This window comes from Nesoenas mayeri, assembly GCF_963082525.1.
Source record: "Nesoenas mayeri genome assembly, chromosome: Z".
NCBI lineage: Eukaryota > Metazoa > Chordata > Aves > Columbiformes > Columbidae > Nesoenas > Nesoenas mayeri.
This window is the reverse complement of record NC_137542.1, coordinates 27,218,012-27,290,100: the sequence shown is the minus strand read 5'-3', so window position 1 is coordinate 27,290,100 and position 72,089 is coordinate 27,218,012. Positions and strand designations below refer to the sequence as shown.

At 38.2% G+C, this 72,089-nt stretch overlaps 1 protein-coding gene across 1 annotated transcript; it reads right to left on the bottom strand.

The window, feature by feature from the left end:
• Positions 1–33,881: 33,881 nt before the first annotated feature.
• ERCC6L2 (ERCC excision repair 6 like 2) lies at positions 33,882–69,073 on the bottom strand (the record flags this gene model as incomplete). Its single annotated transcript, XM_080363080.1, has 14 exons — positions 68,662–69,073; positions 64,768–65,192; positions 61,683–61,802; positions 59,982–60,175; positions 57,697–57,858; positions 56,247–56,454; positions 54,670–54,810; positions 52,941–53,054; positions 51,311–51,430; positions 46,795–46,866; positions 45,520–45,665; positions 36,572–36,667; positions 35,123–35,222; positions 33,882–34,040 (listed from the first exon to the last, which is right to left on the bottom strand). Exons 1-14 carry the CDS (start codon positions 68,678–68,680, stop codon positions 33,882–33,884), a joined length of 2,076 nt encoding a protein of 691 aa, XP_080219206.1. The 5' UTR covers positions 68,681–69,073.
• Positions 69,074–72,089: the final 3,016 nt, after the last annotated feature.

The following is a 72,089-nucleotide window of genomic DNA, read 5'->3' as shown; positions in this document are numbered from 1 at the left end:
GCATCCTCCCAATTAAAAAAGGGATCTTTGTGCAGTTTGGGACTTTTAATGAACTTTCTGGTCCTGGCCCCCTGTAATACCAGAACTGACTGCTGAGAAATTCTGCCCTTTGTACCATCACTACTCATTGGTGGTGCCCATAAAGTACACTAGAGGAAGCTCGTTAGCTTGGATACAAGACAAAGAGCTTGGGGTAACAAGAAAGAACTGGAAAAGCAGAGCAGATTCAAAGAGACAGATGTGACATAGCCAGGGCTTAAAGATCCATTGTGTTAAATACATGAGCACTGTCTCCACGCTGTAGAATAGAACCAAGAATTCACAGATGCCAGAACTCTCTTGTTTTCAACCAGTTTCTGTGACGTGTACAAGCAGCTACAACTTTCTTCACCTAACTGGCTGGTCCACAGAAGAGACTGTAACCTACTGCTTCCTGCTATTCCACTCCAGTCTGTCAAGTAACAGAAATTGTGATTCTAAATGTTAATGATGATCTATATGAGGATCAATCACTACCAAGAGAATTCCTTTTACTTCTTGGTTTTATATGGAAGTTCTCAAAAAGCACATTGCCAAAACCACACTAGAAATACTGAAGTTATAAAAATACTCAAAATTTAGAAAATACCAGCATTAAAAACACTAATGCAAACCGGTATAAACACATTATTGTATAGTCTCCAACTGCATGCTCACTGATACTAACTTCTTCCCAAGCACATCACCCTTCTTCTGTGCAGAGGACACCACCTTTCTGGAAAGATCCTTCTATTTCTTTCCCTTTCAGATTTGTAGTTTTCCCTATGACTGTCCCAGCACAAAGCCAAGAATGAAGAAATTCAGGTCACACCCCAGATCAGCTGCAGCCTTTGTGGCTGTGAAGAGGCCACAGCTGCACAGGGGCTACCACTTCAACTCATCCAAAACAAGCTACTGGGCAGCTATAATCCCTTTTAGTTAATTTCCAGTTCCCTGCCTGAACAAAAACAAAAGGTGAAGCCAGACACATATCACAGACTTCATATTTGTTACCCTGTAATCCTGCAAGGCTAAAAATGGAAGCTCTCTGCCATCAGGAGGAATGGACTCACTGCAGCTTCCCAGAGGTTCTGAGCACCCGTGTCTCGCCTCTGAAAGAATGAAACAACAAAAGATAAACCTGTAACATGCTTAAATGATTGTAATTCAACTACAGAGGGTTTCACTGCTCACTCCAAGTCTTAAACACAATGTCTTCTATCAAGATGACTCTTGGGATTTCCTTGGTAAGGAAAGTAAAATAAAAATGTGTCATTCTATTTTTTTAAGCTCTCTTTACCTTTCTAAAAGTATTTTCTTACCACGATATTTTTTTTTTCAGACATATAATTCCCAAGACTACCAGGAGACAGCTGTCTCTTCTCACAGTAGAGGCTAGGACTTCATGTATGAGATGAAAAACTGTAACCACACTGCATATACCACCACAGTCTAAATACCTAACCATGCAGAGAAAACACTGCAGCAATGTAAAAAGGCCTAAACCTTTACTTTTCTTGGGGTAATGGTGGCAGAACAGTCTGACATTCTGGACATTGGTGTTCTCCAGTTGCAAACAAGTTCCATGTCTGTGGCTTTTTCAGTCACTGACTAGGATATTTCTGCTTTCATGGGTGTTCACAAATGTTAATATGTAGGGTACCTGAACCACAGGGTAAAGGAAAAGAATTTTTTTAAAAAAGCAACTTTAAACAGCTTTCCTCATTATTACTGAGAATTTTAAGCCATTCATTACAAAAGCAACAGCAAGACCAACTTTTCTATTTAAGTGCCTTCCTACAGCTTCTGTCTCTTTTAATGAAGTGGAATTTATTAAGAGAATCCCTTCCTGCATATCCAGAAATGTTTCAAAACAAATACTACAGTCTAGGCCAAGCATATTTGCCTAATTATTCTCTTCTTCCTTGTTCATGTGTGCAGTTCACGAAGAATCAGAGACATCACAAAATCATAGAACAGTCTGGGCTGGAAGGGACCCTCAAAGTTCATTTAGTTCAACCCCCCTGCAATGAGTAGGGACATCTTCAACTAGATGAGGTTCCTCAGAGTCCTGTCTGACCTGGCCTTGAATGTCTCCAGCGATAGGGCATCTAACACCTCTCTGGGCAACCTGTTCCAAAGTTTCACCACCCTCAGTGTAAAACTTTTTTCCCCCCTGTCTAGTCTGAATCTCCCCTCTTTTAGTTTAAAACCATTACCCCTTGTCCTGTCACTACAGAACCTGCTACTAAAGTCTGTCTCAATCTTTCTCATAGGCTGAAAGGCTGCAATAAGGTCTACATGGAGCCTCTCTTCTCCAGGCTGAACGATAACCAACTCTCTCAGCCTGTCCTCACAGCAGAGCTGTTCCATCCCTCTGATCATTTCTGTGGCCTCCTCTGGCCCCTCTCCAACAGGTCCATGTCTTTCCTGTGCTGAGCGCTCCAGAGCTGGACACAGGACTCCAGGTGGGGTCTCACCAGAGCAGAGCAGAGGGGCAGAATCACTTCCATAATCTGCTGGCCAAGCTGCTTTTGATGCAGCCCAGGATATGGTTGGATTTCTGGGCTGCAAGTGCATATTGCCGGCTCATGTCCAATCTGTCATCCACTAATGCACCCAAGTCCTTCTCCACAGGGCTTCTCTCAATCCCTTCATCTCCCAGCCTGTATCGATACCTGTGATTGCCCTGACTTGGGTGCAGGACCTTGCACTTGGCCTTGTTGAACCTCATGAGGTTCACATGAGCCCACTTCTCGAACTTGTCCAGGTCCCTCTGGACGGCACCTTATCCCTCAGGTGTGTCAACTGCACCACTCAGTTTGGTATCATCCACAAACTTACTGAGGGTTCATTCCATCCCACTGTCTATGTCATTGATGAAGATATTAAACAATACTGGTCCCAGTACAGACCTCTGAGGGACTCACTTGCCACTGCTGTCCATCCAGATATTTTGCCATTGACCACTACCCTCTGGGAGCAATCATCCAGCCATTTCCTCATCCACTGAACAGTCTACCCTCAAACTAACATATCTCTCCAATTTAGAGAGAAGGATGTCAAAGGCTTTACAGAAGTCCAGATAGTCATCGTCCATAGCTCTTCCTTTGTCCACTGATGTAGTTACTCCATCGTACAAGGCCACTAGGTTGGTCAGGTAGGACTTGCCCTTGGTGAAGCCCTCACAGCTGTCTCAAATCACCTCCCTGTCCTTCATGTGCCTTAGCACAGCTTCTAGAAGGATTCATTCCGTCATCTTCCCAGGCACAGATGTGAGGCTGACAGGTCGGTAGTTCCCAGGGTCCTCCTTTCTACTCTTTCCAAAAACAGGCGTGATGTTTCCCTCTTTCCAGTCACCAGAGACTTCACCATGACTTCTCAAATATCATGGAGAGTGGCTTGGCAGCTACATCAGCCAATTACCTCAGGACTCTGGGACGTGTATGATCAGGTCCCATAGACTTACATGTGTTTAGGCTCCTCAGCTGGTCTCAAACCTGATCTTCTCTTACACTGGGAGGGACTTTGCTCCCCTAGTCCCTGTCTTGTAGTTCATCCACTGGAGAGGTGTGGGAAGAGAGCTCGCCAGTGAAGACTGAGGCAAAGATATTACCAAGTACCTCAGCCTTCTCACCGTGTGTTGCTACCACTTTTCCAGTCTTGCTCATCTGGGGGGTTATGCTTCCTTTGACCTTTTCTGGTTGACACACCTGTAGAAGCCCTTCTTGTTATTCTTTGTGTCCCTTGCCAAGTTCATCTCCAGCTGCACCTTGGCCTTCCTGACCCCATCTCTGCACAACCGGGCAGTGTCTCTATGCTCTTCCCAGGACAGCTGTCCCTGCTTCCACCGCCTCTGCATTTCCTTCTTGCTCTTTAGTTTGACCAGCAGGTCTCCACTCAGGCACGTTGGCCTCTTGCCATCCTTACCCCATTTCTTACACTTGGGGATCGAGAGCTCTTGTGCTTGATGGAAAGCAATGAATACTCTATAAAAGCAATGATGAATGCTGCTGATTTCTGGGATTTGCTGTGGATGGAAGTTATGATTTTTCAGTGTCTTCTTAGCAGCCTAAGGTTTCTGAGTTTGAAATTAAGTGCCGTCAGCTGGTGAATTACCCAATTACAACAATTTGATAGAACCACAAAATTCTAAACTACAAAATTATTCTACATTCCCAAGGTTTAACCAACGATACGTAGGTAAAGCCTACATGTAGGTAAAGTACCTATTTGTTTTGCCACAGGCCTAAAATATGCATTTCATACAATCATAATTTCTTTCCACATATGCTAGAAGTCAATTATAGTGTATAGATAATCTACAATACAACTCTAATTTATATTATTATATGTATATATAATATGTATAGTATATAATATAGAGTATCTATATTACATATACGTGTATATATAAGTGTAGATATAGGTAAGTAGGTAGATATATATAAGTATATTATCTACCTCCAATGATTAGGACATGTAGTAATGTAAAGTAAAAGTGTCCATTACAGGGTAACTTAGATTCTGGTTTTGTCAAATACTGCATAGAGTATCACATCAAAAGCAGAACAGAACATTAATACTTGATTAAAGATAAGATATTCCTTAATATTCCCTCCAAGTATAAGACTCTAAAATTAGAAGTAGTGTATTGTAATCCAGCAATATATACAACCACAGCTACAAAACAGTGGAGGGCAGAGATGGGAAGAGGAGTCTGAATTACTCTAGCTATGCTGGTGCGGCATCTGCACATGAAAGGACCAAGCCAAGTTCACATCTGAGTCTACTGCGGATGTGATGAGACCAAAGAACAAAAGAGAAGTTTTAGAAAAACTGCTTTCTCAGCGGTACTTAAATTACATTCCCAATTAGACCACAGTATGAATTTGTTTTCTTTGCCATTGAATTATAAACCAGAAGGACTAGGAACTGCGCTGGAACTTCCATCACTGCCTGAATCATGGAGAGGCCAGTGCTGCCAACGGTTGTGAGCATTTACCTCAAACAATATAAATAGACATCTGGTATTTGTTTTTAAAGTAATTGGCATAGAATGATTTTCAGAGTGATATAGGAGATCATGTTTACATGAGTGTTCACTTGGTGGAAACAACCTAATATCAAACCATAGGGGAAGAAAATCTCTTTAGTATAAACAGTTCTGTTGAAGTAAAACACAGATTCATTCTGAGTTGAGCTGGTATTCGTTTAGCATCCAAGCTATCCCCACTGCTTTGCCATTGTCTTTAATGGGTGCAGCATCAGGGATTGCTAATGTTGATATCAGATATACAGCCAATGTTCATCCATTGGAACGTGCTACAACAGACCAGTGCAAATTCTAATGTAATTATGCTGCCTGTGTGCATTTTCAGAAAACAATGCTTTAGTGCAGCAGGCCTGCTCATGCTCCAGTTTGTGTCAGTTATGTGTGCAACAATTCAGTCATACTGCATGTGAACACACAGAGAGAAGGTCAGGTTCTGGCTGTTCGATTCTATCCTCTCAGCTCAAGCAAACTCAAAAAACAACTGAGATAATCTGTCCTCAACTATCATGCACATAAGACATACCTATACTCTATTATTCTTTCATTTTAGGCCACAGTCCTCACCAAGCAAACAACTCTGAAGCTCTCCAATCATCCTGCTTGTATGTGCTTTCCTTCTCTTTCAGAATTACCTGGCAGAATCACAGAAGAGACACAGATACAGTTAGCATCACAGGGACCCTCCTATAATCCACATGAGATCTATAGCAAAAGAGGTATACCTCTTAAATACTCTGAATCACTGCCTACCTCTCTCATCTGCACATATAGAGGTCCAATTTAGATTGTATACGTTTAGTTTCCTGACTTACCTTAAGCCATTTATGTACTTTTCAGGTGCCTTAATCAGGATGGTAGATTCCGGCACCATGTCTGCTTGGATGGTCATTACTCTTTTTCTGTAGGATGCATTCAGTCAGGAGGTACTGAATTGTGGAATGGGCAAACACAAGGAGAGAGAGTTTTCGTAAGGATATTACCTCATTTGTTGCATAAGCTGGAAGGTATGCAGTGAATAAAATATGCAGGGCACTGCAGGAGCAGAAAAATATGTAGCAGCAAAGGCAGTTAAATGCTTCCTTGGAAGAACATAATTCTCTCCTCCTTCTACTGTTAAGATTCGTGAGGAAGTAACTTAAACCATTTTTTTCATACATAGTAGCTGCATTATCATATGTAGAGAATCGACTGATACCTTGATTATGCTGTTACCAATTTCCCTTGCCTCCTATTAATGCTGAAGCCATGGCACTGGCGTCAGTCTGCCTTTCAGTGCTTGAAGTCATGACCTGCTAAAGCTGAGCCAATACATCCTTTCAAGCTGCCTTACTGTGTTCACAAAATGTTTGTATGCATACTCTGACTTTCTCAAACATAGTCATTATCTGAAATTATTCATTCTCCCTTGTCCAGACCAAATATTAAATCTGTGTACCACATGGCTACTTCAAAATGTAGTTATAAGCACAGCTCCACTTTGCAAAACATGCTTAAGATCCTAACTACACTGCAAATCAGACCCAGGACACACACAGCGTTTTTAACTAGGTCTGGTGACAGTTTTGTAAACAGGTTGCTGACAGAGCCGCATTTGTTAGTGTAGGCAGGGTCAGATTTCTTAGTATTTCACTGGCAACCTATTTTTTTTTCCAGTCAAAGAGTTTCCACTGAGGGCAACAGGAACTAGTGGTACCCCCTGTTAGGTCAGGGACCCAGAGCCAGACCCATAGGAACCCCATTGAGTAAAAGAACAAGGAAACTGCAGTAGGGAACAGTAAAAACCTAGCAAGCCATTTACAGCTGAAAGCAATGACAAAAAAAGACACCCTTCTCCTCCTGGCTGATTTGTAGTGAGATTAGGTGATAACTACCACGAAGCTATTCCCCTATGCTGGGAGGCTGCTACGGTTTTCCTGTAGTCTGTGCCTCCCTGCAACCATGCAGGAACCTGTGTGCAGAAGCTGTATGAACTCTACTCTCCCACAATCCTAAATACAGCGTACCCCAGAGACTCCTTCATTAGCAAAGCTGATTTGAAGCATATGCCTTCAAATATAGGTCAAATCATTCCTTTTTGAATTTGTTCAGATTTTTTTTTTTTTAAATCATACAAACACCTTCTTAATGACAATAATACTTTATACACAGATACCCAGAGCACTAAGTTGCACTATTTATGTCTTAGGTGATATTCCCTAGTAAAATACATTAAATTTGCCCAGGAAGCTATGGAGTGACATAAATCTCACTTCAAGACATCTTCCTGTAGCTCAGTTCAATTGCAGATAACAAATGTGTTTCCACAAATTTATCATCACCAGTACTTGGCATATATGTGAATAAAGCATGCGCTTCTACGGAGGTTTTGATTTATGCATATCATCACCTTACAGATGAGAAACATAATTTCCTGATTACTTCAGGAAAATGATGAAGGCTTCATACTTGGCAACCAGCCCTGCAGTTCAGCATTCTATCCACACAGTTCCACTGCTCTGAGGTTCTTCTAAAAGAAGTAAAATGAGAAATCTTACCTAACTTGATCAGATTTTGCCCTCCCTGGTATTTACTGGTTCAGACCATGACTGACAAACCAGTGGTACCTCTCTCTGGTGCCCTGCTATCAGCTGAAATCAACAAGAGTATTTAGCCTCTTCTGGCCCTCAGATGAGAAATTACCGGTCCCTCCTTCTGGCCTAAAAAATGGTCAGTTTTACCTATGCAACTTCTAACAGATAGTGGTCTCTCCTATTCTTGATGATGTCCAATATTGGTGCTACCCAGCCCATTACACAACACCCACCCTTTCAGTGTTTCCCTGTTATCTAACTTCACTTATCTTAGGTCCGGTTTAACTCTTCTGTTTTGCTGTGGACATGAGGGGAGTATTCCCTTTCTCAGTGCAGCAGCCTTTTAGTGTATTTGGTGGCTGCATTCTTTATTCCACCAAATCTTCTCTTCTTTAGCTAAGCAGCAGCTTGCTTCTCTAAGCAGAAGAATGCTAATCTGTACATGAAATAAATACTGGTGCCACCAATAAAAGGCCATAATTTATGCCCTATTTATTAACATTAACAAGAAAGGTGCAGATATTCCTTGTCTCAAGTTGACTTCTTCAGCTGTACACAATTCAAATGTAACAATAACTAAAAGAGCTTATGCTTCTTTTATTTTCTTAGTAGACTATTTTTTTAAAAGCTGCTCCAACTGACTGTCCTAAATTTCACTTTGTATTTTAAATATTATTTAGTACACTACTGTCACAACAGCATAGATTCAGGGGGACAAAAGCAGCTAGTGAACACAATCATTTCACTTATGTTATCTGCCTATAAGGACCAAAGCTCTGACTATTTTATCATATATGTTAAATACTGAGCTCATTGTCCCAGGTAGTTAAGTTAGATTTCCCAATTAAGTTTTTAGATGGCTTCCACTTACAAAAAGCACATAATGGTTAACACAGAGACAGAGCAAAGTCTACAACAGCTTCCCATGACCTAAAGTAGAATCTGCTCCAGATCAAATTTAAGCTTATTTTCCAATGGGCAGTCATCCAGACCACAAAAACTACCACCATTCACAGGCTGCTGCTGTGCAGCTTCAGCGTCCAAGGTTTTAAAATTTCATAACATTTACTCTTCACATTAAACAATTTATACAATATACTCCATGTAAAACCCTATACTAATGCAGTATTACATCTGAGATGTCGAAGCTTGCAAAAATCAAAGATTAAGGGTTCAGGTTTCCAGAGCAATAGGAAGCCCTGGCCTCTTTTGGTTTTGTGTTATGATAAGGTACTCCTTTGTGTGATCTCAAAGCACTGAGAAATACAACAGTTTATTTGGCAAATGAGATATGATGTTCCTTGTCTTATAACCACTCCTCCAATCTGTGAAGAACAGTTTTCATATGGAAATTTCATTACAGCCAGCATTTCAGGAATAATGTGATAACTTGTCAGTTTGTAGAAATTCCTTATTCCATACATACTGGATGGCATATTCCCAACAACTGTCAAAGTGAACTGTTCCTTTCTGAAATACTGGTAGTATATTAGGTATTGGAATAAAAATGAGATCCAACAGCTTTTTCTCGCCCCCCCAAGCACACCTTGGGAAGTATTTATTATGTTCTCAGAGATACCTAGATTTATCTATGTTTTGCATCCAAAATGCTAAGTAGAACCCTGAGGTCATATTCCTCACCATCTTAGGAGGAAGAATGAATGTGTCCTGTTAGAGAAGTAGTTGAATGGGGTGCAGGCTGTTTATATTCACAACTGGATAAAAAGCAACATTATTCTCTGTCATTCTATTTGATAACCACATGTAGTTGACACCTACATCAGAGAAGAGTTAAGGTTGTATTACAAATTTGATGTTGTAAGAAATGCTCACAAACCAGGCCCATTCCAATTCCAGTGATGAGGATAAAGTCAAATGTGGAGGACACATGTAAACACATTTGTTTTGGTTGCAACACAGCAGCCAGAACAGGCACCCAGCAGCTGTCATGCCAAAACCAGAGGACCACACAATACCCACCGCTGCAGACAGAAATCTGCCTATGAAGCATAAAGCAGGGCCTGGCACCACAGCCCTCCTCAAGCATAGACTGCTGGATGCACAGGCTCAAAGGGCAATGGAATTAAATAGTTGGGACCAGGAACACAGATGATGTGTTCAATGGTAAAGGGATGCATAGTGCGCACATTCAGTGGGCTTATAGAACCATAGAATCATAGAATGTCCAGAGTTGGAAGGGACTCACAAGGATCATTGAGTCCAACTCCTGTCCCTGTATAGATCAACTCCAAAGTTCACAACGTGTGTCTATGGGGTTGTCTAAATGTTTCTTGAACACTGTCAGGCTTGGGGCTGTGACACCTCCCTGGGGAGCCTGTTCCAGTGCTCCACCACCCTCTGGGTGAAGAACCTTTTCCTAATGTCCAACTCAAACCTCCCCTGGCACATCTTCCTGCCATTCCCTTGGGTCCTGTCATTGGTCACCAGAAAGAAGAGGTCAGCGCCTGCCCCTCCTCCTCCTCTTGTGAGGAAGCTGGAGCCACCATGAGGTCTCCCCTCAGTCTCCTGTAGGCTGAACAAACCATGTGACTTTATCCACTTCTCACACAGCTTCTTCTCCAAACCCTTCACCAACTTCGTGCCCTCTTCTGGACACTCTCCAGTAGCTTTATGTCCTTTTTATCCTATGTTGCCCAGAACTGCACACAGAGCTCCAGGTGAGGCTGCACCAGTGCAGAGCAGAGCAGGACAATCACCTCCCTCGCCCAGCTGGCAATGCTGTACTGGATGCACCCCAGGGTACGGGTGGCCCTCTTAGCTGCCAGGGCACACTGTTGGCTCATGTTCAACCAAAAACCCCAGATTCCTCTCCACAGAGCTGCTCTCCAGCATCTTGATCCACAGTCTATATGTACAGCCAGAGTTGCCATGTCCCAGGTGTAAAATCTGGCACTTGCCCGGTTAAACTTCAGGCAGTTGGTGATTGCCCAGTCCTCCAATTTGTCCAGATCCCTCTGCAGGGCCTCTCTACTCTCTGGAGTGTCAACAGCTCCTCCCAGCTGGGTCATATATTCCTTAAACTACTGGCCATCTGCATAGATGAGACAAAGGAATGGCTTGAGACAATGGCCTGACTTGAAAATGGGTGATCAACTGAACCTTCACAATTAAGTGTGACTGATCACTACAGGAGTTCTCTAGGTGGCAATCTGGGACAATAATCCTCTTCTGCACTTCCCTCTCAGCGAGACCCCACCTGGGGCACTGCTGCCAGATTTGGGATCCCCTGTACAAGACATGGACCTGTTGGAGCAGATCCAGAGCAGGGCCACGAAAATGGTCAGAAAGCTGGACTGAGAGTTGGGTTTGTTCAGCCTCAAAAAGAGAAGGCTCCGGGGAGACCTCACTGCGGGCTTTCAATACTCAAAGGGTGCTTATAAGAAAGACTGAGAAAGACATTTTACAGGTCCTGTAGTGACGGGGGGTAATGGTCTTAAACTGAGGATAGATTCAGATTAGACATGAGAAGGAATTTTTGTTTTTTATGATGCAGGTCGTGAGACACTGGAACAGGTTGCCCAGGGAAGTTGTAGATGCTCCAGCCCAAGAAGTATTCAAGGCCAGGTTGGACACGGCTATGAGCAACCTGATCTATGGAAATCCATCCCTGGTGACAGCAGGTGGGTTGGACTAGATGATCTTTGAAGGTCCCTTCCAACTCAAACCATTCCATGATACTACGATCCTACAGTTCTAGAAATTCCCTTAGGCAGCCAACTGCTGTACCTGGTCTAATTTGTGTACTTCAAATGCAGTAAACAAAATCCTTGGTGAAACGACCCTAAGACACTCATAGCTTGTTCCTGCTGCAGAAATAACTATCATACTGGAGCAAACTCGTGTAGCATGGTAAGAATTACAATTATGCAAGCCTAATATGACTTGACAAACCTTCTGACTATCAGCAGAAGCTGAATTCAAGCTGCAATACATTCAACAGTAATATTCAGTGTCAACAGCAGACTAATTCAACAGAAGATTACAGTTAATTTCCTCAAAAAGTTATGTCATTGGGTTTTAAGATTATGTATGTCTGAGTTTGAAAAATCTGGCCACACAAATGCCCATAAAATTGCTCATACTATGTATTTATGTTTTAAATAACTACAGAAAAAAAATCAGCAATGTCCAAGCAAGAAATAAGTTTTCCCAGTATAAACCATATATTTTTTTTTCCTATTAGATACTCAAAAGTATGAAATAAATGGAGACAACAGTGACTCTGAATTACAGAATGACATTAGGTTCTTCCTGAAATTCACTAGGAAACAGGCTATTTTTTTTTAATTATTATTATTTTATTTTAAAAGACTATTCCCTCTCCTTTCCTTGCATAGAAAAGTGAGTAATACAAATGTATTGTCCAGACCACATAATCTCAGAGACATGACAGACATCTATAAAAATAAAATAGGCAGATGAAAGCATAATGAGAGATTAAATTTGACACCTAGCATCATTTAATGTGCTATAGGTCTTGCACTGAAAAAGAGCGTACAATCAAAACTTGGTGATTCTTCACATCAACCAAGCTGAGAAACTCATTGCCACAGGATACTGAAGATAACTGGAAGCTCCACAGCAAAATCACATAAGGGGAAAAAGTCTCCATCAAAGGCTTATTAGACACAAGACACCATCCCTGTCTCATGAAATCCCTGAGTATCTCAGAAAATAAGTGGAATATCACTGTCAAATTCTGTTAATATCACGAGGTTCTGCCAAGATGAATGAGGGTGTCCAAATCTAAGTAAAGGGGAAAAATTACTTGGTACTCCTACTGAGTTCAGGGATATAATCAGAATTCAAGACAGCAAAATACACTCAGAACTATTTAAAAAGTTTAATTTAAAATTAATACATCATAGCTTACAACATGTAGTACTTATGCACTATTATGCACATATGTACTATGTATTACATACATAATTAAATATATATTCACATCTGTAAAATGTAAATCTGTATCATCATAAATACAAATTCATCCCTTTGCTTTGATTTCATGGAGGTGTCACATTTTGCTGCACACTGCTGAAGTTGTAGATATTTTAATGTTTAGCTACAATAACTACAGTGCAATCAATGTATAAAACTTTTATTTTACTAGATTACAGGATGTAGTAGTGGACGGTTCACCTCAATCATCTGGACTGTATTTTTTCCATAGAAAATTTTCATTTTTTTTCCACAGAGAACTTTCACATACTTCTTTCTCTCCTGCCACTTGGGGATGAGCTGCTCGTTCACATAGCTTCTCTATGACTGCTACGTCTGTGAGCTTTCTGAGGCTCTCCTGACTCTGCTCATTCAGCATGTCCCAGAAATCTTTTGGTCTCTCCTTTGATTTTTCTACTTGCCCTGAAGTGAATCTCCTTGGTGATTCTGCAGGCCCACTTCCATCATTTCTGAAGAGGTCATTGAGAATAGAGGTATCTCCAATTAAGTCCACAAAAGACGAATTTTTCTTGTAAGTCTGAGCTTTTCTCTCCTCATTTTCTGACTGAGACAGGGCTCTTTTTCTTGGCAGTTGTGTTCCTTCTGAGTCCTGCTGTCCTTCACAACCTTTTACAGGCAGCACCTCAATTATTTCTGATTTACTGCTTAATGACCCAGATGCCATAAAATCTTTGAATGCCTGACTGTTTCTCCTTTCGATATGTTGAGTAGCAACAGTGGGTGATTGTTTATAATTTGCATCAACACACACATCTTGCAAGTAGGAGTCATTGTGAAGCTGCTCTACTTCTTCTGTACAGCTCCGCCGGCTCTGTGATTCTGTAGTTCCACTCAGAAGCAGCTGACCTTTAGCTGGTGAAGATCTAGATTGAGATTTTCCAAAACTAGCAATGCGTTTTCTTTTTCTGGAGTGTGTTGTACCCATTTCTCCTTCCTCATAGTCATGTGAAGCTTGTGCTGGCATTTCAACTGGGAAGAAAGGCTCCATCTCCGGATGCTTGGAAACATAGAATGCCTTCAATAACTTCTGCCTTGTTTCTGATGTAGCTCTTGTAATATGTTCTGCAAGTTCTTCCACTGATCTCATGTTAAAGTGGGATACCATTTCCTCAAATTGTCTCCTGTAATTATCAGGAAGGAAAATCGTGTTATTTTGACACCTTTAACTAGAAACAAAAGTAGATTTCAAGCAATTCATTCAATTCACCTGCTTCACATAGCCCAAAGAGTAATCACCAAAAGTAACTTCCTTATTAGGAACACTGGGTTTTTTACTAACAAAGAGAAGAAAGAATAGTGAACTTAGAAGAACTGGAGTGACTTCTGAATCCCAAACTCCAGTGTGATTTCCCCAGCTTATGATCCAAAGACTTACTGACTTTCAGTGTAGGTAAGATATTGTACCAAAGGAACAGATTTCAGAAGGTATTTAGCTACCAAAAAGATACAGATGGATAGATGGCAGATTTTTTTTTTTCTTTTTAAAAAAACATTGTTCAAACTCATTTTAAAAGACATACTAGACAAAAGCTGGATAAACATATTCACAATAGACATAGACTCACCTTGCCATCCTATCCAGTAAACTATGGAATATTTTTTTTCTGCTAAGAGGCTGTTCTGATTTTATCTGGGATGGAGTTAATTTTCATTCTACTAGCTGGTATAGTGATGCATTTTTGGGTTTTGTGTGAGAAGAATGTTGATAATACACACATATTTTGGCTGTTGTTAAGCAACGCTTACACCAAGTCCAGGACTTTCAGTGAGAAGGCTGGACATGCACAAGAACCTGGGAAAGACACCACCAGGACAGCTGACCCAAACTGGCCAAAGAGGATATTCCGAACCATATGACGTCATAGTAAGTATATAAACTAGGAAAAAATTAGCCAGGGGATCACTGTCCGGGAACAGGCTGGGCATTGATCTGCAGGTGGTGAGCAATTGCACCACACATCACTTGTTTTGTATATTCTATTATTGTTATTATTATTGTTATTTTTCTCTTCCTTTGATGAACATTTTTTACCTTAGTCCACGAGTTTTGTGCTTTTTTTTCCAATTCTCCTCCACATCCCACTGGGAGAAGGGAGGAGTGAGTGAGCAGCTCCATGGTGCTTAGTTGCCAGCTGGGGTCAAACCATGACATAAAGCCAAGCTCTGACTAAAGAATATCACCCTGAGCTAGTCACAGTTTGTGGTCCAGTAACCTATATGGAAGGCTGGAGAGATGGGTTTATACTCCCTTTGCAGAGAGAGGATGTGAAATGTGTTGACTTTCCTGTATGATGGCTCCAACCGGCAGCAAGATTTAACCCTATGTGGCCTCAAATGCCACTTGACTGGCTAGCTCCAACTACGCCCTTTCTGTGTGGTAGGTGCAGACAGCTTCTCACTCCACCTTACAGCAACACAGAGGCACCTCATCATCCTCATTCACTGCACAGCACACCCAGATGTACTACAAAGCCTAGCTGTAAGCCAGGTGCTAACAGATTACTTGCTTGACATTTAAGAGTGAATGTGCTTCAGCTTTTTCCTAGATATGGCTTTAAGATCTTCAAATAACAACATTTATCTCTTCATTGCCTTTGAAAATTTTATGTCAACAAATTACTGATAACTACGATTACGATCTTTTTTTAGCATGACGGCTTCTCCTCTACCTGCCTCTTTAATATTTAGAATTTTCAGTACCTATAATAGTAAGCAAGTGTGGCACTTCAACAATAACAGTTTGGATAGCTGAGGCCAGCTGGCTAACATGACAGATGCTGAACAGTTACAGGTATTAACTACACACCAACTCTTACATAGTAATTTAATTGTCTCAACCAGTAGGCAGTCAGAAACTCATACATAAAAAATTATTGTTTCTACACAGTTTAAACAACGGTTTGTAGTACTGCATGATGCACATACCATGAATACTTGTGGTGATGACATCTACACAGTTATGTAATACATGACACATTGAATCAACATGTTAAAGTAATTTGTGGGTTTAATTCATTATATTAATCAATTATGGTACACTTTGCATAGTGTGAGTGGAAATTTCCCATTAGTTCTGCTCTTGCCATGAAAAATAATCAGTATTCCCTGAGTATGGCTGAAACAAAGACAAAAGCAAGTACCCAGAGGGAAATTCATTTCAATCTTAGAATTTTACTTTCATCTCACCAAAAAGAGTCTCACCTGCGGATTTCTTTAGGTGTCTTTCCAACTAAGAAGGTGGTTGAACCTACTCTGTGCACTTGTTTGTTTTTCTGGGTCACAGGATGTGTAACATACAGGTAATGTTGATTCCTGCTCACTGATACTTCTTGCTCTCCCTTAACAATGTTCTTCTCTGCTGTGTCATCTTCTGGGTTTTCTTCATTTTTCTAGTAAAATGAGAAGTGGAAATTGTCAACAAAGCTGTGTCTGACATAATTCTGTCACTCTTAGTTAGCACTCAGTGGTTTGAATGCTAAAGACTGGGATTCAGAGCCACAGTGTAGACCCCCTGCTTGGTCACAGGAACAGAAAAAAAAAATTACACTTTACACTTTCATTATAATACTGATGGGATCAAAACACTAAAAAAATCACATGATGCTTCATAAATGTAGAAACACAATTTTAAATGTAATAGTCATAAAAAGCTAATCTTTTAATCAAACTCAAGAAGATTGTGCTACAGATCAACACATCATGCACTGACAGTCAATGTTTTGCACAAAAATACAATCCTATTTACACCTTAGTTATTTTTCTGAATTCCTAATCAAAATTTCCGCTTTGCCAAAAGGCAAGCCAAGGGAAATATGAACATGAAAGAATATGTTTGAAGAGTGGGGAAGAACAGAAAAACAAACAAACTAAAACCAAAAAAGCAACATTACCATTTTTTTTCCCCAAGTGAGATCAGTAGAAAGAATAACCGCTTAGCGACGTCCTCAGTCCCCCTGCTAATACTGCTTTAGAGATGAAAACACAAACTGTGTTCACACCTTGTCATATGCAGTTCAAAATTTGGTTTTGGATCTACAGTGTTTCTTCCCAATGCGTTTCTATTTGATCCATGCCCACTTCCTCTATTTCCATGGGCTGTTCACAACATTCTCAAGCTTTAGGATCTCACATCTGTTCTCAATCCATTACTTTGGCAAGTAACCTCAAACTAGCAAACAGAGAGAGATGTTAATATTAAGGGACCTACAGGCATATATTTTCACTCCTTAAGCTAAATGCACAACTCTAAAGAATAAAATTTCACTGGACTATTAAAAGTTACACTATACAAAACTGAAACCAAGGCCCCAATTCACATAAAAATGCTATTCTCCCAATAATGTTATGATAATGGTGATGAAATTCACATTGAATTAGCAGATTTTATCTACAACATAAATATTCTACAGTTACCTTGCTAATGTGTATACATTTGTTTACATTTAAAAAAAAAAATACATGGGTAACACAAAACTTTACTTGGAAAATGTGTTTTAATAGAAGAAAGCAATGATAGTTTTAAAATACATTTATCTTGATGTAATTTTTGCATGAAAAATATTAACAGTGTTCAGATCTCACTATGATAAGCCCTAGAGTATTTGTCACTCCGTCAGGAAATCAGGATTGTATAATTTAATTTAAGCAAGCATAACTTGCATAGAATACAAGCCTAAGCATGTCAATGCCTGTCTTAAAAGTATTTAAAACCCTCATAAATGTGCATCCATTTACCTCTTATTAAACAAGACCAAAGTATATAAGGCAGCAATACTTTGGTTTGCACATCTGTTTAAACACAGAAGATTAAAAATCTTTTTGGGAAAAAAGCCAAATGTTGTAAACACACTGAAAGTCGTAAAATTGCTTGTCTTTGCAGAGAACTAGAATGAATGTAAAAAGTCTTGCTAATTGCAAATAAACTCACGAATGGCATATTTAGTTCTGGGAGTACAACTACATTGACCCACACTGCCAAACCCAGAAGAACAGCTCCAGAATACCACCATATATACACAAAGATCTCCTCTTCTTCTACCTAAATTAGCTGCTCAAAGTTTTTTCCATATAGTAGAAAAAGTTACTCTAAACAAGTTACCCCAAGAGCTGCAGGAGCTAATGCCAGTGAAACCTCATGGCCATTCTGAGTTGCTCCTGAAAACTCAGCTCCCTGGAGCGAAGCCAACTGGTTAAAATGGCACCCAGGTAGGTTGAAACACAATAACTGGCTCTGTTGAACTTGTGAACATTTTTGAAAGTTTGCCAACTTAAATTCAGCCCCCAACTCCCAAATCTACTGATTTATTAAAAACAAAACAACCCAAAACCCAAACCAAACCAAAACACCAACAACAAAAAAACAACGCACCAAAACACCCACAAACATTTTGTCAGTAAAACACTTATTTCATTTTTTCTTAGTATATCTCCATGTTCACTGAAGGTCAAATCTGAAGTTTGTTACTCTGAGTGATACATGGGTGAGACTGTAGGTAGAGGCAAGCTTTACATGCATAGATGAAAACATTCCCTGTATCTTTTTACTGGCATTACCATGAAAAAAAGTGAAAACTTCAGTCAAAGCTCCAGCACTGTCAACACTCCACACTATTTTGCTTTCTTTTGAATTTCACTTCATGCATTGCTCTCCTTCGTTCTTCCCTCTCTGGGCTGATTTCTTTGATTCTCTTTCAATGTTTGTCTCGTAACTCACTGATTGAGATCTATTTCATTATAAAAATTTCATTTCAGCAACTTCGTTTTCTGTTTCACAGACACTTTGTCTACCGAACTCTTATGTGTGCCACCCCATTATTTGCTCTCACATGAAATCCCATGTTGACTTTACAGCACTGATTTTATTCACCTGAGTTATCATATATATTGTATGCATAAGACACTCCTGCAAAGCAGATTGAAACAAATAAAATTTGATTCACCTAGGAACCTCAGTCTTGTTCTCACACTACTGATACAAGCACATTTGATCTAGTTATACTATTGAATGTCAGACCCTTTATGAATTAATAAATGTTATGATCAAAAGAATGGAATAATAAAGGAAACCAAAGTCTGTCAACACAAGAAGTATTCCGTGCACATTATCTTTGTTTAACTTAAAGTACTGTGTATTAATTAATGCACTTAGGGAAGTACAAGTGTTGCTGAACTTCTGGAAGTAACTTTTTAATGATATAAGCTGTGACTACAGTATTTTCAAATCACTATTGGAGAACTGGAAAGACAATAGTGATGAGTCCATAGAGCTATCTCAGGACTATAAAGAAACAGTGATTCAATAGGGGAGGGAGGGAGGGAGGGGGGAAGGGAGGAAGGAGTTGTTATATAAGTCTCTTATTCTTAAAAGTATATATCAAGTTCTGGATACCAAAAATGAGTTTCCATTTCTTTGGGTTACATGTTACAGATAGACTGTAATCATGAGCCTAGCAAAAATGGTAGCATCTGCACATTTACAGCCCCACACAGTTCACATTTAAGGGTAAGGCACTTTAAGAAGAATGAGGACATGCAGCCAAGCATCAAACAAAAATTTAAGTGCCACAAGGTAGCTGTCACTTGTGCTTAGAGGCACCATCTTTAACCCACAACAACTCTTGGATCAGACAGTTCTGTGTGACAATGTCTCCTGCTGCATATTTACAGAAACTTTAAAAATAGTATACCTCTACCAAAGCCAATTTTTGTCTGTCTTTGATGGCACAAAACTTCAGTATCTGTTCTTCCTACAACAGGCACAAAGAAGTGGCTCTACACTCCGGAGCAATGAATGCTAATCCATATATCTTATACATTCTCAGACATGACTGAGATGACTGGCCACCTTAAGCCTGTGATTTCCCTCTTCCCCTCTTTAGCCCCTTCAAGTAAGGGAAAAGAGAACAATGTTCATCTTTTTTTAAGCATAGCAGGATGAAAATGTATGGTAGAGTAAGTGAACACAAGCTAGGAGTAGGATGAGTAGAGAAAAAAAGAAACAGATTCAAGGACACATGTTTTTTAAGCTGTTTCACATTTGTTGCAATTGCTCAAGTCACCAGACTTTGAAGATAATGATCATCTTTCAAAAACCTGAATCTGAAGTTGAAAATATGTTGCATAATTATTCTTCAGCCATAGTTGTACTGTGCCTGAGCATCTTCCTCTCTTTTATTGTCTGACTACCCAAAATCTCACTGTAAAAGCACCTTGCTAGATACTGAGTTCTGGTCAGCAATAACCCTCTCTCACTTTCCTACTCACAGCTGAAACTGTTAACAGGCTTTTCTCTTCAGGTATGCATGAAAACACTGCTGCCAGATATCCAAGATACTTTCCATTGCACAGTTTCATTGTTTATTTTCATTTCTAAAACAAACAAAAAAGGCATTCTCAAATCTCTAGCTGCCTTGCAGTCACCTAAATCATACAAAAGCACGAAGCACAGTGAATTCAGTATGACTGTCCTCTTAAAACGCAGCTTGGAAGCAAACAACAAACCCTCATGCCATGTTCTACTTTATATTTTCCCATTCCCCTCAAAACTTTCCAGATATATTGTGAGTTGCAGCTGGTTTTGGCTGATTGCTATTATTTAGATGAGGTGACACTTACTGCATCTTGGTGAATTTATCTACCCTAATTACAACTCTAGACTATTTCAGCTCATCTTTTTCCCCATTGTAGTTTTTCTCGCTTTTCCCTCGGAGTTTTTCCCATAAGAAGTATGAATGACTATGACTTTTCTATATGCTTTTCTTGAAGATATGCGATTCCTAGATTTTTTTGTCTTACCTATGTCTTCTCTACTTGTCAGGACACAGATAAATACTCTGAAATGCTTGCTGCCCAACTGTTTGTTCTTGGTATCGTTTCTTTTTCTCTTCTACACTTATACACATACATGTCAAACAACAATTTCTTCTGCATGCCAAGGAAGACAAAGTATAATAGTAACTACATAAAACTTCCTTGTTTTCTCTAAAATTGAGGTCCACATGGTCAAGATAATTAAAAAGTTATCAAACAGTGGGACTGTCTCAGACTGCATTTGTCTACTGCATTCAGCTCTGGAGCCCTCAGTACAGGAAAGACACGGACCTGCTGGAGAGGGTCCAAAGGAGGCCACAAAAATGATCAGAGGCTGGAACAGCTCTGCTGTGAGGACAGGCTGAGAGAGTTGGGGTTGTTCAGTCCAGAGAAGACAGGTCTCTAGGGAGACCTTATTGCCTTTCAGTACTTAGAAGGAGCCCATAAGAAAGATGGGGACAGACTTTTTAGCAGGGCCTGTTACAACAGGACAAGGGATGATGGTTTTAAACTAAAAGAGGAGAGATTCAGACTAGATGTGAGGAAGAAGTTTTTACAGTGAAAGTGGTGAAACAGTGGAACAGGTTGCCCAGAGAGGTGGCAGATGCCCCATCCCTGGAAACATTTAAGGTCAGGCTGGACAGGGCTCTGAGCAACGTGATCTAGTTGAAGATGTCCCTGCTCATGGCAGGGGGATTGGACTAGGTGACCTTTGAAGGTCCCTTTCAGCCAAGGAATTCTATGATTCTATGATGCTGTTCTAACAAAACAGGACTGTAGAATGAGAATTAGAGGCAACTGTATACCTAACAGTCAGCAGAAAATGAAGCTAACCAGCTTAAAATTTTAGAATAGGACAACCACATTCATATTCAAACTTTCTGAAATAAACAAAGCTACTCAGGATGTTTGCTATGACTACAAAGGCATCTAATATTTGATAGTATCACAGTAGACTAATATTCTTTAAGCTATGAAAAGTGTTAGACTTATTCTGGGTCCAAATGACTCCTCCAAAACATTCTGCCAACACCAAGAGACCAGTATTTAGCTATACCTGCTGATAAAAGTAAAGAAATTTTACCAGAGTTATATGTAATCATTTTCCCCTGGTTGGCATATCTAGATTTTCTGCTTGTACAATCTGAGACCAAAGACATTCCTTAAACTCTAATATTTTGTTTGGTTGCAGAGAATTGACTACTAAGTCAATTGAGGACAGCTTGTGTTCTCTCTATTTCGACTTCTGTTTCTTCTGCAATCAGGCAACAAAGCAAGAATTTCTCACTGCGATCAGTTTTATTTCATTTGTAGACTCTTTTAACAAAAAGAATTCGTATAAGCTACATCACTGTACCAAAAACCTGATCATAAGTCAATATAGTTATTACCACAGTTTAGAGTGAGACAAGATAATCAGCCTGTGTTGGAATTCAAAGGTAAGGGAACTGCTTATTCCAGCAGGAGCCGGTGGACTGGCACCTACCTTCTTTCACTCTCTCACTCGTCCATCTGCAGGAGCAAAACTGAAAGCCATGTGCATACACCATAATGAAAATACAATGGAAAGCCATACTGAAATGGTTAATTACACTGCAAACTGAAACAGTAAACTCAATAAAGCATCATTGCAGGCTAATCATTTGAGAACAATTATTTTAAAGTTGAATAGCATTCCCCATCCTAGACAGGCAAGGATAATAGAACGTTATCTCTCAAAAGCCTACTCTTTGCAGCAGCTATCTAAACTTGTTGAATCTGAAAGCTGTGCAAACACGCTTCGATCAGAGTTACTATAACTGATAGAAAGTCTTTGTTTAAATAATCTACAAAATGTTAATGTAATACAAATAAGATAAAGAGGAGTTCTTAATGACACAACTTTTGTATTTACAGTATTCTCTACAGCCCTTAAATCTGCATTGGAGATACAAAGGGTACGTTTTTTCCTAGGCTGACAGCATGCTTAGTTCTCTCATTTACACCACATTGCAATAACATAAAGAGGGGTTTACCATTAATCCAGGTTTTACTACAAAGCATCCCGTTATTTCTCTGTCAAACACCGGCAAGAGTGCCAAATGTCTGTCATCCAATTCAGAAGATTAAGTCTTCTTTTATAGTGTGATTCTTGTACAAATTTATAAAAATACAGATACAGTTTCTTAGAGCTGGTCACAGTCTATATTTTGGCCTGAATTCATGCCACAGAGGTTGAATATGACAGCTGGCAGGAAGCTGAGGGGAGAATACATCCTCCCCCTTTTCAGTCACCACATTTCTGTTGCCATAGTGATTAATCCTCAATTGAATGGCTGTCTTTGTACATTTCTTTTCAGTAAAACTTTAAGTAAACTTAAGTTGAAAACATGCAGCTGACTAAAAAAAAAAAAGACTCCACATATTCAACAGGTACAGTACAAGTTCTTGTGACTAATACTCTGCCACGTATTAAAATGTGCAAATTAGCTTTAATGTGGGATACCATCAGTTTTTCAAATTATTTAGTATGTCCTGTTCCCATTTTTTGTATTTTTTTGTGAAACCTCGAACCCTTCTACAAAGTCGTCCTCATGCTCCAACCCCCCCACCAAGAGTCCTATTGAAGAAACACTACACAAATTCAGCTTTAAAGAAACTAGAGAAAGCCTATTGCAGACTTCTGTACTTGTGTAAGACGTCTCACATAGGCCGTTTTTGCCAATTAACACAGAAATTAATTAGAAAATTAATTAAGGAATGCAGTCATTTAATTCAGAAGAGACTAGAAACATTAGAAGAAGATATTCAATCTTGCCTCTGGAAGACTTCCATTTCTTACAGTAGCTAAGAAAAAGCTTCGCAAATAACAGTGCAAGTTATCAAAAAACCAAAGTAAGTAAAAAGCTCCTGCTCTGAAGATCAGCCAGGTTGCTTTGAAACCTGGAACCCACAAGAAAAAAGGAGGATCAAAAAATCAAAAACTCTAAAAATACTTAAGTGATGAAGGTCTTAGAGAAGTTGTTAACACTTTCATTTTTTTCTCCCAAATTAAAAATGTCAGAAAAAATTTGAGCAAAATATGTGAATAACTCGAGACTGTTTTTATATTTCCCCCTGAAAGGCTGTAGGTCTGCTCAGAAAGTTATAGTCTGGCTTTATACATCCACCATATCCATTCTACAGGTTCATTTCACATGTTTTCTTTTACAAGCTTCTGTTCTCAATATCCTTCTTTCTCTATTTACACAAGATAGTACTTAATTTTGATATTCAGCTATCTTCTTTACATGTTGTTATGGGTTAACAGAGAAAATAATCTTCCACTTGTTTCATTAAAACTACAGTGAATTTTTAACCAAGTCTACTTGCACGCACGTGTAAACAAAAGACTTGGATTGAAACTAAAATGTAGAACACAGATAACTCAATGTCATTAAATCAGGCTAAACTCAACAAAATAGTGCAGGAAAAAGCAAGTTATTTATTCCAGTAGAGTAACTTTTAATATAATCTTCTTCTCTCACACTTGTACGTGAAAGACCAGAAAACCCTTCTTACATGTACTCTTCCATGAAACAGCTTATCAAGTGTATGCTGTGGTCATATGCATAAGGAACCAACAAAGACCAGCTCTCAGCAATCTATACTGGAGTGGATATGTGCCACACTAAATCATGTCAATTTTCTACCCTCAGATGTTTACAATACAGAAGTCTGGTGTGATCCTCCCTGCATCACGGCATCACAGATCTGACAGTAATTTCTGCCTTAACACTTACGACTGGCTATGAGATTACAAAGATGCAGAGATCTTTGATTGCATAGAAACATGGGACTACTTGAAACAGTTAGGTTCTGGGATGTACAATACATTTTTAGAACTACAGAGGAGGTTGAGATGTATTATTAACATACAATACAGTATAATCTGTATCTGCAAAATTTCTTCAAGAACAGCGGACACATTTATGCATGGAACTACAATCCATGGCTTTGTTTTGACTACTGAGGCTCTTAAACACCTCTAATTATTGACACTTCAGTGCATTCTACATAAGCAGTATGATCAGAAACATCAACTGTTTGAGGGAAGACTCTCATACTGCTTTTATGTCCTTTCTTCTCAAAATCTACATTGATCTGGCACTACCAGTTGTGGTCAATGGTCAGAATATGGACAATCTTCAGACATAAGATAATACGTGCAATTCAGGAACTGCTGGTAGTAAGTTAAACTATTTTTACTGGTATTCTAAATATTCTACATTTAAGGCATATCAAGTATATAAATGCCATGTCTATCTAAAAAAATAATGTTTAAGTACCTCTCTGATTATACCTGCAAAATAAAGCATAACCATATCTCCACTGCTGCAGATGACTATGAAAGCCCCCTTCATAACAAGACAACAGTATCTCTTTTAATTGGAAATGGTACTCCAGCTCATGTAACACCAACAGAATGTTCTTCTACTTTTATACAACCCCATGTACTTTTGTGATAAAGGGAATATATTCTGCCAAACAGAGTTTATTTTCCTCTTTTCAGGATCATGTGATAAAAAACATTTCACATTTGTTTGCTTCTCCTGTTGTCACATACAATCTTCAATCTTTCTTTTAATTTGGATACTGGAAAAGATTTGGGCTAATGATATTCAAGCAAAATATGGTTTATTCTCTTGCTTGTACAATTAATGCATACTTTATACTGTTACTTTTCCTACTTTTGGATTTCATGTCACATTTCATAGCTGACAGGTTGTGAGAGATCTCTCATGATGTCTTGTTTTTATTTCTAGACAAGAGACTTCATATCCTAGTTGCTGTTATTGAACTGTATTTTCAATAGTCATATAAAATTTATGGAAATACACAATAAACAAGCATTCAGCACTATGAACATGAACATTCTAGCTACACTAGTCACTTTTCACAATTACTTTTAAAACAAACAAAAAATAGAGTGTATAACTGCTCTCCCTACTACCTCTGGAGAAAGAAGAGTCAAAGGCTCTGGAGCAGTCTCGAAGTCAAGCATCAGGACTGTTCTGGAACCTGGAGCACAAAGCATGTAAGAACAGATGAAATAGTAGCAAGGTCTGTTCTGGAACCTGGAGCACAAAGCATGTAAGAACAGATGAAATAGTAGCAACGTCTATTTCTCATAAAGAGAAGCAAGATTTTGTTCCCTTAAGTCTTTAAAGGTACAGAATAACAGCAGGTTAAAATCATTTGTTCTATGAATTCAGAGAAAAAGTAGCTGGGGAATATGAATACTAGTACAGATAACACTAAGGATAGACCGACTACTTACTACTGAGTAAAAAAATAGGCTTGATTGAAACCTACAGTTTAAAAAGTTAAGAGAGATTTGACTGTGTATTACATCGTGCCAACCATCCAGATCCAATACAGACCTTCTGAACTCAAACTGAGGAAAGAAACTACCATGTTCTATATACCTTTAAAGTTCTCTTTTGAGGAATAAAACTCCCTGCCCCCTGTCCCTTCTACCTTGGCTCTCAAGAATCTTCTTTCCACACAACCTCTCACTTTGAAGGCAGAGTCCTCACAGGTTTTACAGTCTGCTCCAGCTTTAAGCAGTTTCTACAACTTAAGTGGCTATATTAGTCTCCATCCTTCAGCAATAAAGAAAAGATTAATACACCTAGTTTATACTCCTTTCAGTTTCTGCAGGCAGAAAACCTGGAAGAAGATATTTTTTTATACTGCTTTCCAGTAACTTATTTTTGCTGTTACTCATATTCACCTAATTCCCATAAATTAGCTACTGAAACTAAAGAGCTTAACCTGACATGCAAAAGCTCATGGGAATATAGTAAAGCCAAAATGTGTTTAGATGACTAGTCAACAGCAAGAAACCAACAAAATATCAATGTTCCCACAACGGGCTGTCTTAATTGATCACTTTTGCTTATTGTTTGTTACATTTTCCTTGTTTATTATAACGTTTTTTATGCCTATCGCTTTAGATTCATATGTAAGCAGGAAGCAAAAACATTTCAATCAGTCTTCAATCAAGATTTGCAGGAAAAGCTGTATTTCCCAACTTATAACTCATCTACTTCAACAGAATACTTTGTTAGTTTTTAAGTATTCCTGCATCCCTTTCCCAGAGATATTAGTAATGTCCTGAAAAATGTACTGGAACTTCATTAAGTCAGAAATGCGTTATTACAGACAGATCGCAGAGCAAACCTGCAAAACAGGAAGACAGATTTATCATAGGGAAGATGAACAAAGGATATTTTACTTTTGTCCTAGGAGGTCTATCTATGAAATGGAAGGAAGAGATTATTTTTTGATCACTCCTACTTAGAAATAAGGCATTTAGATGGTGTGCTTGAAAAGGAGCATAAATATTATCAGGACATTATTCAGAAGACTTCATAATGCAATCAAACAAAGCTTGAATATAGATACACCATTTAAAAAGCTTCTAATTAAGAATGTGATAATTGATACCCAGAGTGAACAGAAACAGCTACCGACAATTTCTGAGAAACACCGTTACACCAATGATGCTAAAAAGCAACATCAGTGAGAAACTGCAGCTGACAAAAATGTTCCTTTTTTTTTTCAACGGCTACCAGTTTACGATTAACATTCTAGGATTTAATACTACTATTTACCTAAAATATGATGGAAATTTAAACTGTTCACCTGTGTTTTTAAAATTACTTACAATACTACTTCAATCTGTTGAAAAACTTTTTTATTAAATTTCACTTGAAATCAGCATTCTCTTTAAGATAACACAATCAGTTGCTCTGACAGTGTATGTCCCAACTTAAACTGATGGCAAATAAGTGAAAAATGACCAGTAATTACTGATGGCCAGTAAACCAACAATTATCATGTTTTTTTGCAGATCTACTGTTTCCAAAGGGAAATAGTAGCAGTAACATTCTACATACATCATATTTCAAAGTTGTCTGTGAAGCTCTGGCAGCTCTCTTTTTAAGCAGAGCACAAAAACTTCAAAGCTCCACATTTAAGAATAGGCAGCCATCTAGGGATTATTTCTAGATTAGTGCCTCTATGTAAAAGGAAAAACAGGAAACAAAGGAAGCAGCAGTCTTCTCATAATTATTGACGGTTTTCTTCCTGCTTGAATCTCCAAGGGAACTGATGCTACTGTTGCTTCTGAGTTAAAAAATAGATACCGCAGAAAAACAGACTGACAAGTCAATAAAGATAAATTCATTTGTAATACTTGCAGTCACACAAACTCTAAATAATAAGAGTTAAGTTACATGAACAACACTAATGAACTCCCACAAACTAGTTTTGAACATAGGTGAATCAACAGTTACTCAAAGTGCCCTCTTCAACAATTTCTGTCATTTATATTAAGTTTTAATAATGTTGTCAGCCACTGCCATTAAATAACTACCTTTTCATGGTATTCTTGAGTATTTTTGACCAACTTTTCTGTTAATAAATGACATTCTAATGCAAGTACGTTAGAATTGAAAAGACCTCACTTTTACTGGTTGTCCTGGTTTGATTTTCTCAATGTAAAATTTCTTTGGTGTCCCTGGTAATGCTTCGATTAAATACATCAACAACACTGTAAGAAACTCTTCTAGCCACTGAGGATGGTCAACATCCCAGAACAACATAGTCTGATGTCTACAATTTCTGTAGTGATTGCTAAAATGTTTGTAAAGACTAAACTGCACATTCACTGATTACTTACTGTATGCGTGTGGTTTATCTTAAGAATCGGTCTTGGAAACTGCACATGTTTATTACAAGGCAAACAACAAAGTGTCCAGATAATCAGCGTAGATTAAAACCACTGTGTAATAAAAACAAAAATCTGGAACCTGTACCTGAATTTGTTCCAGATTTGTATGTATTCAAAATGCAATCAAACAAGATGCATGACCGACAAAGGCATAAAATGTACCTGTTACTGCAAATGAACCCTCCCAGTAAACTCTAATTTTATGTTTCAGACATTAAGCATAGACAACAACTGCATATGTCCACCTTCAAAAAAAAAAAAAAAAAAAAAAATCTGTAAACTGATGTATGTTCGACTTTCTGCACTACAGAGATTCCAGCAACTGGATTTTTCTTAACTGGATCCAGGACAAGCTAAAGTTTTTTCAAGACTCAAATGAGAAAAACATGGCACAGAATTTCGTTTCAAACACCCAATCTTTAATAGTACCTCTTCCCTCACAGAAAAATCCCAAAAAGGGTGCTGCGCTGCTTAATTCCTAACTCTTTCAGAACTGGCCAATGTAAAAACCACCCCAAAAAACAAAAGTAATTTATTAGACCTCCATTTGAGCCTCCTCCTCCCATCCTCAGCAGCTTTGATCATTCATGGTGGCCATTAGCAGAAAAACAAGTTTGTTAGAGCTTTTTAAGATGAAAAATGAGGATTAAAAAAAGTAAAGACAACATTTCCCAAACATTTCTCTTTACCTTGGCACTACAGACTGCTACATTAGCAGGGAGCTGGGAAAACTGCTTCAACTCAAATACATCTCGCACCGCCCATCGGCTCAAGCGATTCTCAGCCTTGCTGGATCCAACCACATTCTGATTGGAATGAATATATGCCACTTCTTGAACACCATCTAACAGAAGAAAGATATAACCAAAGATGTTACTCCAAAACCCTGAAGGTACACAGTTGCACTGAAGAAGGATATTGTGATTTAAAAAAAAAAGTTTTACATGGAAGTTGTAAAATTTGTTAAGATTTCACTCAACACCAAGTTTATCAACTCTATGAAATTAACAACAATCATTAGACTTATTCAGATATATCCAGACAGTTTAATACTGCTTTTCTTTTTTTTTTTTCAGATGGACAAAGTAGTTTCAAAGCATCTATGATTTAATGCCTGCAATATTAATGTTTAAAGTTAAGTCTCTAACAGAATCAAATCTTCTAGACAGTATTTCAACATCCTGAACCACATAACTTTTCATGTACCTACATTTTTATTTAACAGCTGTGTCAAGACTTTTAAGGTTTTACAGTTCAAATATTTAGATTTGCAAATGCTTAATAAATTCTTCATTCTTAGCATTTTTCAAAAGAAAGTGTTTAACAAAATATTACAAAGCAGCCAATCACCCCAGAAGACAGGAAAGCAAGATTAATGGGTAAAAAGAGAGATGCAAAAGGACATCACTAAATAATTTAGCAGAGCACTTATTAGTATCTTGTAACAAAAACATGTACAGCAGGAGGGACTCAAAATCTACCAACAACGATATATTAAACATATATTACTAATTCAGCTGCAATAAAATAAAATAAATTAAATTATTAGCTACCTAAATATCTGTCCATTGATTCCACTTCTTGCTCTTGATGTTCAAATTCAGCTTTACTTGCAGAAGTTCTATGCACAGCATAACTGCTAGACTTCATTTGTGCAACAGAGGTATCTTTAACAGGATGAAATGTTTTAGGCCCAAAACGAACTCTGACTCTCTGGCTTTTACACTTATAGCTTTGCTTTCCAGCATGATTTTTCTCAACTGGGAAGTTATCTTCAGAGGATGAAAATTCATCTATATTCTCAGAATCACTTTCCTTTTCTTTCTTATTGGTCTTCTTTGCTTGTAGCAGAGATTTGGAGATGTTACCTAGTCCACTGTTATGCGCATGTCTCTCTTTCCATTTTGGAAAGTTGCAAGTTCTTAATTTTCTTGTTTCAGAACTGTGGGAAATTTCAATATCATCAGACTCATCACTTACGTCGTTTGCCTCTTTTAAATCTTTTGTGCTTTTCTTGATATCTTCAAAAGACCTGACTGTGCTGAAATTTGACTCAGTACTATGGAATCCAAATTGCCTATTGTCTTCTTCTTCTGCTAACTCTTTACAATTTTCAGATGTCGACTTGTATATTTCAGCTTCTTTACTAAGCATTGGTTGCTGGCATGATGGAACTTGGGTAGGAAAGATGATGTCATCATCCTCTTCAGAACTGCTTTCAGTTTCCATGACTATATCACTTTGCTTTGAAACACCTTGATCATCACTTTCTCTGTCCTCTTCCTCCTCAGAGCTCGATAAAATGAGCCAGTCTGTCCTAGGCATATCTTGTTTATCAGTTACATGTGGTGACTGAGCAGCTTCTCCATGTGGCAAATCAGGCACACGGCTTTGACAGTTCTGAAAATCACCGTGCTTGCTATTTATAGTTGTTCTTATAGTCTCATCATCAGAACTTGAATGATGAGAGTTGTAACTATTGTGTCCTTCCTTCATAGTTTCAACTTCTTTCTGCAACAACTTAGAGAATCCACATTGCATTAGGGAAAGCTGTCCCTTTGTTAACATTACATTATTTGCATTAGAAGACTTCCTTCTGTCACGTTTTTTCACAGCAGCTTCCAGAATATCATCATCACTAAAGTCCTCACAAAAATCCATTTCTTCTTTCTTCAATTGTGCCTGAATGCTTTGGGGATCTCTATCTTCTTTACAGTCTGTTTGTTCACACTAAAAAGAAAAATAATTTACAGTAAAGGTATTTAAAGCATAAATATTATACAAACCACACCTAATTTCAAAGCTATATGAAAAGATGGATTTTCACTACATTAGCCATTCAAAAAATATACAAAATAATATTACAACACAAAAATAGAAAGCAAACAAAACAAATCATAAAGAGAAATTATACTAAAGTCTTCAGCAGAAAAAAATTTTTAACAGAACAACAATACTAAATAAAAATATTGCATATTTGAGGCAAGATACACTGCGTGATGCTAAAACAATTTATGGCTTCAAAATCCATACTCATGTTTTTTTTGTTGCAACTTTTCATCTTTCAAAAGTATTTTGAAAAGCCACTTCATGATTCAAACCTTAATACTGTGTTAAAAAAAAAATCTCACAGCAGTTGTCAACCTTCTTGTATATGTGAGCTAACACAGTTTAAATGAGCTATGAGTACGTAACATTCTGCTCTAAAATTAGTTGAGGCCTACTGTAACCAAACAAATTTACCCCAGACAAGCTTCAACCATTCTGAAGATACAGAACTCCAGGATATACCTCCAAAACTGTGTACTACTGTGACAAGTATTATGACAATATGTAAATGGAAAGTCAGAAAGGTAAACGCAAACTAAAGAAGTTACTGTTTGTCACCAAGTCCAATGTGAGATCATGATCATACAGTGAAGTTTCAGCAATGTGAGGTTATGAGCAATGTGATGGCATACTAATTTAAATTAATACTGTCATTTACCTACAAAAATCTCCAAAAAGCATAAGACACAGTGGCTAATTTTCAGTGTCGTTCAGTGTGATTTAATCTAATGATATTTTCATACTTAGAGACCATATTGTACACCTAACTGTTGATTTCTCAGATCACCTGAACACAGTGTTAAGTCAAAAACATTCTTAAAAATGCTCCCACCAAACACAGGCTCTTCAGGGAAAAGAAAATATCCTAGAAGGAAAACATTAGCTACATTATTAAAAACAAACAAACAAACAAAAAAAGAGCATTGAAGAGACCACTGATTTGGTGGGAATCACTATCTGGTTACAGCAAATAAATAGCCCATGTCTTCCACAGAGGTCCACAAAACCTGAAGCAAATTTTCAGTCTTCTAAACCAGGGGTGTCAAACTCATTTTCAGTGGGGGCCACAACAGCCTCGTGAATGTGATTTTAAGGCTGTATTCGGCCGTTTGAATGCAACCACAAGGCTGATGTGACCCCCACTGAAAATGAGTTTGACACCCCTGCTCTAAACCAATGGCACTCCTTTCCACCATTCACTAATCAAAATCATCTAAACAACAGTAGGTGTCTGATTTTCTACTGACTTCTTGATCAGAAAGCTGTCATACCATATCATGTTATGTCATATGATAAGACACTACAGAGCAATGCTTCAGTAAAAAATATTGCTCTGTAGTAAAAGCATGGTACTAAATACCTTCATTCATACTGAGGATATCCGAGTGTCGTAAAGGTCACACAATACCATATTACCAGATGTTCAAAATCTTGCATTTTAAATGCAGAAATACTTACAGTATGACATTAACTAATGCTTTATTATATGTAAAACCCAGGGCAAGCAGACGATAAAAGACGGCAATTGCAACAATGGTAAAAGTATCATATTATCATGCTAACAACATACTGTCCATATTTGCCACTGTAGTATCAGGAACTAGAGGGACTGTCATGCTCTGGTCTGTAGTTCAAAATGACACCTCACCTTTTCTGAGTTGCATGGAAGAGCCTCTTCCTTTAGCCATGTAGCTGCTGTCATGACTCCTGCTTCTACTCGCCCTTCCCTCTAAAACAACAAAGACTGTATGTAATAAAAACTGTATCTGTTCAAGTTAACAAATGCAAGCTCAGAAAAAAATAGTTTTTCTTTCTACCTACAGAGGTGTAAGCACCAGAAATACAGTCGGCCAAGTCCAAACTAAGACTTACATTTTGGCAATACACTTAACTGCTCTTTGATCTAAGGCATAACCTGCAAGAAAAGTAACATACTGCATAAGTTGGGGGGATCTTATGCAAATACTGTTTCAATAATTTTAAACTTTTTTCAAAAGCAGAATAATTTGTACAATGATCAAATTACACACCGTGTTTTAATTTAATTTAGAGAAGTTTCGAGCTTAATATGCCCAAAATACATGTTCTTACACCACATTACTCTTTTGGCTGTGCAACCTTTATACTTCACATTCAGTAGCCTCTTCCTAGTATCAGCAAAATAATGAAATAAAGGAATGTACAGAAAGAAACCTATAATAAAGCTGCAATAAATTCCAAGAGGTAAGTTATTTGCAGCAAACATGCTGGACAGAAAAAAGTGTAATACTGCATATATGTAAAATCAGTTTGCACTATAAGCTATGGAACTGGGCCAACAGTTTTTTTAGAGTAACTAAGAAATGAATCTTAAAATATGAAGTGTCAGTGATTTACTTTCACCCTGTAACATTTTTAAATACAGCATTATAAAGTATATTTTATTAAACTGTTTTGATATCTCAAAATGTACTATAAAAGGGTTACTATGATCATAAAAGACATTTTTATGATCAGAATTCTGGCTTAAAAAGTCACTCTAAGCTAGTGATGAATAAACGGTGCACAAAGTTGACAATACATTCAAGTATCACAAACATAAGCTACAGCATTTTTATTAGGAAAATAAATATACTACCAAGCCTTTGAAAATCGTAATCCAAACTCTTCCCAGTTTTTTATTTGACTTAAGGAAATTTATCTGGTCCACATCAAAGTGATAAATTAGCATACCTATTTCATTTAAGGCACTTCATAGACAGGTACTTCCTAAGTGTTATCATTTAGTTTTATAAAGTGATTCCACTCAAAATTATGACAAAATTTCTCATGAGGAAAGGAAAAATGTAAAACTCGTATCTAAAAGTAAAAAAGTAGGACTTCACACCTCCAGGATCTCTTTGGTAAGACAGGACCCATGAGTCCTAAGTTTGAAAAGGTTATGGATCCCAAAAAGCTCTCCTTGATGCTCCTTTGATCCTTGCACTGCCTCAAAATACCGCTTGGCATTTTCACTTCCAACCACTGCACAGTGAAGTTGCTAAAACAGAACAACACAAGAGATTTCAGAAGTGTTTTCTTGAACAACATGTCAGAATTTCCTGGCATCTACATTATATAAACAGCTTTAGTTGGAGCAGGCAGAAATTCCTAAGGGAGGATATTTTGTTTTCATTTCCTCAGCAGATGTTGATATAATAGATTGTGGTACAATATGAATTTGCTTGGGTTTACTGAATTTAAAAAAATTCAAGACTTTTACTTCATTGTTGTCTAACATCAGGCACCTACTACAAATGCTACTGACACTCTTCTGTATTTTGACTGCTCCTCTTCCCTCAATATTCAAATCTTACAACTTTTTCATATTTCATTGCATTGTATGTTTACTTAGGACAAAATAAAGCCACAAGATTATTCCTACTGATCTCTGAATATTTTAATTATCATGGACTCTTGCTAAGTAGACTTGGCAAAAGTGACTTAAAAATCTTCCAGGTGAAAAGGAGAGTAAACAGTAAGGCAGAATTAAAACATTTTTGAAGTCAAACAGGTTTAGCTGCATTCCAGTGACTGCAAATTTTCAATACTTACACAATTGGTCTATTTGATTTTAAGTGGAAGAATGTGAAAACCGTGGTTTTATGGATACCAGACCTGTAATAGTTTTTGTAACTGTGTCTAAGCAGTTTGTAGTTCTTCATTTCTATTCATGACCCGTCCTAGCACTGAACGGGCATGTTCCTAGAAAGCACATCCCTTGAATTATGTAAACCAGTAACTCTACAGTCATATTCTAGTTTAACTATAGCTAAACACACTTTACATCTTCCTTGAATTATGCATAATATTTACAGAATTATACTTTGGGATACATATAGAACTTATAGAGGCTACTATTACGTTAGATTTCAATTTTACTTACATCAGATTCTTCAATCACGTATAATTACGTCAGACACCCGAACACTACTAATTTTAAAAAAATCAGCAATTTTTAAATCAAATAGATCCTTCAATAAGAATGCACTACAAATATGATAAAGCATTTTCACATAGTTTCATGAAAAGTATGGATGACAACATTTAGGTCTCTGAGACCACATTTGTATAGATCTTTACCTGCTTATAAACTTGTCGCAAGTACATCATCTCCTCCACAGTTCCCAAGGATATCAATCTGAACACTTTAACAGCTTTGTATTGGCCAATCCTATAAGCTCTGCAAGGACAGTGGCATATTAAAAACATTTTTAACAGTAAAAAAATGAGCGCTTTTAGGTGTGTAAAGCAAACAAATAAAAGCATTCCAATAAAACAGCAGTACTCTAAATCATTATTGCTTGGGTTTTGATTTTTGTTTTGATTTTTACTTTCCAAAAATTTTCCTCAGTATTTCTTTCTCTTTTCCTTTACCCTTAGTTTTCTATGTTTCTTCCCAGGCCAACACAGTAGAAAAATCTTTCTCCTCAGTTTGTATCACAAGGCCTGTCTCCCATCTCTCTTGAAAACACATCTCCCACTATGTTTTTGTTTGTTTGTTTGTTTCCATCTCTGTCTCTATCTGCTTTCACACAAGACATTCTCCTATTTGCATTATTTAGGAGTTAGATCATGGATTACTTGGGGCACTCTGTTCTTTCCTAACTTTATGAAGTACTTTGCAAGTTACACCATCACAAAAACAACTAATGAACAAACAATGTTCTACCTAAGCGGTAAATTCTGAGACTTCTAATAGATTATATTCTAAAAATTCAGGAGAAGTCAAACCAATTTATAGAAATGTGATCTTACAAAGATTTTTAAAAGACAGTCCCTTTCAACAATACACATTTCTGACACATATTTCTCTAGAACAGGTGCACATAAACACATCTTAGAAGTCAGAAAGACCCTTAAAACAGAGGTAGATAGTTGGATGGGAAAACAGATACAAGTTAATTTCTGCTCATGAAAATATATAAATCAGCTAAATTTTGAAGGCTTCCAATATTCTTTACGTCAGCTATTCAAAAATCTGTCCTGAATTCCCAGGGAAACATCCTATGGTCAAAAGCCCTGAAAGAAAAATCCAGATTCCTGGAAATACTCCAATGGCATAATATCAGAGACAGAACTGAGTGCTGAAAAGACACTAATCTCCACAAGGGTAAAGCAGAAAAGAACATAAATGTTTTTCTTTAAGGATTCTGGAATTCAAAACATCACTTGAACTAGGGTCAACTACAACATAGTGTGTCCTGACAAACACAAGAAAAATGCCATCCAGCTACACACACACGTTCCAGAGATCATAAAAAGTTGCAGAAATTCTGTGCGTGTTTGTTTATTTTTTAATGAGCCAACCATAAAAATAAAATGGAAAATAAGAATTAAAATTCTGGGTTAAAAATAAGAACATTAAAACTACAAAATAATTCAGCTGGAAATTTCTTACTATCCTGTGGACAAGTCAGACTATGTAAATAATTTCTTCCCTGATGAAAATTTTAGTTGGACAATCATATTACAGATTCAAAGCAAAAGAAGACTACAATATGGATCAAGGTCTGTGTTTTGAGAGTGTACCTGTCAATAGCTTGAAGATCATTTGCTGGGTTCCATGTAGGATCAAACAATATAACAATATTGGCACCAACAAAATTAAGACCCAGTCCACCAGCCCTAAAAATGAAAAACAAGAACAGTAAGAAAAACAGAATTTAAAAAATATTTTCAGTGTATTAGGTCCATATCAGTCTACACTTCACCAATAAAATAATAACAAAAAAGACCCCAATATTGATATTTAAATCAGTAGGCTACAGCTTTGTGTTACTGTTAATAACCACCAAGAACTCAAATAACCACTGCATAAAATCTAGCCTTCTCACCTAAGTATAAAAATTACAAAATGTATAAGGAACTGCTATGACCTTACTATAGTAAAAATCCTGATTGCTACTTCATACCCACTAAGGCTTACACAGGTCAACTCCCCCGATTACGATACTGAAATTCATAATCATCTTTATACAATTTAACATTACAGAAGTAGGAAAACCTTAAATAAAGAGTCTGCATTAAGTTTTACTCCCTGTAATCCCAGTACATGGCTTTGACAACAATGCCACACAGCTTCCACTAAAATGGTTACAGTTTAGGATAAGTTGTATCTGTAAGAATTAACAACTATCACAAGTGTGTAAGTCAACTATTAAAAATACAGTTTGCCATACAGCTGCTTATGAGCAATATTTATATTGCTCATTATAAGGAAAAAAGTCAATGTAAGAAAATTGTCTGCTGTGGAGGTCAGGAGTCACAGTGGTACTAGTTATGTCATCTTAAAATATTTAACAGCTCTAGTGTTCTTTCAGGTAAAGCCTGCAAGCCAGTAAAGAATTTGACCATTTGCCTGATCCGAGATAGCTAACTAACGCCCTGCTGAATCCAACAAAACTGTTCAGTTACTTGAAGTTTGGCATGTGCATAGCTGAATGATCTGATGGGAACAAAAGTGAGGAAAAATTCACTTCTCATTCAGCTGCAAAACAAGGAAATACTGAGAATTCTTTTCAGCTGGCTTAACCAACATTCCTACAAAAAGAGACAAGTTCCTTTACAAGCACATGCTAAGTACTATTATTAATTAAACTATTAAAGCAATTATTCACACTGGCATAGGCAACATGCATTTCAAGTGTGTTTTTTCCTGAAAAATTGCAAAATTGAAAAAGTCAATACCACTTAAATTACCAAGCACCTCATTTTAACAGATTCCTTCATATTCTGCTTGTCTAAAGCAGTGGGAAAGGTAAAGTTTCCAGGTATAAGAATGAATGGAAACAGAAAGCAAAAGCTTATGGAACCCCACCACTTTTTGGTCATCATGGAATCCTTGTCCATGTAAATACAGTTGTGGCCTCTTCCAGGTGTGGTGTGGTGGTGGGCTAGTTAAATCTGGAAAGGGAGAGGATGCGGGGAACCTGCCAATATTAACAGAGGTTTCTGGAGGATGAGTGTTCTCAAAGTTTGAAATGCTGAATAAAAATCTTTGTATTTTTCAGAATACCTTACTGTATTTTGGAATTTTAGTGTATTTCTTTTTCGTGAGGATAGAATTCAGCCTCTCATCTTACCAAACCAACATTGCAGTCAGACTGACACATCAGTCAATATGTTTTTCCAAATGCTTTCACATAAAAAATTGCAATATTTGGAACTGAAATATGAATTAAACCTCAGTGCAAAGCCTTAGTGTAAGTAAATCAGACTGACTATAAAAACTAATTAAACAGAATATTTAGCTTTATAACAATTTTGCTTTTCAATATTTTTAGGTATACCACAAAAATTCAGATACTCCAAAACAGAAAAAGAATTACTCCTATTATCCTTCACGGACAGAATGAATGCAGCAGTTAGTTTGTGTACTCTAAAGAATATCTTCCATTTTAAATATCATTTTAACTAGCATTTGGTCAATACCGCAAAATGGTCAATGCAAATGAAGAGTCCTGCATGAGAAGTCTTATTACAGTTCTGTTACAGTTTTCAAAATATCACCTTATTTAAAAACTGTGTTAAATAGATAGCTTGTTATTACATACTGTTGCAGACAACTTAATAGTTCAATGTTCAGAAGTTACAAAGCAATAGTGCATTAGGAAAGTTTCCAAGAAAGCTCTGACTACATAATTTCATTTACTGAGGTGAGTTTTTTATAGTTTATTAAGTTCTCTGTTTTAGTGAGATCCTCCAACTGAGAGTTCCTTTAATATGATTACATGCACATTAAAAATTACTTGCAACATAAGTTCTGAATAATTCCACTTAAATGAAGCCTTGTAAAAATAAAAAGTAATCTGCAACAGCCCAGTAATAGAGAGGAACAGAGAATGCTGTAGGTAGAATGGAAGTGCATATGGTGACTTTTCATGATAAACTGTCTACGTATTTCTGCAACCATCATCTCTTGATCATCTAAGCACTTCTCTCTACATGATAAACTGAGAAGCAGAAGTAGAATTTCATTTATAACTATTCTGAAGGAACAAATCTGGAAAAAGATTAATGTGGAAAACCAAAATCCAGTGATTTAGCTCTAAAGGTGGGAATATTCCCTGCTCTGATTTCTTCCAGAACAGTACAATGGAACAGGACTGCACAGACTTCAGTATTGTACATGTAAACTTCCCTTTCTTTTGGTTAAACAGCATCAAAGTTGCAAGCTCTGACGTTTTCCTATCAAGTTATAGCAAATCCAGCAATTATTTTAATGTTTCTAAGCATGTGCAAAAATCCCCTTCTCTTCTTCCAAATAACTATACATTTTCGCAGTAACCCAAGCACAGAACTGAAGGATTCTGAAATAGATTTTACTTCATGAACCTCAGAAGTTCCAAGAGATGTATAGCTATTTTTCCATAGAGTTCAAGGTTGAAATTCATGATGTATACCTAATGGTTCTGGGGCAAAGAAGGAGGACGGTCTCTGCTGTGACTAACCCACCCTTCCAAGTTCCCCTGCAACATAAGTATGAGGTTCTGCAAGTGGAACCAAACTACAGTATTGAGGAAGGTGATTTAACTAAGTTGGAGGTGGTGCAGAGGATAAGTCAACCTGTACCCCCCATCAAAATAGCTCCCACAAAGAAAAAAAAAATGGCAGGTAGTGGAAATAGGAGACTCCTATCCTGATCCACTTCTTAGGGCTGTTCGCTGCCTCCCTGGGGCCAGGGTTAAAGAGGTGAAAACTTCCTGCCCTGCTTAGGCCCTCAGATTATTAACCTCTAGCAATTTTTCAGGTAGGCATTGATGAGCCTGAAAAGGGAAATCCAAAAGTAATCAAAAGGGACTTCAGAGCCTTGGGATGACTGGTTAAGGGATCAGGAGCACAAGTAGTGTTCTCATCTGTCCCCTCAGTTGCAGGGTATGATGAGGGAAACTGCAGGAAGACCCAGCAGATCAGTACCTGACTGGTGTCACGAGCAGAATTTGGGTTTTTTTGATTATGCGTCAGCTTACATGACACCTGGCCTGCTAGCAACAAATACAACATACCTGTCTCAAAGGGTGAAAAGGATCCTTGGGCAGGAGTTAGCAGGACTCATTGAAAGAGCTTGAAACTGGATTTGAAGGGGGAGGGGGAAAACATCAGGTGCAGCAGAGACAAACGCAAGAGCGGCATGCCAGCCTTTGAGGGAAAGGGTGATAGAGAGGCCCCTTGGTCTGCTGTCTCTGTGGAGGCAGGGGATGGAGAGCCATGTTGTTAGAAGAGACACAAAAGTTATAGATGGAAACCATGGAAGCTCCTGAGAACATCCACAAAGGAAATAGGGCTTCTCACTGCAAAAGATGAAGTGCATCTATAGGAATGCACACAGCATGGACAACAAACAGGAGGAGCTGGAAGCCATTGTGCAACAGAAAAACTGCAATGTAGTTACCATCACAGAAACATGGTGGGATCACTCACACAATTGGAATGTTGCATTGGATGGCGTCAACTCTTCAGAAGGGATAGGCAAGGAAGGAGAAGAGGTTGGGTAATCCTGTATGTGAGCGAGTGTTTTCATTGTCTGGAGCTTGACAATGGTGATGATACGGTTGAGTGTTTATGGGGAAGAACCAAGGGGAAGGCCAACAAGGTGGACATCCTGGTAGGGTTCTGTTACAGACCACCCAATCAGGATGAAGAGGTAGACAAAATATTTTGCAGGCAGCTCAGAGAAGTCTCACAGTCACTAGCCCTTGTTCTTGTGGGGGACCTCAACATATCAGATGTCTGCTGGAAATACACCACAACAGAGAAGAAGTGGTCTATGAGGCTCCTGGAGTGTATGGAAAACAACTTCTTACCACAGCTGGTCAGTGAACTGACCAGGGACGGTGCCCCACTGGATCTGTTGTTTGTGGATAGAGAAGGACTAGTGGGTAGCATGTTGGCTGGAGGTTGTCTTTGGCACAGCAATCATGAAATGACAGAGTTTTCAATTCTTGAACAAGTAAGGGGAGTGGTCTGCAAAACTGATATTCTGGACTTCTGAAGGGTGCACTTTGATCTGTTCAGAAGGCTGGCTGGCAGAGTCCCTTGGAAAGCAGTCCTGAAGGACAAAGGCTGGTCACTCTCCAAGAAGGAAATCTTAGAGGTGCAGGAGCAGCTGTCCCCACATACTGAAAGGCAAGCCAGCAGGGAAGAAGACCAGCCTAGTTGAATACAGAGCTTTGGCTGGAACTCAAGAATAAAAGGAAAATTTATAACCTCTGAAAGAAGGGGCAGGTAAGTCAGGAGGACTACAAGGATACTGTGAAGTTATGCAAGGAGAAAATTAGAAAGGCCAAAGCCTAACTAGAGCTGTGCCTGCCTACTACTGTAAAAGGGAACAAAAAATGCTTCTACAAATAAATTTGCAACAAAAGAAGGGCTAAGGAGAAGCTCGACCCTCTGGTGGATGCAGGGGGAGACAGTAACAGAGGATGAGGGAAAGGCTGAGGTACTAAATGCCTTCTTTGCTTCAGTCTTTAACAGTCGGAACAGTTGTGTTCCAGGTACACAGCCCCCTGATATGGAAGACAGGGATGGGGAGCAAAATGAAGTCCAAATAATTCAAGGGGAAATGGTTAGTGACCTGCTACACCACTTGGACAGACACAAGGTCTATGGGGCCAGACAGGATCCATCCAAGGGTGCTGAGAGAGCTGGCACGGATGCTCATGAAGCCACCTTCTATCATTTATCAGCAGTCCTGGCTAACTGGAGAGGTCCCAGTTGATTGGAAGTTGGCAAATGTGACACCCACCTTCAATAAAGGCCAGAAGAAGTATCTGGAGAATTACAGGCCTGTCAGTCTGACCTCAGTGCCCATGAGGGTCATGGAGCAGATCATCCTGAGTGACATCATGTGGCACATACAACACAATAAAGTGATCAGGACAGTCAGCATGGGTTTATGAAAGGCACGTCCTGCTTGACCAACCTGATCTCCTTCTATGAAAAGGTGACGCACGTAGTGGATGAGGGAAAGGCTGTGGATGTTGGCTACTTGGACTTCAGTAAAGCCTTTGACACAGTTTCCCACAGAATTATCCTGGAGAAGCTGGCAGTTCATGGCCTGGATGAGCATACTCTTCACTGAATTAAGAACTAGCTGGATGGACAGGACCAAAGAGTTGTGGTGAATGGAGTCAAATCCAGTTGGCAGCCAGTCATGAGTGGTGTTCCCCAGGGTTCAGTATTGGGGCCAGTTCTGTTTAACCTCTTTATCAATGATCTGGATGAGGGGATCAAATGCACTCTCAGTAAGTTTGCAGATGACACCAAGACAGGCTGGAGTGTTGATCTACTTGAGGGCAGGAAGGCCATACAGAGAGATGTGGACTGGCTGGATCATTAGGCTGAGGTCAATTGAATGAAGTTCAACAAGGCCAAGTGCCAGGTCCTGCACTTGTGTCACAAAAACCTCAGGCTGTGCTACAGCCTCAGGGAAGAGTGGCTGGAAAGCTGCTTGGCGGAAAAGGATCTGGGGGTGTTGGTTAACAGTCAGCTGAATACGAGCCAGCAGTGTGCTCAGGTGGCCAAAAAGGCCAACAACACTGTGGTCAGCAGGCCTGGGGAAGTGACTGTCATCCTGTACTCAGCACTGGTGAAGCACCACCTCAAATCCTGTGTTCAGTTTTGGCCCCCTCACTACAAGAAAGACATTGAGGTGCTGGGGAGAGTTCAGAGAAGGGCAATGAAGCTGGTGAGGGGCCTGGAGCATAAGTCTTCTGAGGAGCAGCTGAGGGAAGTGGTGCTGTTTAGGCTGGAGAAAAGGAGGCTGAGGGGGGAACCTAACGCTCTATGACCACCTGACAGGAGATTGTAGGAGAAGAGACCAATACCCTCCATGCTAAGTAACAAGTGATAGGGCGAGAGGAAATGAGCTCAAGTTGCACCAGGGGAGGTTTAGGTTGCATATTAGGAAAAACTTCTTAATGGAAAGTGTTGTCAAGCACCAGAGTAGCCTGCCTATGGAAGTGGTTGAGGTACCATCCCTGGAGGTGTTTAGAAGGTTCTAAATAGATGAGGTTCTTAAGCACATGGTTTACTGCCAGGGTTAGGTTATGGTTGGACTTTGTTCAATCTTGAGGGCCCCTTCCAAGCAAAATGATGCTATGATATTAACAAGCTCTGAAAAAAATAAATAGTATTTTCTCTCAACACCTATAAAATATATTTATCCATATAGCTATATTAATAAAAGCATTCTGGATAGCTATATGACTGTGTTTGATACATACATAAACCGCAACACTTGAGGTCAAGCTACGTAGATACAGATAGACAGATTTTTTTTTTTTATTGTTTAAGGCCTCATTTCTCAAAACACTCTCCAGCCAATTAAAATCAGAATTTCAAAATGTCTGTAGGCTATACATAGGCAATTCCAGTCAGAAACAACATTTTGCTGATATAAAAAAAAAAAAATATGAAACTGGACCATTATAATGTTAATAGTGAAGTCATCACCATTGTATGTACTGTAAGTTGCTAATTTAAAGATTGGAGCTTCCTGTTTAAAGTTGTGTGTTAACTGTGCCAGTGGAATATAATGGTAAATTCAAGATCACTATGCAGGGAATTTATCATTTGCAGAATTCACTTCTGCAGCCAAAAGAATGTGCAAGTATTTTCAGTAAAAATCAACATTTGGCTCTCCGAGCAATGGGACTTTCAGAAGACATACAAGTTGACTACACATAACAGACAGCCAAAAACTTTGCAAGGAAGTACAGACAGAAGAGTATGACCCAATTCTGTCAACTGACTGAGTGCTGAGAAATAAAGAATATACTGTAAAGTTCTAATGCCTGAAATCTGAGTAAGAGGAAAGATTAATCTCTTGTAGAGTAGAACGAGGATAAATAACTTTCTGATTTTTAAAGGATTACAAAATTAAAGCTGCTTCCATTACTGTATGTCAAGCAAGCAAAAATATCACTTCTTGTTATCTGCAATAAACTACACACACAATTGCACCTTCTGTTTTGCTTAGTAAACACTGGTTATATTGACTGCAATTCCATCATTGTTGTCTCCTTCCATCTACTCAGTAATATGAGAAACACTAAAAGTAACAGAATCAAGACTCTCATCTCAAGCACTATCAGCAGGCATGGAAAGTTTACCAGTCTCTGTATTTACAAGTTCTCACAACAGAGAGGAGAAAGTTCGTCTCTGTTTACCTGACCTTCATTTTTATTTCTATGTAAATGTGTAGAATCATAGAATACCAAGTTGGAAGAGATCTCAAGGACCACTTGGTCCAACCTTTCTCAGCAAAAGCACAGCCAAGAAAAGATGGCCTAAAACCCTGTCCAGCTGAATCTTAAAAGTGTCCAATGTTGGGGAATCCACCACTTCCCTGAGGAGATCATTTCAATGGCTGATTGTTCTCATAGTGAAAAATTTCCCTCGTGTCCAAATTAACAGAAAAGATCTCAAAAGCTTATAATTAAGCAACTAAACTAGACTGATAGAAGCACAAACTAGGGAGTGTTTCCTAATGCTATGCATGCAGTAATTCCCTGCTGTCTTCAGAGACAATGACTGGGGACTTATGAAGGTCAGAGGAAGCTGATGGCCAGATTCCACAGTTGATGGAAATTACAAAAAAAAAAAAAATGCATAGCCAACACCACAAATCTCCTCACACCCTGCCCACATTCACCAGAGACTACCCGAAGACAGTTCTGACATACACTTGCAATAGTCCTTTAAGATTATGTCTAACTTCTAACAGCCCCTTTGCATGTTGCATCAAGTTTCACTGAGTTTTTCTCTGGGCAGGAAGAAAAAGTTTCTTTGTTCCCTTTCTGCCCTTGTCTGGTAACAAACTCCACCCAAGATGAAACACGGAAGTATCAAGAATTAAGATCATAATAGTTTTCGTTCAACATATTGCTCCATTTTAAAACAATTCACTATCCATCATAAATAGATAAGCAAATCTGATAGGTAAATACATATTTTTAAAGACAATCAAGGATTGTTCAAAGTATTTTAAATAGACATATGCAATTAACATGGTTAATAAATTAGAGTAATACCAAGAATTATTTTTTCAGTTCAACATAGCACTTGATGTTCACACTCACTTGCTAGTTGTACTAGCACAGTACAATAAATGTCTATAATGAAATGAAAGCTTTTTGTGGATAATGACATAATAGAACTGTTTTAACAATAACGTTTCAAAACTGTTTCCTCGCTCCTAAAGTAACTGGAAATTTAAAATTAGCATTCAGAAGACCCGCTTTGTTTCAGATCTTAGAAATCCTTATAAAGCAGAACAGAAGGAAACAGAAAGTCTCTATATATTTTGAGAAGCTTCATACTGCAGCAGTGAGCCTGTGTTTACTGACAGACAAGAGGACAACTTACTTTCTCAAAACAGTAACCCATCGCAAGGTCAGCAAGCAAAATGCAGAGTAACCTATTTACTAAACACTAGAAAGGCAGAATAAAACAGACTACGAGTTAAATTTTCTTACATTGTAGATACAAGACATATGTTAATTTCTTGAGTGCTGTTGAACTCTCTTACAATTCTGGTCCTATCTTCTGATTTTGTATTTCCATCAAGTCTCCGGTAGTCTAGCCCAGATGCCATACAGTATTGTTCCAGCACATCTAGCAACTGGGTAGAAAAATGAAAGAAAAAGATTAAGTGCTTACTGTTATCTTTATAATTAAATATAATCACAAAGGCCATGTTTCTGAAATGTATTGTCAATAAGCCAAGCATTCAAAATGAGAGTAAATCTTTGCTGTTTTGAAATCATCATCATTGACTCTCTTTAGCTATGATTCTATGGCACTCGAGGTGACTGATGTTGGTCTGCTGTGGTCTCGCTCAGTCCTCCAACCCTGGTTGGCTGTCTCACTTCTAAATGATGCTGATCAGTTAAATACAATAATGTGGGCAGGCAACCTACAATGACTTGAAATGTAGTAAAAGAGCACCAGAGCCAGCACAAAGAAAGACACTGGTATGCACAGTCATACTTCAGAGGGTTGAAGTTAAACACACTGCAGTAACCAGCAATCAATCTGGTCTCAAACACTGTCAAGCACAGCCGAAGACACATGAGCATTGCACTACTGCATTTAAATATTAAACTTGCAGTCTTCCTTTAAGCTACAAATGTATTAAATATTTAAGACTCTGAACTGTCATTCACACTATTGTATTTTAATACTGTTAAGTGCCATCATTACAAATATTTAAGAGAAGAAAACCATGTTATAGACAGCACAATTTCAAGAAACATTACTCCCTAACAAGAAAATCAAGGACCAAGTCCCTTAAAAGCGAAAAACACAGTTTGAACTGTTTTAAGTTCAAACCACTTGGTGTAGCAAGTCTCAGGGTTGAAGTTTCATCACTGCTGACGGTCAAAGTCAGTAGAGCAGAGGAAATTTAACTACTTTCAGTGCTAACACAAAGGTTATATGATACTTAAGTCATCCTTTACTGTGACATCATTCTAACCCAGGACATACAAGCTGAACACAGTATGAGCTATCTACATCTGAAGTAACGCAACAGTTTTTAAAAGGAAGGTAGCAGAGTGTTATATTTGTTTTGCCATCACCATTTTTATTATAACATAAGGTTTCAAAACACTTCTGGAGTACGCCACACTGTCATCATTATTTCCCATAGTACAGAGAGAAAGGAAATATGGTTAACAGCTGCCACCTCACTGGTTCATGCTTCAGAACCTCCTGCTGCAGTTAATTGATAAAAATCATATGGAGCTCACCTTTGTGGAAAAGGAAAAAAGAAGAACTTTATCTCTGTTTTTTCGGAAGTGATTTAAAAGCTGCTGAAGGACCTGTAAATAAATCCCAGAAAAAATGAAGATACGTTATCAACAGGCCATCTCACATACACTTACTTGTGTTTTCAACCTTTAAACAGGCTACACTGTAATTAGTTGTTTGCAAAGCCAAACAGAGGAATAAAAACACTAGAAACATAGTAAATGTGCCAAAGGTAATGGAGATGCTGGACCTATGCATTTTTCAGCGATCTACATGGAAATCCTGCTGTAAAAAGGCAATCATACCACTAACATGTAAATTCAGAAGCTATTTCTGTCTGCATAGACACTGCACTTATCTCTTGCACTAGCTCAGCTTGCGAATTTTTGCATTTAACAAATGCACACAGTTACCCTGAAAACACAAAGGTCTGTTTAAATTTTCTGTAGCACATCTGAGTTCAGAACTTCTTGGTTCTTGTCTTCTTAAAATAATCAGTGAGATGTATGCCCCTCCCCGCTCCCACTCTCATCCGTTGCTCTGTTTACAGTAGGATCCAACTTCCCAGACTCTGCACAGGCCTTGAAATGCCAATAATCTGCCCACACACACTGTTCTTCTGGTGGGGAAGCAAATAATCCAGAGCCTTGTGTATAATAGTGATACTGTTATTTTCAAAAGAAGCATGTCCACATCTGGCAATGGCAGCTCCAGAGTACCGTGCAGAAGCAATACACAAAGGGGAAAGAAGAATTTTCTGTACCACGTCTGTAGCTTTCTCCCACTGGGCAATAACTATTTAAAAAAATCCTATTTATTCACTGATAAATACATAAATGGTTAATCAACACTGATTTCACAAAAAGGCTAACAAACTTTTGACAACCAAATAATGATGAAAGTTTATATTAATTTTACAGTTCTGGATAATATCTAGAATTTAAAATAGTAATCATACATCACTTAAATTCTTTTGGATATGTTAGCCAGCCAGTTACAAGTGAAAACAAGGTACAAACAAGGTAATTTTTGCCTGGTTCCATCATACAAGGACATATAAACCAGGGTTTATTTTACTGGGAAAAAAAATTCACATCAGGTAATTTAACAAGAGCTAAATGATTTTGCATTTGCATTTTATTTAGCCACATTAAGAAAAAGAAATAGAAGAAAAACAGTGACGTGCTTTTAGAGTAGAAGGAATTTGGCTACTGTATTATTGTTTTTATTATTTAAGTATAGGTCAAATAATGAATTTACTACAGGACAACACACAAACAAATCCACTCAGTTTGTTTAAATAAAATGCATCAACGTCACAGACATTGTGATTTTAAGTATTTTGGAGTAATGAACAGCTCTGATGACCCAGGAAAAGTAATGAATGGTTTTGCACCAAAGAGAAATAAATTCTATGCTTGCACACCAGAGTATTATCCTAGAAGTTGTCAGTCTGAAAAAGATCATACTCAAGCAAAAGTAATATGTTCTTTGTAAGAGTCCGCATGGATTTAAATGCATATTTCCCCATTACTACACATTGTGAGTTGTCTGACTGTGATGAAATTGTCCCTCTCACATATGAGAATACCTTGCTTATATACCAATGTCTGAGTCAGCCTACAGTGTTTTAAGCCTTCTAAACCACACCAGCCTGGGTTTAGGGTTATGTTTAACAGTGGAGGCTACTATTATTTCCAAAGTGCTCTGATAGACTTCCATTTCCCTACTGAAATAATGATAGTATGCCAGGCAAAAATAGGAATAACTATGTTGGATTGATTAATTTAAGATAATTATAATTAATAACAGTATTCCAAAATTCCACAAATGGATGTCTGTGGAAATATTATACATGTAGTTAAAAAAAAAAAGTTATTTCAAGTGTCCAGATACTCAACAGCCCTTTTCATTTAGAAATCATATAGAGTGTCTCTGAGCCAAAATTTTAGCAAAATAGTAGAAATAATCAGACAAAGTAGTAATGAGAACTAATGCAGGCTTTTAAAACTACCCTCATTCATCTTGCTTCTTTTCCAAGCAGTCCCAGATACTTCTGCATGGACAATTTGCAATCCCTGTGTTGCAAAAGTAATGGAATCTCTTGCCCTTACACTTTGCAGGTCCCCACTGTCTTACTTCATGACAGAAAAATGGTGGTTTCCAACTAAGACAGTACACTCCTTTCATCTCAATTCTCACATATTCAACTACTTTAAGTCAAAAATCTAGGCGTGAAGTTCACCTTGCAATAGGAAGTGTAAGCCAAGTATTCTGAAAACAGAATTTTTACAGAAATTTATACTGCACATCTCATCTCTCATCTACCAAACATACCGAAGAAATATTTTTCAACATAAATATTACTTCAAAACCACAAGATCGGATTTGAAAATCCCGTTTCCCATGATATACACTGCACTGGTTTTAAAAAATTGAAATTCTCCACGTCAAGGCTCTTCTCAATAATATGTGCTTGTTTGGGGTTTGCTTTTGAGGGGGATTGTGGGTTTGTCTGGGTTTTTTGTTCGGTTTGGTTCTCTTTTTTTGTTTTGTTTTTGTTTTGTTTGTTGATGGGTTGTTGTTTTCTTTGTTGTTTTTGTTTTTTTTTTTTCTTCTGCAGTTACCAACAATCTATATTAAAAATACCTCAAAATACAGGAATATCAATCAATACAGACTGATAACAAGCTAAAAGCTCAAAAATTAAATAAAAAGCAGAATATACCAGAAAAGTCTCTAGTGAGATAGAATTAAGACAAGAATTAGATGATTCACTAACAAAAAAAAAAAAAGCAGGACTAACCATCATGCTAGTAGCTGTTTTTAATCACATTTCTCATCTCATTCTACTTATGTTTGGAAAATTTATCCAAAAATGTAAACTGGTCAGCCACTTATGTACTGGTAGCTCAGAGATTCATTTTTCTTACCATGTGAGTCTCCTCAGTGTTCCAAGTAAACATTCAACCTGTCTGACATCTTATCAGTATCAAGCCATCAGCACAAGCTCAGTATACTTAAGATCACAGCCTCTGCTCTTTTGCCACCTTGGTTATGTTCTTACTCTGGCACTGTCACGGCAGAACCTTCTTGCCACCCCAGGCCACTGAACACAGCCAAGGTTACAACCAACCCAGACAGATACAGCCAGCTGCACACCTGAGAAGACACTGCAATCTACAGTGTCCCAGAAACAATTCAGACTTCTGGCCACAGTTTGCAAGAGGTTCCTCCAAACAGGCAGCTTTGTAAGCTGCAGGCTGTAAAGTCACATGATGTTCGAATCTCTGCCTTAACTCAGCCTTTTCTGCTTGCTTGTGTTGTTGACTACTCTCTCAAAACACACAGAACGAAAATGTTGTAAGGCAATGCTGGAGCAAAGTATAAATAGCCCCAAAATACAAATTTCAAGAGAAAGAAAAATTAGTTTCAACCAATAAAAGAGATTCATAAGCACCACTGAAGATCATGGACTTAGTTTTCACATGTACGTATTAAGTATTTGCTGGTAGTTAATTAACAATAAAATTGACTTTCATGAGATTAAGAGTACATAACAAAACAAATATGCAGGCCTCTCACACGTATGCAATAATAGAAAATAAGTTGCTTGCATAAAAACTAATCAATAAAATGACAACACCTATTGCTGTAAGAAAAAAGTGGTCCTACCACTGCCCCCCAACCAGTCCCAACCAGCAATTGTGAATATCCAAGTTCACAGGGAACAAAAACAGAGCTCCTCACCCTCCAGTTGCTCTCAGCTCAGGAACTCCTAAACCTAGTATTGTTCTCTTTTTAATTAGCTACATTAGACATCTTTGTCAGTTATTCATCCTGCTCCCCTCTGAAATCAGAGAAATTCACAGTTTCTCAGGTAAGGAGTTTAAAACAGGTTTACATTAAACATCTTTATTTTGTTAATCTTTAGTGTGGCTCCAATTGGATTCATTTGGTGTCACATTCATCCTAAGACTTTTTTCCAGGCTGGAAAGTCCCAGCCTGCTTGGCTGCTTTTGTCCCACAGGACTGATCACCTTTGTGGCCCTTCTCTGAACCTTGGAAGGTCTAACATTTTTGAGAAGAGGGACTGGAACTACCCACAATACTGAAGGTGTGCACAAATCATTAACTCCATAACAATTTCGGTTTGCTCTCTTTTGACTTTCTCAAATGTTCCTGACTGTCACTGAGTCCATGGTTTCATGGAATTATGTGGCATAGTATTGCAACCCTAACCCCTTTGACTGTAAGGGTCATTTCTATGCCTTGCACTGCATATGTGAAGCTAACATCTTAGGATACCTTAGCATCACAGACCACTCTTATCCTCTCTCTGCTCAGAGGCACCCTAAGCCATGACAGGAGATACCTGCTGTGGCACCCACCACCATAAACAGAATGATTAAAAAACTACAACTATTAGATGTATATTTTCTTACATCCATTTACTACAGCAACAGATCTATTACTATTACTAATACTTATTTTTCTTCTAAAGAACAGGTTTACCTTCATTTTTCCACTGTACTTTGGATCTGAAATTGTTTCAAAGGCCGCATCTTTGCTTAACTGCACAAAATCTGGAAAACTGGAAAATACCTGGGCGCACACCCGTTTGATATGTGCTTCCTGAAACAAAACCAGAAAGTTTGAATAGCCATTAAAAATTAGAGCTACATTGGGATACCAGTAAGCCATACAAGCAGTTAAACAGGTTGAAACAAGTGATGTGTTGAAGTAACTCAAGCAGAAAGAGTTACGTGTTTTTATTCAGTTCACTAGAGAAGCAATGGATAAAACATCTCCTGTGTGTTTTGATTTGTTTCATTGAAAAAAGAAAGAGGGTCTAAAGCTGAAATTGTGGATTTGAGATACTAGAGTAAGACATGTCAAAAATTTATTCTGAGCAGAGACTGATATAGGACTAGCCAGAATTGTCAAGCACAAGCACTCTGTTGTCTCAAAGTCTGCATTATCCAACAGTTACACATTGGCACTTCTCTTGACCGTCTGGGATGATAAGACAATATGGGAATTACAAAATGTCCCACTGATACAACAAAACACAATATAAGAAATGCATTTAAACTTTCAAAAGCAACATGAAGCTTGCTGTTAGAATTTGGGTAGCTCTGAACTTGAACAGGACCTCACACTTCAGGTCTGCTTTTCCAGAGGAGCAGAAAAGATCTCGTCTCTCACCTAAGAATAACACATGTGATGGACTTTAGTACTACAGGTACGAAATATTACAAAATATCATGGGTTTTTTACAGTAGATTTTTGAGAGGTTACTAATGCTGTATGCGGTAGAAGACAGTAAGTCTCAAAATACTCACATGCTGTATTTCAGTTGCTATTTTAACACTCAAAAGTTATTACAACAAAAACTACATACACAATATACAAAAAACCCCCAATGAAAACATTTGGGTATACACTGCCTAGAAGGGCCTAGACACTACCAGTAACATTTCCTAAAAAGCAAAACTGCTTTAATGGAACCAACTTGCCAAAATTAGCTAGGATTTTCTCTTTTCCATTCTTTTGCCATGTTTGAGAGGAAGTGGTAACATCCCTACAACCCTTTGCTCTTTCTTGAATCCGAAAGATCAAATATAAGCATTTTTTAAAACATTGCAATTTGTGGGTCTTATAGCTTACCTGCCACAGTAACGAGACAAAATTATACTATTCTCTTGTTAAACATTTTCTACTAAAACATATTTGTCATTATTTAAAGAAGCTCATCCCTGAATATAAGGTACAAGAGGGAAAAAAACCCATGTTCTCATTGCCTATTATTTATTTACAAAAAGATATTTCTCCTACTAGGTACTTGTGATAAATCAAACAGAAAAGTCACTATTGGAAATCACTAAAAATTACTCCCCCCACAAAGATCTTCAGCATTTCTATTGCATTTATTTTCAGATATGTATCAACTAAATTAATATACTGGTGCATAACATTTGTATCTGTAAGGGCTGTACACTGCACTATTGAATGGAAAAGGAATTTTGCAAAACATCTTCATTTCAGTTAGTTAAAATTAAAAAGGAGGACAGCAGCATCTTTTATTTGAGAATTTTCATCCAATTTTCTATAAGTCCATTATTTAGATACATGTGAAACTAACCTGCTGCTTGCTAGTGTTGTCCGTCTGCAGGAGTGCAGCGTGATTTGCAACCTTCCGTAGGATTGTCAGGTAACTGAAGCGCAGTGACTTAATTGTTTCACCATGAGCATTTACCTACAAAAGGAAAAACAAAAAAGAATGTTTATGCAAACAAATGCTCCCTAAACAGAGAAATAATCTAAAATAAATTCTCCTCTTAAAAAATTTAATGCATTAGAAATTCTAACTAGTACTATAATTGATCCCAAAGAGATGCATGCTGGGATTTTAACAAAAATACATCAAGTTATATTATTCCTCAGCTTTGTAATCCTATTTATAAAAAACATTTTGTCAAAAAGAAAAAAAACCCACGAGTTATAGTTTGCTAAACATTTCAGATAGTGTGACAGCTACAGAAATTACTAAGATAACTAAGAATTCCTTGGTAGACAAAAAGACAGTAACTTTATAACTGCTTTAAATGTAAATCAAACCAGAGCTGTTCAAATTACTTCATACCCTACAACTGCTAACTTTACTTTTCTCTACAGCAAAAATGTATAAAGTTTTATAAACATCTCAAGTAACATAATTCAACCAACTTCAAACATTATACAATGCAGCAGCAGCAACAGCAGCAGCTATTTTTCTCATATGGTTGGCTGATTTGACCAACATTAATTTTCCTTTCCCTTATCAAGTGACTAATTTTCATGGTTAACTTGGAATAGAACAGTCCATAAGAACCACTTAAGTATCTGCGGGCTTGCCTACTGCCCTTTGTGAAGCAAGTTCAACAGCATTTTAAATTTTCTACAAAATGTCATGAGAAGCAGAAGCAAGCAAAGAACTAATGCTAGTATCCATGGAATATTAAACAGGGTGATAGACAGATCATTTTTAAAGATGCAGAAGAATGAATAAGCTATGGAAAGCTATAAGGAAAAAAAAACACAATCAAAAAACCCCACCAATGAACAAAACAAAACAAACAAAAAATAAAATCAAACAAAAAAACCCCACAACCAACACCACCACACTATACAGGAATAAAAACAGGCCAGAAGTAAAATAGGGAGAAGCAAGTATGACACATACGCTTCTAAATCTTTAAAAGCCATGTTTAATCTGAGCCTACTGAGTAACACAAAACAAATACAAAGCTAGACTAACCAAGTGTTAAAGAAATCCAGAGAAGATAGAAAAAAATCTGCAAATCTCTTAATTGTCAACAAAATTCTGCTTAGGCTCTATGGCTAGTCACTGTTCTCCCTTCAGTGAAGCAAAGCAACAAGCATGTTTAGTGGCAAAGAAAGACACAATACAACTGCAGTTTTAGCACAAGAATAACCCAGACAAACTGCTGGGTCCAGGATGTCTCCTATTTGCAGTTTCTGCATGGACTACCTCAGGCACACAGGAGCAGCACACCTGCCACATACTGAACATCCCAATGCAACCCTCGCCAACATCAACTATATCACAGGTGCAGTTATTAATACAACACATCCAGAACTTGCTGAATAAATAACAACCACCTGCCCAGTGCATGCAAAGCAGCTTTGCTGTAGTCCCAAAGTGTCAAATTCCCTCACACCTGTGATGCAGCCACCCAAGTGTCCAGTTGGGATTTCCCAAACATGTGGCTTACAACCACACAGCCATTTCAATCAGCTCTTCATTGGCAGAGTTTCTCAAGAAAACCAGGAGGACTATGTTCTAAAATCCATACAGTGCAAGTTCTTACTTTGTAACAACAGTTCTTCCTCCTACGGCCACTGTTGCAGCTACAGGGCTCTCCTGCTCGTAATACTAGACTTACATCCTCTGTCTCTAGCACAGCCTGGTATATGGCTTTCTGGAATTCGGTCAGGGAACAGTACACCATCTGCCAAAGAGAGAGTCCCAAAAACACAATTATGTGCAGTACACAGTGAAAAGCAAAAGAACACTGCAGCAAAAAACATAAAACATAGAACATTGAAAAAAAAGTAGAAAATATGAATATATTTTCTTAAAAGATTACAGGAAATAATTCTACCACCAAATGAAAAAATGTGGATCTTGACACCAAAGTAGCATGAAACTGTAGCCAAAATATATGTATACTTACTTCATCCCCTCCAAAAATGCTACAAAGAATATCAATGGCAAGCCACAAGAACCTGCTGTTAGGTTTCTGTAAGCCTTTCAGTATGACTTTTGTGGAGGTGTAGGAAGAAGAAGGAAAAGTAAGAGAAATAAATGCATAATTGTAATTACGGATTCCCCTCTGCTTTGCCAGTTGCTTAATGTGCCCTTTCCTCTTTTAGGCACTAGCTTTTGTAGGGCACTGCCACAAGCAGGACAAACAAAATACGCAATGAAAAGGCAGAGATCTACACAGTGCTACAGCCAAAACTCTTATCCCTCTTCTTAGAGACCATGGGTGGCATCTCCATGACATCTTTAGTCTTAAGCAGCAGGAGACAGAAATCCCAAGATCATTCCTTAACCTAGGCCACCCACACAGCAGCAGCACCATGCTGAGCTATAATAATACAGCAGTAACTTGAACATATACTCACATCAACAAGAGAACAAAAAGAAAAAAACTGCAAGATTTAGAAAAGCAATTGACTGACGTTTGTTTTAATCTTTCCTTCAGAAGACAGTTTAGATAACATTATTATACATTAAAGATAAGGAATAAATATCAAATTTTGAAAAAAAAAACAGTGCAAAATAATGTATTTGTCTACTTCAAAGGAAAGCACAAATATAGGTAATAAGAATTTCTCAGAACTCTTAGCTATAGCCAAAGTATTATCATTTCATATAATGTTGACAATAGCATTAGATGAACAGGATTACAGACCTATCAACAATCAGCTTTAGGTTTGAAGGGTTTTCTTTTATTTAGTGATTGAAAATGAGGGAGTTAAAAATGAAAAGCATACTGTTCCCCGCACAAAGTATCAAGCTGCAAATTCAGAAGTCCTACACAATTTCAAGAGATTTACATATATTGTATTGGGTTTGCACACATAAGTACAAACGTGCACATAAAACAGATGTGTAAATCACTAGTCAGAAGTCTAGCTGAGCGTTTTCATGCTTGATTAACTCCATTTCAACATGCAATCATAGTAATTATGTGAACAAAGCACAGTACTGCATGTGCATTTTTTCCAAGGCTCTGGATTCTTCTGAAGCTCATAAGTCCAAAAGGAAACCATACAGTAATACAGGCACAATGAAAGAGAAAGCGCACACACACAAAAAAAAAAGAAAAAAAGAGAGATATTCACTAGCATTGTATTTGAAATGTGCAGGCACTCTTACTCTGTCTTCCTTTTTTGGCAACTGATCACTGATAAGCGCTTTGGTACGTCTCAGAAACCAGCCAGACATTTTTCTTGCTAGCTTCACCATGGCCTTACGACCTGTTGCCAGCTCTCTTTTAGTTGCAGTGTGCCTCTGGCCATGCTCCACTGGATCAGAAAATTTCTTCTTGAAATGTATTCTGCTACCCAAAAGTCCTGGTACAGCCCTGTTAAAAAACAAAAGGGGGTAGGAGGTATGTGAAGGAATTTCTTTACTCCAAGTAAAGAGCATTTACTACAGCATTTTCTTTACTCCAAGTCAGACTATCCTTTTCCACTGATTAAAACCATAGCATAAATTGTTTCTGGCTAACAGCAAGAGATCTTAAAGTAAAAATTACTAGAGAAATGAATTTTAAAAGGTGTATATAAATAGAAACATATACTACTTCCCGACATTTACTTTCTGTGATCCTCAAATGTTAAGAGATTTCCCTTAGGAAACTAGTTGCCATCTCCAGAAAAACAAAAGCTCAGCAAACCAACAGAAGTCACAAGTATATAGAACCTCTAAACTACAAGGCTGCTACTGTTCAGGACCCTAAATTAGAAGCTAAGCAGTCATGTTTTCAATTTTTACTGTTTTTGTTAAAATCAGGTTGGGCAGATATTCCAATTTACTAAATAAAATCTTAAGAAACCCAATAGCAAAAAAAGAATTTAGCAATCATTGGCAACAATACATATTTTAACAACCTATTAACAACATCAGCATACTTTTAATGGACCAAATGCAACACTAAGCTTACTGTTAAAGTATTTTTTTCCTAATATTTCACTTCAATCTCTATATCCTTATATTTCAGGTCCGTTTGATTTGTTCCTCCTCTGTAAAGCATCCATAGTAAGTCTGCTATGTTAAGATTTATATCTAGAGTTATTTCCACCTCTCCATTAAAAGTTTCCCTGGACAAGACTGTGCTTTGCAAATACATGGACTTGTGCATTTTGAAAAGCAGCAAAACATTATTTTTTTAATCTTCCAAGTCAGAGTGACCTGCACATATTGCACAGAGCAAAGGCACAACATTGTTCAAAGTTGCACAGTGATTTTCTATCTACTGTGCAGAGGACAGAAGAAAAAAGTCTTTAGAAAAGAAAGCTAAATATACTGGGTAAAAAACAAACAAACAAACTTTAACTGTTTCCCAGATTCCCTAAAGAAGCCTGATAGCAGGAGCTCCAAACATAACTGCAAAATTCATACCAGGAGCTCACGCCCATAGATGTATTGCAAAAACATACTTACATTTTCACAAAACATTATGGGATTTTTGGAGGGGAGGATTGTGGTTTGTTGTTTTCATTTTTTTTTTGACACAGATGGGTCCATATCATCCAGCTCTATCCTAGCCCCATTATATGGTTAACATATAGAGGTGTTTAACCATTAAAAAGAAATTATTTACCAGTCCATAACACACCAAAGTTCCTTCATATTGTTTTGAAGAATGGTTCCAGTAAGGCCTATGCGAACACTGCACTTTAATGACTTCATGGTTTGAGTTATTTGAGCCTTCGGATTCTTGATTCTATGTGCTTCATCCACTATCACAGCAGACCATTCTACACTGCAAATCAACAAAAAATATTGTATTAACCGAAACTACTTATCATCCCACATGAACGTAAGAAGTGAAGTCAGACAAGTAGCTGTGATTATTATAAAATACTTACTTTTTGATTTTTTGTTTTACATTGTATTATACTACTCGGTTCCTTTATATTCTGTTTATGCCATAGTTGAATACAATGGCTAAACTACATAACCAAACAAATGAACTACGGTTAACTATATCAAATGCTTTCTGTGAAGAAAGTAGCTTTCAATCTCCAGAGCAATCAATACAGCACATCCCAGTGATGCTAATTCTACTCATAAGATTTAGAAAAATTAAAAAAAAAAATAATCTCCAAAGGTAAACTATTGAAACATGCTTAACACAGGTATGCTTCATTTTCCCAAAAGAACCTATCCAGTCTAACTAGAAAAAGCATTTCAATCTATATGGTTTCCTACGTGAAAGCATCACTCAACTTCTTTAATATCTATATAATAACAATTTGGCACAATTTGTGACTAGGAAGAATATATCTAGAAGCAGGGACCAAAAGATATTTTGTAGCCAACATAAAAAAACATAAAACCTGGAGGTAGAATGACCTCTATACTGTGATATTAATTTAAGTCATCAAGTCCTTAGGAAGAGATGTATCAACTTTATGAGATCATTTTTTATATATGAAAATTTCAGAACAAAATCATACATCCATTTGGATGACATTTCAAACAGCAAAAAGCTGAAACAGACATCTTTAGAAGGAAAGCTCTTTCCTGAACAGGCTGCATCTAGGTCACTAAGATGAAGACTGATTTTGTGGCATTTTTGATGTCTGGTAAATACATTCATTCATACTTGAGCTCCTTACATTCCTAAAATCTGCTAAGAATTGGAGTTTCTCAAAGGAGATTAAGAGATGAGCATGAGCTACTTCAACTAAATCTCTCATGCTGATTTACATGTGTAACTGAGCCTGTGTATTCTTATTACTGACAATGAATTATTTAAGACTAGTTTTTGAGGGAAATGCATCATTCTAGCTAAGCAAGACACATAGCCTCTTCCAGTGTCAAGATCATATGCCCAGCCAGTCACATGGTCTGAAGAGAGAGTCTGGTAAATCTGTATGCTGAAGCAATGTACTTGCAAGCAGTAAGTCACACATCAGATCAGCTCTGAACATGCACTTATTTCCTGATCACTGTCTATTCAACAACCAACACTGAAGGGCTCCTCAGAAAGGCAATAGTATGAATTAGGGTACTACTAACATAACTGCTTCAGCCTTCTCCTATCTGCACTTCTTTTTTCAGACCTAAGCAGAGAGAGAGATGGAGATCTGATTGTTTTCGTGATGGCTGTCCAGACCACTAGGACTGTCTCTGGGGCCTGAACCTTTCCCAATACCTAAACCAACAAGACCAGCAGATCTGCTGTACAACACCAGCTGCTAAGGGCAGGCTGCTACTACTAGCTCTTTACACAACTGGTGCTCTACTTTAAGATGGCATAAAGGGACCACCAGGGTAAGATGAAAGGCTAAGTACTCCTGAACACAGCCAAAGGAAAGGTAGAACTTGTAGTTTGAAAATGTTGACAGCTATGGAGTAAAGAAAGCAGGATTTCTCATACAATCTGCTGTCAGAAAGACCTTCATTCTAAGCCCATCATGTATTTAAAACTATACACACACATATTTTGTATCACAGGTTATAGGACTCATGAATTTCATGAAGCTGGTGAAAAGTTCAAATAACAAGGAAAATATCATTTGAACATTTGCTAAAGAATCCAGATTTTTTTTTTCCTTTGCACTGTACTGAAATATAGAAACACCTTCTGCATATCTTTCAGCTACCACCCGTTTTCAGGCAGGCAATTCCTGCATATTTTTGAGAACACTTAATGAAGTGCGAAGTCTAGCTTTATGAAAACTACTCAAACACTTCTTCCAAGCATCCCACTACAAAGATAGTATAGGGTAACCATCTTGAAGATAGTTAAATGGGATTCTCCTCTTCCACACAGTGAGTCATTGGATTTAATAAACAGAAAGAATAAGTAGTTGCAAAGAACAATTTAAATTAGACAGCTGAACTTCTGTGTGTGGAAGAATACATTAAAATCATTACCTGTTAAATTCATCCAAGTATAGGCGCAGTATCTCATATGTTGTAAGGGCAACTTCACATTTCCCTTGCTTGATGCGATTCAAGTCATCATCTTTTTTACTGCCATGTAAGACACAAACCTTAAAGTACCCCCATGTGTCTAACTCATCCTTCCAGTTGTAAAGCACTGAAAGAGGGGCCACTATGAGGAAAGTCTGAAAACAAACAGATGTATAGTATTACTGGAAAAACTACAACACAGCACTTTCTCCATAAGGAAAGTCAAAATCTTGATATTTATTTTACTGCTTTGAACATTTAACTATTTCATTCTGTCACTTCAAAGCATAGTATAGAAAATATCTGAAGAGTCAATATAAATTCAAAAGTAATCAGTTTACTCAGAGGATGTAAATAATACAGAACAAAACTACCATAAAACTAAAAAAAAAATACCAAAGTAGTGCTACTTACTCAAATTATACTCTTACAACTGCAATAGGACACGAGATACTATCACTTTGTCTTGTTAGAGCATCAATATCTGTATACCATAAAATGTTTTACAGATGGAGAAAACAAAAAGATGAAGAGGGTAAGCAGCTTCCTCCAGTTCATAGGTCTAGTTATTATATAACTTCAAAACAGGAAGACCTGGAAAGTGTTTGAAAATTTAAGATCTCTCATACAACTCATTCAGTATCATAGAATAATAAAATCAGTGAGGTGGGAAGGGACCTCAGGAATTTTGTAGCCCAACTTTCTGGACAAAGCAGGGGCAACACTGAATTTAGATTAGGTCATTCAGGGCCTTCTCAACTCAGGTCTTCCTGAGGTCCCCCAAGGATCCGGAGTGGTCCACAACCTCTCTCTATGACCTGGTTGCAATGCTTAATTGTCCTCAAAGTGAAAGAATTCTTTTCATATTCCCAGTCAGAAGCATCCTTTTTTTTGTTGTTCGTTTTTTTTTGTTTGTTTTCACATGAAGTACTAACCCTTCACCTCTTCCTCTCCGCCTGTAGTTCCTGAGAAACCTGTATCCATTATTCACAGAGCTACAGTCATACAGACCATTCTGCTACTCGAATATTCCAATTAGTCCAATAAAATTAAAATAGTAATGGAAAACAGAAATTGTATGAGACCTGTGATGGGTAAAATTAAAATGATCTTCAGATTTCTCTCATTCACATAGAACTTCTACATGTATCTTTACTTGCTGTACTGTATTTGATTACCTAGATTATGAGTCAGACTTACATCTGACATTATGATGGTCATTCAAGAATATAAGCCACATCACAAGAATATTAGAAATAAATTTTCCAAATACATTTGTTTACCCTAATTCTTTAAATATCCTGTTAAAATAGACACGTGTACTTTTTGTACTTTAGAAACACAATCACACAAACCCACAGTTTTTCTACTCACTGACATGGGCCTTCCAAAGTACTCTAGCCACAAATCTCATCCAGATATTTCCTGATACTTTGTGTTAGTGCAAATCAACAGTACTAACAGATTAGACTATGACAGCCAGATAATGCACTATGACACTCTGGAAAACTGAAGGCTCCCCTAACACTACCAGTATGACCATGAACCCCTAATCTACCGAAGTAGCAGAATTTTTTAAAAGAATATAAACTTCTAAAGCAAACAAAAGATCAAGTATTGCCTTTTACAAAAAAATTAAGCTTGTATTACTATAAACTGTACCTTCTTGGGGTTACATTTAGATTCTTTTTTCATTGTCCTCAGTAAAAATTCTGGCATATTGTTTTCAATATCCTCACGTGTTCCCTTTTTGTGCAATACTGCAGCCAAAAATGAAATGACCTTGAAAAAGAAAATAATTCTCAGTGATCACGTACAAAAATGCAAACATAAATTGAGTTCCACTGAAAACAAACATTTAGGATGAAATCCTGGATGGGATTTAGTAAGGTGGTTTGTGGGGGGACTGGGTTTTTTGTTTGGGGTGTTTGTTTTAAATAGATCTGTTTTTAAAATGGGAACCCCTCCACTTGGAGAATCCTGAATTCATGACAAGAACAATTAATTGCTCTATTTTACTCCTTCTTCCTCTAAGTGGAAAAGTCCCAAAAATAAGGAGGAGACTATGAATGAGCCAGGAAAAACTAGAGATGAGTTATGCCTTGCAGTTCTTCTCCACTCTCAAGACAACTGAATCTCACACAAGAAAACAGAAAGAAGAGATACTAACTGTACTCCCAACACTACTTCTGCAAAAGAAAGAAGTTCAAACTAGAGGTTAGATTCTTACTAACATGTCATCTTCCAAATGTTCCATTCCTTCCAGTTCTTGTCCTTAACTTCAAAACCTGTTCGTTCTGTTGTGTTTGAGCTATATTCTCTCATCAACCTCAAATCAGTAAAGGAGATTTCCCTTTGATTATTATGGCACAGATGTCTGACCAGAACATGTAAATCCATAAAATCCACTTAGCGCCATGGATACCATTTATGCCAAGTGGCAGCAAGGACCAGATGCACCACCAGAGAGGTGCTCTTCTTTTAAAAACTCTACAGGCTTCCTTTACTTGGAGGAGGCAGCTCCAGCCACTTCCTTTTCGCAGCTGCTACACAGCTGCTCAGAGCAGGGCAGAGGTAATGCTGTAAAGTGTCAGCTTCTAAAAAAAAGAGGAAATTTCCAGAGCTTTTGCCCTGTAACGACAGAGGAAGAAAAAAGAGCCAGCCAGGAGTGCAGAAATGCAGGAAAAATACCTGAGAAAAGTAAAGGTAGATGAGCAGAAGAGAGAGGAAACCAACCATATTTGTGGCTGCAGGGCGAGAAAGAGATGTGTAGAAAAGAAAACCAAACATTTTTATACCTAATATTTCATATAAACTGAGGCTAAGGGGAACTGCGAGTTTGCACATGTTGTTTGACTTTAACTTTTTAAAAATCATTTCGAGAAGAAGAATAGAATTCAACTGAACATAAAATCTACATGTGTCTTTCAGATCCTCCGTTTTTGGAAGAATTATACATCACAAATTTGTAACAATAGCAAAGGCTGTAAAAGGGCAAGTCTGCTGATGAACTCTTGGCTCTTCCACATAAAGAAGGAAGCAACCTAAAGGCCTACATAGGAACCTAACTTACTGCAATCACAAAGAGAAATGACATTATTCTACTTGCCTCCACCTCAACTTCAGCTTGAAATTAAAGAGACATACAGTCAATCCAATTTAAGCAAAGATAAGTTCAGAAGTACAAAGAATATGAAAATGCAAAAGTTTGCTAGCAAAGTCTTTATCTCATAAATCATTCTATAATTCAGAAACAATAAGGTTCAGCAAACTGACAAGCATAACTCAAGTTTTCTACAAGACTAAATCAGTTACTTCAAAGTTTAACTAACATTTATGCTTTCATACATACTAATTCGAGTGAAATCCTCTTTTACTTCATATTCACTGAATTGCCTTTCCCATGCTTAACACAAATAAGATAACTACTGTGTTTTATAAAAAAAAAAATACACAATATATTCTTTAAAACCTCCACCTTTCTTCTGCAAACTTGACACTGTGATGAAAAGAAATAACCATCAGATGTGAATTCCACACAGGAAAACACTGTCACTGTGTGACAAACATGACCACATCACTACAGAATCCACTGAGATTCAAGACATACAAGAGATATAAGGAAGACAACGCAACTTTTTACTCTATATTTTACTACTACCTTACATAGATGCGTCTGATCATATGAAAGCAGATTATTTGCAGTTCTGACTAGACACAAACTTCCATATCTCCTGAATTCTTAAACAGCCATACACAAGAAACATGGCCAAGCTTAAGTAAAACACAAGGTAAATGAATACAGTTTAATAAAAGTCTGTTAACAGATCAATCAGCAGCAGCTAGACATCGATGATGCGCCTCTGAATACTCCAGAGCTTTGCCAGTTTAGTACACTCACTCCTCAAGTTTGCTACAAAATAGTACTTCTTTGCACTGAAGAGGATCCATTGACATTCTTCTAAATGGAAGGGCAACAGACACTACAGCTAGTATCTGTCAGTGAACGGAGGGAGAAAAGAGAGAAGCACAAAGACAAGCCACCATAGGATTGAAGCTGCTAACTTAAAACCAGAAAAATGAAAGAGAAATTTCAAACATAAGATCACTCTAGTTTTAGTAAAATAAATAATCATTTGGGCCACACTGATTCAAAGCATAATGGAAAAATCGAGCTATACTTTGTCCTTTCATCAACCCAAGTTGTGTTTCCAAAAGAGTGATAAAAATAACACGGAACATCTAAGCACTTTTTCCAGAGATAGGAATAAAAGTGTCTGCTCCTTCTTGTTCCCAGTACAGTCAAACTATTTGTTTTCAGGAAAAAAAGAAAAAGACATTTAAAGAGCTACAGTCAGATAAGGACTTTAAGTACTTTTAGCATGCTCCAGTGCAAATTTCACAATGCGTAGGTAACAATTCTCAAAGTACATTCAACATAAAATGAATACGAACATTTTAACCACTGTAATTACTCATGCTTACACTAAAAGGGGCCACATCCCAGTTTTGTGACCTGTCAGGAGTGAATCTTAAATCAGCAATGGCTCCTGGCTCAAGTCCTGTCCCAGAAAGTCATGTCCTGCCTTCTCCAATTCCACAATAGCAACAGGAGGTTAAGCTCCACTGAAATGGCTTTTCTTAAACAGAGTATTTTTAAAAAAGATTTACAACTCACAGAAAACACACTGCAAAAAAAAAAACAAAAAACAACCAATTCTCGCACTGTAAAAATCAAAAAGAGTACCTGTATTGTCTTTCCAAGGCCCATATCATCTCCAAGAATACACCCCCTTTTATTAGCATAGTGTCTGTACAGAAATTGGGCTCCTTCTCTTTGATAATCACGCAGATATCTGTTAATTGTATAAGGGATGAAATCACCATTGTCAGATAATTTAAAAGCAACTGCAGGACATGGAAGATTTTGGTCAGGAAAATAAGGCTTTTCCAGATCATCATCATCAAATATTAAGCTTTTGCAGGGTCTTCTACTGGCTTTGACTCTACGAAGTTTAGTTATTAGTATTTGCCTTTCTTCACACTCCAAGAATGATACAACAGCAAATAATTTTCCATTCTTGTCCTTTTCAATAGAGGATATTGTTCCTTCCTGAAGTTTCCCATTTTCAAGACAAGGGGCAAGGCACTTCTCCCCAATATGCCAATTATCTATAAAAAGAAACAAACACACAGTGATAAACTGGCCCAATGTGCAAAGTATTTCATTTTGTCACACTACTAAAACATTGAATGTAAATTTATTTAACAAACTGCATACATTGTAAGATAAAACATTTTATTGAAGGTCGCACTAGAATCAGGATACTGATTACTGTTTAGAACCAAATCCTGAGCCAGGTATAAAACTACAGTTAACTGAAACACTACAATTTCATATCTGGGTATCTGAAAATATACATATATATTTAAATATCTGGAAGTCTATGTGAAAAAGTCTGATGTAAAGGCCAAATTCTACTATATTAAGTTGTTACACATTGGCTTCATGCAGTCCAACACTGATATACTGATGTCTGCATGTTTAGTGTCCACTGAATAGACCACATGACCCAGTCAAAAAGGCCTTCTATATTACACACACTTCTGACCTACCTGAACCCCATGTTCCAGTGTTAGTAAATTATCTTAGAATTATAATCACATAGCAAAATGTCAAAATGTCACCTTTCTCCTAATTAAGTCTGGAACAGGTAAAAAACTACTTACGTTTAAAAACAACAGAAGGGTACTTCAAGAACACACAGTAGCACACAGTTTGCCTATACTGTTCATCCAAGTGGCTAATTACTCAGTAAACTGTTAACACAGATGTCAAGTCTGGAACTGTTACAATCTGTTCCTCTGTGTGGCCTCACTACTGCCTTAATGCAGGCCTTGATACAGCATGTCAAATACAGCATATCAAACAATCACAGAGATGACTGAACTGGTTCATTTTCAGCTATCTCATTTTTAAATTTCATGCACAAAGATTATTTTTAAATGGTGCGTATCCTGCTAACAGAGAAAGATGAAGAACATCAGTGTATCAGAGTCCAAAGAATCCACATCATATTGACAATAAAAACCCAATAAAATACCTCTATCAGAAAAAGCAAGGCCTTCACTCTTCACAGTAAAGACATAAATAATCGTTACATAGAGTTTTTCAAATCTAAACTGAGGAAGTGTTGTCCTGAGTTTATGGAAACACTTTCCAATCTTCCCCTGCTCAGCTGTCCCACAACACAAAAAGGGACATGATTCATTTCAGTACTTTTGTTGTTTACCTATTTGTTGGAATATGTTCTGATACTTCTGAGAAAGTCATAATCAGAAGCAATGAGAGGCACCTAAGGTTTTTATTTGAAGGAGCAAATTGGAGAGAATCTTGGATCAAAGTAATCATACTTCATACCTATGATCAGTGGTAGTACACTTTTCTGGGCATGTTAACCCAGTTACTTTTCAGAGGTAAGGAAAATATAAGAGTAAGTCCTGAAGGCAAGAAACTTCACTTTCCGTCATTTTTATGCCTCAGTGCAAAAATCTCATGGAGCAGACAGGTTGTTCTCACCAGTTCTTGAGCTCCTGGAAGTGTACGCTCACAGGATTATTCTCCACAATGTATCAGTTAGATTGGTGATAACTATACTTCCTATTTAATAAACTATGTAAACTAAAACAAAAACATCCATCTATCCCACTATGGGGCAACAAGCAGTGACCTTAAGTTGATATCTAAGTAACAACAAAAATAGCACAAGCATAGAGAATACCTCTCTCCTAAAATTCTTTGGCCTGAAAGTATTCTTTTAGGTACAGAGATTTCCTGGGTCAGGTGTGGGTTGTCTGTTCACCAAACCCCAGTGGACTTCTCTCTTTCAAGCAGCTCCATTCCCCCTTCAACACATGCAGATTTCTTACATTCAGTGTTTTCTGACTACAAATTTAGCAGTTCTGCTCTCTAATACCTGTCAAGTTTTTGCCTTCTATCAACTTGGATCCACAACCTAAATCAATGGCTTGTGAGTTCCTAGACTAACAAAATCATAAACCATGACCCCTGTGTTAAACTCATCATTTTGGAGATCTCCTTCACAATGCTCCCCATCATCCTCACTTCAGAAGTTCAGTCCCACACCCTGTGACCTGTACGTAAGTCACTTCATACCTTCAGCCATTCCCACTGATCTTCTCAGAGACTTGAAGCTCAAATCTATCTTCTTGAGGCATGAAATACAGACAGCATATTCAACAAATCATACATAACTAGTCTCTTAAGGTATTTGTACTGTTTCTTGCACATGCTCACATCAATTTTTAAAGTACACATGGACTTCTCCCAGTAGCATTTAAGTCTCTGGGCAATTTCTCAAAATCTCAAAGCAAGGCTGAAAAAATGAAACATGCTGTATACAGCACACTGTTAAATATGCAAAACAAAGCTTAAATTAAGAAAGCATTTCCACAATTACTTTCTTTTACAGTAATACCTGAAGTGACATGTGACACTAGAGACTCTCAAGTTAAAATTACAATTTGACAGTGTCTTTGTTTTTAACCAAGCATTTACTTGAGTTTAATGAGTTGCATATGACTTGTCAGAATGAAAGTCCCAGGTGCAAGGTGGAAAAAATTGCACTGAGCAATAGTTTCAGTATTACCAAACTCCCAACCTAGTGAGAAACAAGGAACAAAATGAGTAAAGGGGAGAGAAAAGCAATGGTATTAAGGACACCATTACTACAAAACCCCAGAAAATAATGCTATACAAACCAAAGCAAAAATTGCTACTTTAACTAGCCTGATGCACTAAGAACTTGAGGTTTGAACCAGAACTATAATTTATGTAGAATACTAACTTTAGAAGTGAGGAAAATTATCCAGTATGGCTTCCTAGCATGGGTACAGTACACTTGTCATCAGTGAAGAAAGTTGATATTTATGATGCCGCTTCTACCACAGCTGAAAAAAATGTGCCATCATATGTATAAATTGTATGACTGTCACACAGTAGCTCCTTTCAACACCTACTTCTCTATGATCAATAAAGCAAATCAAACATTAATGCTAACTACTGATGTTTGATCACTTAATGTAGAGTGCAAAGGATTTTTTACACTCCAATAACTGACTGTAAAAGCAAAACTCAATGATACTACAAAGCACTGCACTTCTTAAGTTGTAATGCTTAGCAACAAAGTTGGTAAATAAGAAGTGAAAAAAACCCTCAAAATGCTCTCTTCCTAAAGATGCCAAAGCAGGATATTTTAAATTCACTTAACCACACGTTTCCACTTGTTGCAAGAAACAAACTCAAAATGCAGGCTCCTGAATAAACAGAAGCCATTTAGACTTTTCCCACCTGATATTTCTAGAACATGTGCACCACCATACTCAGGGCATTCAGAACACACCTCAGCCCCGTCAGGCGAGGCCCCTCAGGGCCATGGCACGGTGCTGTGCCAGCCAGATCCCACGAGCCAGCCGCCCCACGGCCCGTGTTGGGGCACTCGCCGTGGGTTACCAAGCACTGTGTAATCCCCACACCTGCTCTCATTCTGCACCTGAGCAAACGTGAAGAGCAGTAATGAGTGTGAACACCGCTCTGGAGAGATACACGGAGGATGCTTACCTGGGTCACCATCACACATTTTAACCTTTGGCCGTGCAAAGCCCAGCAGGGCCCGCGGGCCGCGGCCCCCGGGGGCAGGTGAGGCCCAGACGCCACCGGGCGGCCGCTCTGGGGGCCCGCGGCCACGGGAGTGGGGCACGGGCCGGCCTGGCGCCCACGGCCGGACACCACACGCCCCCCAGGCAGGTCACAGACACCCGGCGGGCACCTCACAGCGCCGCGGGGAAGGAACCCGTCACCGGCGGTTCCCCCCCAGCACCGGCGGCCCCACGGCAGCCAGGCCAACCCCTCCGCCAGGGCGGCCTCCCGGCCCCCCAGCCCCTGGCGAGGTGCGGGGCAGGAGCCGTGCCCGGGGACGGGGCGAACGGACCCCTCGCCCCGCGCCGCACGGGGCGCGGCGGGCTCCGCCACGGCCGGGTTCCCGGGGATGGGGCGGTATCGCGAGAAGAGCGGCGCGGCGGGACGCGCTTCTTAAAGGAGCCGGCGGTGAGACGCGAAGGGCGGGAGGTATCGCGAGGTTGGCCGGCGGTGTTGCGGGAAGCGGGCCGGGAGGTACCAGGGTTCGAGACCCGGCGACGGGGAAGGGGAAGGCGAAGGCGTCCTCGTACGGCGCCGGCGCTGTGGCGATGCCTTCTGAGGGGACCGGGGGCTGCGGCTGCGCTCGGGGAGCCCAGGGCGGCCGTGGTGCTGGTGAGGCGAGTCCCCAGGGTAGCTCAGCACAGGGCTGGGAGCAAGTCGGGTCTGTGCAGCAAGGCCATGCTGCCCGCACCAAATGAAGTTTGGTTTTGCACCAGGGCGCACCGTGGGGAATGTGGTAGCTGTGGTGGTGGTGCACTGGTCTGTGAAGAACGCGGCCTTGCCCCGCTGAGCACAGTGTAGCTCCTGAAGCTGGAATGGTTTGGCGTCTTGATCCATGTAATCCATACCGTAGCTGAGTCTACACCTAATGCAAGCCCTTGTTTGTAGCAAAATCTGTAAAGGACTTAAACAAACAAACAAAAAAACAAGCAAACAAGCATAAACCTCTGTGAAGACATGGCGGTAAGGAAGCAGTAGGAACAACTAGTGCAGTGGAAGGGCTCTCTAGTGCTGATGGCATGGTGCTGAGGAGAAACCGCAGTGATGTGATCGGAATGTGGTGAGAACCAAATGTGCAGCAAGATCTGGCGTTTGGAGAAAACGCTTAAGAGAGAGAGGCCCAGTTCCTAAAATGAGTCCACCTCTGCCCACTACCAGAAGAGCTTAACTGAACGTGCTAACGCTTTGCAGATTGTGAACTCAACCAGTAACATCCATCTTATTGCTGAAAAAATTCAGCCCCACCAAGAAATCTATCCAGATTGCATCATATCTCAGTAGCAATTTTACCAAATGTTAGATGAAGGGCATGACTTCCCAGATACTTGCTATTGCGTTGACAAAATTTTTCCATGTACATTTAATAGCTCAATACTAAGTTTCACTTAAAGAAGTTAAGCATATATGTGTGAATATCATGCAAGATCTGTTTCTGAAGCACCTTTAATTACTTTTTTAATGGAGAAGACATCAACTTGGGTTGAAGCTGTCATTGTTTCTAATTATCTTGTAATATCAGTCATTTTAGTGACATGTTAAGGAGGGTTTAAATATTAGAAGAAGAAAAAGGATCCTTTTGACATATGAAGTAAAATTGCATACAATGAAGATGGATAGACTGGCTAATCAAAGTTCTACGTCCTACAATATTTTCAGAAACAAGGCAAGGCAATAAATTTTCTAATATGTGGGTCTCCGTGCTGTTTCTGTATGCAGCTGACATGCAGGCAGCTACCTGCCTGCTCTAAGAGTAATGAAGGCATTAAGCTGCTTCTTTAAGTTGTCTGCTGTTGGCCAGAATTTTGTTAGAAGTTAGTGAAAGATGGATGGTGTTTGATCAGCCAGTTATGCTAGACTAATGGGAGAAGAGCAAGCATGAAAGCACTAATACAGTTGCTGCAACAATAAACTACGTGAATATCAGGCTCCATGTATATGGGGGAGGTTGTTCAGAAATAAAACTTATTATAATACCAATAGACTACATTGTTTAAAAAATGTATTTTACATGTAGTCATGCACTCAACTGTTCATTCCAAAGGAATGTGACAAGAACTACACCATCATAAAACCAAAGCTGAAAACAGGATGGCATTTCACGTTTTAAAAATCTGGCAAAATAAACTCAGTGTAACTTAACCATGACCTGAGATAATTAATACACCTTGACCCTAAGAGCATCTTAGAAAAATTGGCAAGAATATAGGCTCTGATTTAAGGCAAGGTTTTAAACTGTATCGTGTTTGTAGACAAAGGTGTGTTTATACCACAAGATGCTTACTTAGTGAATACCATGTTGTACTTAATTATTTTTGAGATATTTGTGTTTAATAGGGACTCTTAATGCAGAGTACAGCTGTTACTGTACATCACAAATACATTATTATGACTTCACAACAGAAAGAAGAAACAGATTAAACTCTTGCTTAAAGACTTTAATTTTTCTAAGAAACAGGCAGTAAAATTCTGCCCACACTCTGTGGATCCCATTCTGCTTTTATGTCAGCAGTAAACCTCAGTGTCGTAGCTGGAAACAGAATTGCACCTGAAAATCACAATGAAGTCCCTAGGATGAGTCTCCATGACAGTTCAGTACATGCTTGAAGCTCTCCCCTTACAGAGGGAGAACAAAGGAAGGAACACACCTTTTGCAGGAACAGTTGGTTAGCTTTATGTCAACAGGTAGTTTTCCTCTTGCCATTAAGATTCCTTTTCACGAATTGCAAGCAGTTTCCCTATCTTTATTTTAAAAGAAAAAAAAAAGCTAGAAAAACAAGCAGGCCTGCTGAGATTAGGATTCTTTTCATGCAGTATCCTTATACGACCAGACCCAAAATGAAAACATTTTCATAGGCCAGACAAGTCTTTAGTTCTGTCATGTATCTGCAGAAGTTTTTGGAATATAAAATAACCTTTCAGGAATCTTTCTAGCACAGGTTAGAAGTTATTTGCTGGGATGTCAACAATTTCTCATGGCAAGTTGCTTAAGGGAAAGATTTGTGAAAGGATTTCATTTTGAAAAGCTGTTGCCATTACTGAGAAGTTGAATATATCCAAACTCCATATTAAAATTTGAACTTTGCTCATATTTGACTTAGTTTAGATTTCATAAGAGAAGTTTTAGGCTCAGATAGCAACCAAAATGAATAGGAAAATGGGGATAAGCACTTTTCAAATAATGTGCTGTATCCCCGAAAGCATTTCACATGGAAGATTGTGGCTTTCCTGTTCATTCTGAGAGAGAGAAGAGATCAATTGTTACATTTATAGCATCCTCCACATCAGTATGTCTGAAAACAAAGCAAGCTAGTGATTTTCAGATGCACTCAGCATTTGCAAGTCTAACTGAA